Below are 72089 nucleotides of genomic sequence, written 5' to 3' on the forward strand. Positions count from 1 at the left end.
AATTTAACACTTCCTAAGTGTGCATGCAACCCTAATAAACCTTGGATCTATGTTTGTCTAAATACATGCAAAATAATAATTTTCCAAGGTTTATAACCTATCTAACATGGCATGGGGAACATTTCAACATAAAAGAGTTAGAAGAGATTACATACCTTTTGGTGAGTTTGGTTCTAAGGAGTTTGAGGGCCAAGCACCAATAGTGTGAATGCCTCAAATGGAATCACAAACACCACAAACTCTTGGAAAACTTTGAGAGAGTATACACCTTGTATAAAATCGGCCACACACATGCACACACACACTAGTTCACTAGTTTTCTCTTAGGCTCCATTTCATGCTCCATAAGCATGCTTATATAGTGTGCATGGTTAGAGTGAAACCCTAATAACCCATGTCTTTTCCTTTCCAAGGATCCATGGGTTAAAAGCTCCATGGATCATCCATGGACTTCCACATAAGCCTAGCCCATTAACAAATGAGTATTAGCCCACACTATATAAAACAAATAGCCCATAATCTAATTAGTCTTCCTTTTAATCTCCAAATTAATTCATAATTAATTTAAGACTAAAACTAATTAAATAACGTAACTTCATATTAATATATTATAACTCATAATATATTAATAAACATATGTGTATAACTCTCATAAAATTATCCATAATAGTTTGGATGAGATGCAACCCAAATGGACCATGTCGGTCGGGTCAAGTATATACCAAATAAGTTATGGACTTAGACACCTTATCCAACATGAAGTTGTAACTTTAGGTTTAGGGCCATTTTTAGCATATTTGTGAACCATTTCGGGTATTGGTCATGATCTGAAGTTGTAACTTCAGATTTGAACTCCTCTAAGTCCCTATAGCCATAAATTTATCAGATTTAGCAAGCTTGGGCCTTTCTCTTTGGGTTAAACCCAGTGGTGGACCTTAGTGGAGCCTGGTGGGTACCGGGCCACTACTCCGATTCTGGCATGTAGTGTAAAAAAAGTATATGTTTTTTATGTTTTTTCTATTAGGTGCACCATCTTAAAATACGAGTGCCACTACTAATTTATATTTTTTTAGAAAAAAAAAATTAGTGTCACCCCTTCTAAAATGTTCTACGTCCGCCACTAGTTAAACCTTTCCCTTAACTTGGTTTTGGCATCTAGGACCATGCAACTTTACGTGGAAACCATACCCTAGGAGGTTAGATCTACATTTTGGAGCATTGGGGTAGCTTAAAAACGTATGAATGAAAAATGGATTGAAGGGACTCGACTAGTTGTATGGTCAACTCGACGAGTCGGATGAATATTTATCGTTGTGGGTTTCTGCATCGACTTGGTGAGTCAATAAGACGAATCGACGAGTCAGTTAGGGTTTTCCCGACTTTTGGACACGCATGGACTCGACAAGTTGTTTGGAAACTAGGTGAGTCAACTAGGGGTTTCACGATTTCTCGAGTTCTGGAAGGACTCGACGAGTCAGTAAGCTGCACTCGACGAGTTGGGTCAACAAGGACTATTGACCTTGACCGTTGACTTTGAATTTGACCAAGGGTTGACTAGTTTGACTTCTATGTGTATTTTAGTAAATTGGGAATTTATGGAAGTGGTCCTATGGTGAATATAGATGGTGGAGTTCATGGCTGTGATTCGAGAGTTTGATCTTATCACTACAGTTCGACCTTTGTGAGGTGAGTCTTCCTCACTATACTCAAGGATCGAAGGCACCATAGTCAGCCCTTTGGATTGTTATCCTGATATGTTATATGCTCGAGTATTGTATTATATGTTAGATCGGTATCCTGGTAGGTAGGATGTTATTATGCTATTATAATTTGTTAGATCAGTATCCTGGTAGATAGGATGTTATTATGTTGTTATGATCTGTTAGATCGGTTTGTCTGTCTATAAACTGTTATGTGATTATCTGATTTGTGTGCACATGTTTGATTAGTGGTTGAGGCTTATCTGCTTCGTGCGAGAGCCAATAGACCAGGGAATTCCAACCCGATGGTTATCGGCCATGAGTATTCCATCTCAAGGATGATTTGACTCATAGTATGTGGGCATTCCAACTCAATGTTGTTGGCCGAGGATATTCCATCTATAGTATGACTGGACCCATAGTATGTTGGCATTCCAACACGATGGTTGAGGGCCTGGGGTATTCCAACCCGATAGTTGATTGGACCCATAGTATGTTGGCAACGCATTTCGATGGTTGAGGGCCTGGGGTATTCCAACCCGATGGTTGATTGAACCCATAGTATTTTGTTTGTGATTATATGTATATTGTTATTTGTGGGTATTTTAGGGGAACTCACTAAGCTTCGGGATTACAATTTTGGATTTTGTTTCAAGTACTTCAGATTACCGCGGGAAGGCGAAGGCATGATCGTGCACCTCCTCGCATTTTTATGATTTGGATTTCTAGGATACTCTGATGTTTAAACTATTTTGAAAACACTTTGTAATAATTTAATGCTTTTGAATGGTTGAAAATTTTTAAAATTGGGTTGATTTTTATGGGTGCTACAAGTTGGTATCAGAGCCATGAGGTAGTTATCTAACGTGGAGGTTTGTCTCTTCACGTGCTCATGTCCTACTAACCAAAAGGTCAGATGTACCTTGAACCTATTGAGGTCCGGGGCAAAAGGACTGGTGGAGGTTGATGATTAGGTCTTACACTGATGATCAGAGAGTTGCAATTACTTGGGAGCAGTTCAGGGATATGTTTCGCGTTCGCTACATTCCGCGGGTCGAGCAGGAGCGGTTAGCTCAAGAGTTCTTTGATTTGAGACAGAATGGTAAGATGGTGAGGGAGATTACCCGTACATTCTCGGAGAGGGCAATGTTCTGCCTGGAGTTTGCTTTTGAGCAGGCTCAAATGACACATTATCTGAGTATGCTCAAGACTGACGTCGATCAGTTTGTTGCTACCCAACGATGTGATACTTTGTTAGAGTTACAGGAGTCCGCTAGGCGGCTGGAGCTTGAGATTGAGTTACAGCTAAGAGAGCAGAGGCAGGCCCCGACGCATTCATAGTCGGTGCCAAAGCGGTCCAAGACCACTAATACTAGTTCTGGAGCGTAGTCGGGCAACACTTGTGGGAAGTGCGGGAAGGCTCATTCGAGGGTTTGCTTATTGGGGAGCGGGTGGCACAAGTGTGGCAAGCAGGGTCATCTTGCCAGGGATTACAGGAAACACACTCTAGCTTCTAGAGTCAGACTTTGTTACCATTGTGAGCAGGTGGGCCATATGAAGGCCTATTGTCCCCTACTAGCCGCCAAGCCGACGCGGGCTCCCATGCCGGCTACACTAAGGATTACTGACGGGAGTCAGGGTAGAGCAGCACCCTCGAGAGCTCATGGACGCACCTTCCAGGTTACAGCAAAGGAGGCCAGGACAACACTAGACGTGGTTGTTGGTATGTTTCTATCCCTTATCTTACTGATTATATTTGTTTTATACTTATATGTGTTGTGTCATGTTAAGTACATTCTTAGTGAACTCCTTACATGCTTTGGTACTATTCGACTCGGAGGCAAGTCGGTCATTTGTCTCTTATACATTTAGTAAGGAGTTTGGTTGGCCAGTAGGAGAGCTTGAGTTTCCGTTGCGAGTGTCTATCGCAAATGAACAAGGGGTATCCGCATCTTCAGTCTATCGGGGGTGCGTGTTGGAGATCTTCGGGGTATCTTTCCCGATAGACTTGATCCTGATTCCCATGGTGGATGTGTGTGTGATCGTGGGTATGGATTGGCTTAGTCGCTTTAGTGTCATGATCGACTTTGAGGGTTAATGAGTGGTAGTTCGAACCCCAAGTGGGGGAGAACTGATTGTCTATGGCGAGGGAACCATATTGGGATTCGGGTTTTGTTCGGCTACCAGGGCTCGGCAGTATATTCAGCACGGGTGTGTCGGTTATCTAGCGTATGTGGAAGATACGCGGGACAAGGATCAGATTTCAGTTTCAGAGGTTCCAGTAGTCAAAGAGTTTGTTGACATGTTTCCGAAGGAGTTACTCGGAGTGCCTTCGGAGAGGCAGGTCGAGTTCAGGATCGACCTAGTGCCAGGTGTGGCCCTTATCACCAAGGCGTCATACCGGTTGGTACCACCAGAGATGTAGGAGTTGTCATCACAGCTGCAGGAACTGCTGGGCAAGCATTTCATTCGTCTAAGCAGTTCTCCATGAGGAGCGTCGATCCTCTTCGTCAGGACGAAGGATGGTTCACATTGGATGTGCATTAACTATCGGGAGTTGAACAAGTTAATGATGAAGAACCGTTATCCACTCCCGAGGATAGACGATCTTTTCGATTAGTTGCAGGGAGCATCTTGGTTCTCCAAGATAGACCTGAGGTCTGGGTACCATTAGGTCAGGGTTAGAGAGGATGACATGGAGAAGACCGTGTTTGGGACTCGTTATAGACATTATGAGTTTGTGGTGATGATGTTTGGGCTCACCAATGTACCGACAATATTTATGGACCTGATGAATCGGGTCTACAGACCGATGCTCGATCGCTTGGTCATCGTATCTATAGACAATATCTTTGTGTACTCCAAGACCTGAGAGCAGCATGATGAGCATCTACGAGAGCTATTGGGAGTTTTGAGATGAGAATGACTTTATGCCAAGTTCTCGAGGTGTGAGTTTTGGTTATGAGAGGTTCGGTTCCTTGGACATCTTGTTAACCAGGATGGGGGATTTTGGTCGATCCGGCCAAAATTGAGGCGGATATGCAGTGGGAGGTTCCGAAATCTCCATCAGATATCAGGAGCTTTTTGGGATTGGCAGGGTAATATCGAAGATTCATACAAGATTTCTCCAAGATTGCAGTACCCTTCACTCGTCTGATGAGGAAGGGAGTGGATTTCCGGTGGGGCCCTGAGCGACAGAGGGTAGCTGAGACCCTTAGACAGCGACTATGTGAGGCTCCAATTTTGACTCTCTCGGAGTGATTTGAGGATTTTGTAGTGTTCTGTGATGCATCCATCATGTGACTGGGAGCAATCCTCATGCAGAGAGGACTAGTGATAGCCTACGCGTCTTGGCAGTTGAAGCCACATGCGACGAGATACCCTACCCATGATCCAGAGTTGAGAGTGGTGGTATTCGCTCTAAAGATTTAAAGATATTATCATTATGGGGTACGTTGTACCATATACACGAACCACAAGAGCCTGAGACACATCATGGATCAACCTTACCTGAACATGAGACAGCGCAGGTGGTTGGATGTAGTCAAGGACTACGACTGTGAGATCCTTTACCACCCAAGTAAAGCAAACGTGGTTGCGGACGCCCTGAGCCGCAAGTCAACTGGATCTTCTACTCTGGCGATATGTATGAGGATATTAGTGGATTCTTCACTAGTAAGTTTGATCAGGGAAGCTCAAGCTGAGGGTTTGCAACAGGAAAATTGGAAGCTTGAGAGGATTAGGGGTGAGAACACCCAGTTTGTGCAGGATAATCGGGGATTATTGACCCGTTGCGGTCTGTTTTGGGTTCCGATGTCTCGTGGGGTCAGACAGATTGTTCTGGAGGAGTCTCATGAGTCTCGTTTCTCTATTCACTCGGGGCCTCCAAGATGTACTGGGATTTGCAATTGAGTTACTGGTGTCCATGCATGAAGAGGGAGATTGCATGGTATGTTGAGAGGTGCTTGACCCGTCAGATGGTCAAGGTCGAGCATCAGAGGCCATATAGTCAGCTGCAGCCTCTGGATATTCCCATATGGAAATGGGAGCAGGTCACGATGGATTTTATCACCAAGCTGCCGAGGACGGCGAAGGGTTATGACACTATTTGGGTCATTGTGGATCAATTGACCAAGAGCGCCCACTTTTTAGCTATACGGGAGAGTTCATCGGCCGAGAAGTTGGCCGACTTGTATATTTGTGAGATCGTTGCTCTCCATGGGGTGCCGGTCTATATTGTCTCAGACCACGATATTTGGTTGTTTTTGGCAGAAGTTCCACAAGAAACTGGTCACTCGGTTGCACTTCAGTACATCCCATCATCCGCAGACAGATAGCCAGAGTGAGCGGACCATAGACTCTTGAGGATTTGTTGAGAGCCTGTGTTATTGTCTTCGATAGAAGATAGGACTCCTACCTACCCCTTGAAGATTTCTCCTACAACAACAACTTTCATTCCAACATTTTTGCTCCACCATATGAGTTGTTGTATGGACGGAGATGTCGCACCCCAACCTGTTAGGGTGAGATTGGACACAGGGTGATAAGATGGACAGAGGTAGTTCTGCAGACTACCGAGAGGATTCAGCAGATCAAACACCGGCTGCAGGCTGCTCAGAGTCGGCAAAAGAGTTACGCTGACAAGCATCGATCTGATCTGGAGTTCCAGGTGAGAGACATGGTTTTACTGAAGGTCTCACCCTGGAAGGGTGTGATTCGGTTCAGGAAGAGGGGGAAAATTAGGCCTATTATTAGCCTTACAAAATGGGTTTATCTCAAACCCTAATTCTTTAAGACCTAGATCTTGATCCCAACACCATCAATACTCTAAACCAAGGCATATAAACTGAGATCTGGACCCTAGATACTACAAGAACATGTAAAGCTTCCACCTTTTTCTCCATGCATGGCCTTTTGGAGCTTAAAAGGCCAAAATAACATCCTAAAGCTTGCATGGGGATTCAATGGCCATTAAGTTTTCACTTTTATACCATAAGAGCCCTTCTAGGTTCTAGATCTGAAGGTATACTCACTTGGCACGTCCATTTCCCAAAGATCAAGCTTCTTGGACTAAAAACCCAATAAAAAGACAATAAGGAGATCTAAGAAGTTACTAAGAAATTTTGAGGCTTGCTTACCAGAAAATGATGAGAATGAAATGGATTATCTGGATCTAATAGCTTCTTCTTGATTCCCACAAGCTTCTCATTCCATCACAAGCTTCAACACACACAAAACTTTACTCAAAATGGCTCACAAACTCACAAATGAATTAAGGTTTCTGGATTTAGGGTTTGGAACTTAGAGGTTGGGAATAAGACTAGCATGAGGGGATTAAGATGCTTAAATAGGGTGCAAAACTCCAAAATTAGGGTTTCACCCCTGCCGGCCTACTCGTCGAGTTGAGGCTCTCAACTCGTTGAGTAGGTTGTTTAAAACCCGCGTCCCTTCTAATCTCTGCTCGACGAGATTGGGGCTACCAACTCGTCGAGTTGTTTTATAAAAATGAATAAATTATTATTTTAATTACATACGAGGAACCATGCGTTACATTCTAATTTAATTTTATTATTAAATATTGTTCAAGATAATATGCAAATTTTAATTTGGTTTAAATAATATTTAAATATAATTAATTAAATATTCAAATTTAAAATTCCAATTAAATAATATGTCAAATTAATTATCAGATTTAAATATTTCGATTTATCTGGTTAAATGATATTTTAAAATAGAATCTTATCCCTAGAAATCCAAAATTTTAGCTAAATTTGAAATATGTCCAGCTTGTTGGCTCGTCGCGGCCAACAAATTGTCATGCAACGCCTGCGACTAGACAGATTTCTTTTGTTCTTTAGTTTTTACAATTTTTTGTGCTTATAATTAAAAAAAATTAGGCTATGATATAACTATTAGGGATTATTATCATCAAGTACACAACTCATATGTAACAAAAAAATCAAAATTTGATATACATAAATACACATGCAACCTAGAATAGATGTTTTACTATCATATCAACATACTCTGAAAAAGCAACAAAAGTAAGATTACTAACCTCATATTTACTTGTTTCTGATCTCGTGCGTGTCAACTTGTTGTAAGATGAAGGATCCAAAAGAGAAATCATCTAATGGAATTAGACCCACACACGAAATAGCTAAAGAAATAACCTACAAATTAGGGTTTATACGAAAACACAAGAACCCTATAGAGGGGATGAGATTTCAAATTTGTAAATGGAGAGACATAGTATGGACGATTTTGTGAAATGGAATTACAGGCTCTAGGCTCCACCCTAGTTGTCTATTTATTAGTAGTTGTTTGAATCCCGAATGGATACAAACTCTAGTGTTTATTACCAACTTTATTCATATTCTAGGGATCTAGAAACCGTCATTTTCCATGTCTCTAGAGACCGCTGGAATATTCCAATTAACCCTTATGATTGATTAATATTCAACATTTTTAATTAATTAGATCCTTTTAATTAATTACCAAAATAATTGTTAATTAATTTAATAATTACTTAATAAACTAACACATTATTAATCTCTATTTCCTCATGATATTTGGGTTATGACACCAATCCAAAATGATTATGCTATTATTAAAAATATTAGTAAAACAATTAATGACCTTAGACATCATTTTCAGTTTCAAGTCTCGTAATCAACAAATATATATATATATATATATATATATATATATATATATATATATATATATATATATATATATATATATATATATATATATAGGGCATATAAAACTAGAGGGTGTACGGAGTTTATCGTTCTAATAAAATTATGTAAAAGTATAAGGGTTTCTAAAAAAAAGTTTATGTTAAAAGGTTTTTTCGACTCTTTATATAAACCCATAATATTACCGGTAAACTACTTGATGCTAAAAGGTAGGGGTGAGCACGGTGCGGTTCGATGTGATTATTAGCCAAAACATCACCACTAACCGCAAATGCAGTTAATCCATTTTCAAAACTGCATGGTGCGGTTATTTTTGCGGTGCGGTTAGGCGGTTAGTTTTGCGGTGTGATTTTGGTTTTTCTGTGTTGCAGTTTTTAACCACATGGATTTGGTGCAGTTATTATATGTGGTTTTTAACCATAGTTTAGAGCTCAAACGGTTTTAAGAGTTCAAACATATTACTTGTAATAATAAAAAACCATAATGTATAAGTAAATCACAAACAATTAATATCTTAAAAGCATCAAATTAATAGTAATTAACAATGAATTTCTTAAAATTGTCTATTTTCACCATTTTTCAAAGTTAAACATAACAAAAAACCATACTTTTGTCTTCTAGTATTTTATTTGTCTTTCATTCATGAAACTTGTTTTATTTTTAATATTTAATATATTGATAATTAATAAAAAAATATATACAATATATGCGGTGCGGTGCGGTTTTTTTTTTTTTTTTGCGGTTTTTGAAAAACAGAAAACCGTACCGTTGGTTTTTATTGCGGTTGCAGTTTATGCGGTTTTTGCAGTTAATTTTAGTTGCGGTACGGTTTTTGTTCACCCCAACTAAAAGGGCCATAACCAAAAAATAAAAACTATAAGGTTTTTTTATATAAAAAATATCTAAATAGAAAACAAATGGTAAAATATATTTTTTCTATATACAATTGTTGTTGTTGGAATGTATGTGAGTGGAATATATGTGAGTATATTCCATTGTTGGGTTCGATGTAAGGTGGACGGAGTAGGAATCGTGTTGGGGAAAAAGGGTGGATGTATCGTTGGTACCTCCAAGGTTACGGTCTCGTCTTTGTTATAGTACCGCTAAAGAGTATCAAGCGAGTAAGCTAACTTGTTACTAGTTCTCTCTCTTTCTCTTCTCTCTCTTAGGCTTCAACACTTGTATAATAGTCTTCAACACTTGTATCATATATAGTTTTGTATGATTGTAATTAGTTTGTGAATAAGTTTTGTATGTTTTTAATATTTTATGAATTAGTTTTATATGATTTTAATTAGTGTTAATTTATTTTAAAAATAAAAATTGAGTGGACTAAAAGGAATAAAAATATAGGTTTATATGTGTTGTAGGATTAAGGAATGAAAATGATAGGGAAAAAAATTGATGTGATAGTGATATAATAGGTGAGAAGGGATGGAAAATATAGATACCTCCACCCTACAGTATATTTGCCTTATGATGATGACCTCACAAGTCGCAAAGGACATTGTCATCCTAGAATATTTTATGCTAGTGTTGTGTTACGGTACCTTTTTTACCTATATTACTCCTATAAGGTCGTCGGGTATGGGATTTCAAAGGTGTGGAGAAACCTACGTGGCACCTCAACAACGTCGTTAAAAAAGAACAAACATCACCCCAAAACTTGTTGTGTTATAAGCCATGGTAATGAAGACATAACTCAACCTAGAATTCAACCAATCATATTTCTTTACCATTGAACAATCAACTTATATATATATATATATATATATATATATATATATATATATATATATATATATATATATATATATATATATATATATATATATATAGGAAAAGTGAATATGTGGCTGTTATGTACCTAAGCTTAGGTATAGAACCTTTTAAAAGACGTAGTTTTAAACAAAACAAAACAAATCCAATTTCATTTTCTGTTAGTTTTGTTTTATTAGAATACCATTGAATTGGTTTCAATTATGTAATGAAAAAAATCAATTATATAAATTTTAATTGCAAATGAATATTGAAGTTTATATAGAAAATAAAAAAAAACTAATATTTTTTAACGAATATAACTGAAACATTTTGTCTTTCAATTGAAAAACTATACCCAATGATTTTGTGAAAAGCTTGATTGAGTTACGATATGTTCTTCTTTTATCTTTTATTCTATTAGTTTTTTATTTAGAATTTAGTAGGATTGATTAAATGGTCATGACTTTTAATGCTTTGAGTTCTTAAACATAGTAAAGAAGATGAACATAAATTTGATCGATTTAGTAAGTCACATGATTAAGGAAAAATAATGAAAGAGTTATCATGATTAGTTTGGATATAAATGGATCAAAACTACATTGTTTGGAAGGTTCTATATATAAGCTTAGGTACATGACAGCCACATATTCCCTAAGTCTTATATATATATATATATATATATATATATATATATATATATATATATATATATATATATATATATATATATATATATATATATAGGGAAAAGTGAATATACCCTTAAGGGTATATAAGCTTACGTACCCAAATCCACCATAATATGTCGTTTTATTTTATATATTCATTATAATGTTTTTAAACTCTAACCCAAACTTGATTTAATTTCAAGATTTTCAAAATTTCACTATTATATTTCTCTAACATCGCATATTTTTGCCGAACACCTACTAGGCTATATATATTGTAGTTGAAAATGAAAATTATGTAAAAGGAAAACAAATGTCTAATATATAAAAATCATGGAAGTAAATCAAGTTAGAAGTTAAATTATAAGAACATTGGACAATTAGAATGTATTATATGATACAAAACGACGTAGTATAGTGAGTTTGGATACCTAAGCTTATATACCCTTAAGGGTATATTCACTTTTCCCATATATATTACCATCCAACCCAATTTTACTCACATTATTATTATTATTATTATTGTTATTATTATTATTTTGTATTCTAATACACTTTCGTCAAAAATGAATTATGGTTTATCTTATACAATTCCAATTTTATGTTTTTTTTTGTAATATTTTTTTTTCAATTTAAATATTATGGTTTATTTAAATATTATGTTTTATAAAACTGTATTTGTTTTTATAATTATTAAAAAATAAACTTTAAAAAATAATAACATGTAATTATTTAGTGGTGATCATTTCCTTGAATAATGACACAATGGATGTTATAGCATGTGATGCGAGATGACACTTTTGATGTTAAAACATAATATCAGGATCGTTCCTAACATATTTTTGACCTAGGGTGTGAGAGAAAAATATGGACCCTTAAAATAAACAAATGGCATTAAGTTTTTTATAATAACTTAATAATTGAAAGAAAATTGTTTATATTATCTTCTAAATATAACACTTTCTATAAAAAAAATTAGGCTTCTTTAAAAGATAGACCTTGAATGGTTAATTATAGACAAAACTATAAATTTGGTCCTTGTGGTTTTCAAAAACCTTTGGATGGGGTCCAAAAAGTTTTTGGCTTGCACCGAAGGTCCAAAATCAAAGTTTTTCATTGTTTTTGGTCCAAAAAAACTTGAAAAGTCGGTTTTACCCTTTTTAATTTCTTTTTTCTATTTTCTTTATTGTTTTTGGTATTTAAATAATTAAAAAAAATAAAAAATAAAATCTTACCCAACACACATACTCTCTCTCTCTCTCTCTCACCTAACCTAACCCAGGTTTATTCTTATTCATTTTCCACAAATCCATCGACATACCCCTCCCTTTGATCATCATCTTGTTAATCGAACCCCACTACTGGTCCCATAAACACACAATGAAACTCCCTTCTCTCTTAACTGAAGAACATAAAAATTGACCAGATTAAAAAAAAACAATCAAGGAACTCTTCCTGTTTCTTTCCTTCTTCTGTCCCGATTTTCGGCAGAAGCACCTCTGTCGGAGGTGTTTTCTTGTGCGTTCCCGGTGAGCAAGGGAGCTACAAACCCCCTTCGTTCTCCCTTCACCTTTTCATTGTTCCTACCAAATCAAAAAGAAGATGAAGCAAGGAATTAACGGAGCAAAAAGGCCCTCGCATACCTCCTGTTGGACATCGAACAACCAAAGTCATTACCATTGCTGCTTGTCTCGCCCTATCGAAGACCTCCGTCCCTTCGCTGCTTCTTCACATCTTCGTTCTTCGGTCTCGTCGACCCAGGAGACAATCCTTCTCACGACCGATCAACGAATAATCGCGCCCTACGAGCCATCATGCTTCCCTTTTATTCGTTCGTCTGCTTCGTTCGCAGCTTCGTATCCGTCTCTCTTTTGCCCGATCAGTCAAAGTGACGAGGGAAAAAGCCCTAAATCCTTTTCAACTTGATGAATTGTCAAAATAACCCCCTACTACAACATTCCCTTTTAATATAATTCCCAATGGAGACGAGATGGGAAGTTCTTCAGTTGAGAGAGAGAGAGAGAGAGAGAGAGTGAGAGTGCTGGGTAAGATTTTATTTTTTATTTTTTTTTAATTATTTAAATACCAAACTAAATAAAGAAAATAGAAAAAAGAAATAGAAAAGGGTAAAATCGACTTTTCAAGTTTTTTTGGACCAAAAACAATGAAAAACCTTGATTTTGGACCTTCGGTGCAAGCCGGAAACTTTTTGGATCCTATCCAAAGGTTTTTGCAAACCACAAGGACCAAATTTGTAGTTTTGTCTTAATTATATTGTCTACCCTCTGAAACGGACCTGCATGGTATCCATATATCTGTTTCATTTCCTTTTGTTGGTTTGTGTGGCCACTATTCTTGTAATACCTTTGAATAAATCTTCTAGCGCTTTCAACTCCCATATATGTGATTTATGAATGTTTGCTCTTTAGGGCATCTATAATGCTGAACTCGATAGAGTTTAATGGATTCTCATATTATCTTTTTATAATTCATACAATTCTATCATTTTTTTTCTTACAATATACTAAAATCTATAAAGTTCAATAGAATATTACAAAATGTAATTTAGTGTAAACATTTAAGAATTAAAAAAAATCACATTGAAAAGTTCAATGATCACTGAACACCAAATCCATTGAATGTCAATGTAACATCTCATAATAGTAGAGTTCGATCCATTGAATAACAAATAAACTTATCAAGTAATTTAACTTTCATATTGAGCTTATCATTTTAGAAAGAAAAGGAAAAATAAAGGCGTATTTTGGAGGGATTCTATTAGCACACCTATACTTTTAATTATAGCCTATTCCATTAGTGATAATTTCATCATAATTTCAAACGGTCACATTATTTTACAATTTCGAAGTTATTTGTTTTATATTTATAAATTTTCTCCTTTTAGTTTACAAAAATTACAAAATTATTTACTTATAATTTGATTTTTGTATTTTTTCTGTTTTGTTATTCAAACGGTTATATAATATCAATATGCTATGAAATATATAGAAAAAAACTAATTAAAATTTTATATGTAATGCAATTAAAAATTTTACAAAAAAAAATAATAATAAATCGGTGTAAATAAAAGGAATATAAATATTTACAGTCGACACATAATTCAACGAAATATCTTTATTTTTTATCCAACACACAATTCATTATAATTTGCTATGCTTAACTTGAATCATATCATATGTATTGTTTTTCTTATAAATAGACTCCTCCAATATTATATTTTGATCGTATCCAATTTTAAAAAACGATATGCTTTAAGTAATGAAACGAGTTGGCCCAAGTATTTGTCATCGTTTAATGAAATAAATTACGAGTTATGTTCATTTATTTCTATTAAGATATTTATGTTTATGTAAATCATATATATTCATATTATATGTATTAATTAGTCTAACGGTATTCATACAAACAATACACCTCAAGATGACGATAATAAAATAAATTACTTTATTAGTGATACATAAAATTTTGAAAATGACTTGTTAAAAGTTTTAGGTTTATCAGTACATTTATTAATCGGTAAAACTAGTAGTTTTTAATAAAAAAAAAATTTAGGTATTTAGTTCTCATGAACAATTAATAGATTGAGTTAAGAAGACGGAGCACCGACTTAATTACGTTATTATATTAAAAAGATCCGCTATTAATATAAATGTTTATTTTTAGTATTATCATATAAGTGTTTACAAAATTAGAATAATATCCATAAAAAATATTGGTAGCAAGATAGCAAAATAATAAATATATACTTCATTCTAAAAAGTTAAGAGTGTAGAATATATATTTTTATTAAATACAATTATATTTTTATTAATGATAAAATAACCGACGTATGTTTGGTAATATCATGTTTGCAAAAAAAATAATTACAAAAAGAGGTTAAATAAACTTACGAACAAACATACAAATACATTAAAAAGCTACAATCAGTAAACTAAATAAATTATATTAGTCACGTTTAAGTTAAAAAAAAATAATAATAATTAAATAATAGAAAATAAAGGATCGTAAGTAAACTCATTCAAAATTAAAAAGGATTGAAATAGAAAACAATATATAAAATAAAGGACTAAAGATGTAATCATATCATAGATTTTTATTGTTATATTTCAATGGTTTTGAACCTATTAATAATGGTTCATTAAGAGTGGTTTTGACCTATAATGGGATTCCAGTATCAATACCCTGTATTTGGCTTTTAGAACGAAGGAAAACAGAAAATATTTAATTCCTGATTTATTCTCGCAAAGAATTTCCCTTATTAGATTTTCCTTAATTTGCTAGCAAAACGCCACGTGTTCACCAGAAGCTCCCGTAAAACCAATAACCAACCACCATCCACTAAAATGCCTTCTCCTTTTCTTCTTCTTCACGATAACCAATCAAACACACACCAGATCTAGGGTTTGTTCGTTCTTTTCGTTCGTTTCTCACACAGTATCAATCAACAATGGCGTTAGAATGGGTGGTGCTAGGGTACGCTACTGGCGCAGAAGCAATCATGGTCCTTCTTCTCACCATGCCAGGTCTTGGTCCGCTCCGAAAAGGGTTGGTCCACGTCATCCACAGCCTCCTGAAACCATTCTTCTCCGTCGTCCCATTTTCCGTGTTTCTGTTCATGGATATCTACTACAAATACGAAAACTACAGACAGCTTTGTGAATCGCCTGATTCCAGCTGCACCCCAACAGAGCAATTGCATCAACAGAAATCTTTCATGAAGAGCCAGCGTAACGTTTTGTTGATCATCTCCGCTTTGGTTTTTTACTGGTTGTTGTACTCCGTCACTCATATGATCGTCACGGTTGAACAATTGAATGCCAGGATTGAGAAATTGAAGAACAAGGATTGATCGATCTAACGGATTTCTTTCAAGCTCCCAAATTTGCTGTTTATTATTACAATGCAAGAAGAGAATATGGTTTGATTTTGGAGTTATTATAATGGATATGGATAGATCTTTAACTCTTAAGCTTCATTAATTTTCTGTAGATATTGTCATCTTCATTTTCATTTCGTATAAAAGGATAAGTAATGCAGATTAATTTAAAACCTATTGAATTTCTATTCCTTTTATTCCCTAACGTGGGTTCATGTTCATCTAACATATATAGTTTGGTGTGTTTTTCTTTTATTCCTTAATTTTTATATGAACCACCTAACTCTATTTGATTAAAGAAAGTCAACATGAGAGATTCTTTAATTTTCTTTAAAAAGACAGCCGTTTTTTGTCAAAAATTTGAAGTTGGTGTACAATAAGCATGGCTGATGTTAAAGAAAATAATCTGGAGTTCATTCAAGAAAACAACAAAACGTATAATTTGCATGATTTGTTGTCTTCTGATGCGATGTTGATTGGGAAGGGCAATCTAGGAAATACTTACAAGGTTTTCTTGAAGACTGGTGAAGTTGTGGTTGTCAAGAGATTGAGAGGACAATTTGTTTATGGAATAAGCAAAGAAAATCTTCAAGAACCAGGAGAAGTTTCTCATAAAAATTTGTTGCCTTTTAAAGCATACATGTTTTCAAAGCATGAACACCTTCTTGTTTATGATTACATGCCCTTTGGTAGTTTGTATTCGCTTTTACATGGTAAACCCCAACCTTTTCTCTTTTGTGACTCAACCAGTTTAGCTGCATTCAGTTCGACCACAATATGATTTTGGATCGTACTAAATGCAGCCAATACATCCAAAATCTTGCTTTGGTGTCCAGAATGCAACTAAACAAGCAGAGAATTTTAATAGAATATCACGACCTGAATTTTTGTTTTTCATCTTTTTGGTGTAGGAGGTAAAGGTACTATGGGTTTGGATTGGGAAACTCGAATGAAGGTTGCTTATGGTGTAGCTCGTGGTATCGAGCATATCCATGGACGAGGTCGCGGTGTTTGTCATGGAAACATAAGATCATCGAATGTATTCTTAAATGAATCCTATGTTGCCCAGATATCTGAATTTGGAATATCTCAGTTATTTAGTAAAGCCGGTTTATCATCTGAATACTCTGCACCAGAAGTCAAACGTGCAAACCAACAACGTGATGTTTATAGTTTCGGGGTTTTGGTTCTTGAACTTTGTACGGGTAAGGATTTGGTTAAAGAAGAAGAGGGATTTAGCCTTGCAAAATGGGTGAGATTGATGTTCCAAGAAAAGGAAATGATAGATGTTTTTGATGAGGGGCTTCGTGTGGACAAGAAGGAAAAGATCCGGGTGCAAATGGTGCAAATGTTAGAACTTGCGATATGTTGCACTTTTGAGAATCCTAAGAAGAGACCGTTAATTTCGGTAGTGGTTAAACGGATAGATGAGGTTTTGTGTCTCCATACATATTGCTCCCAAAAATCTCCAAATGTTTTAAATTTAAATTAACAGTTTTATATTAATACTTTGTGAGTTGTAGAAGTGTTATATCAACCTAGCTAATTTTTAATGTTCTCCATAAATTAGTAGTTTAATAATATAAATTTAAAGATCTTATCTTGGTAAAGTGGGCATATGTAAGCCCAAAACTGTTTATCAGCCCAAAATTAACCCAAAGTGGTAATTGGACTTGGGTACCCCTCTTTGACTTTTGGGTTTGTATTTTTACGTTTTAATCATGAGTGTTAGGTATAAACCATTACTCCATTAGTTTATTTTTGTATGGGTGCTGTCGATTATTTTATGGAGATTTTTAATTCATATGATGTTTGACTTAGATATAATTGGTCAAATGATTAGATATAATAACTACGAAATTTTACCAGATGTTTTATATTAGGATCGGATCAAAAGAACCATTTAAGACACACATGAAAGGCTTTTCTTTTTCTTGAAAATCTTTTTGGTGGTAACCATGAGTTCCTCCTTTAAGACTCACGACAAAAATAAAAATAAATAAATAAATAAATAAAAGTTTTATCGTAGTTTAATAAAAGTATTTGCAGATATACAAATTAAAATTTTAAAAGAATAGAAAATCTTTTTTAGTAATTACAGGAAAGCAACTGAATATTGTATTTATTTATTTATTTATTTGTCAATAAAAGTATTCATATCATACAAATTATAATAGACAAAATATTTCCCCCCGCAATAAGTTCAAGACCGAATTGGTCATGTTCATGTTAGGTCTGTAATATTTAATTATAAATAATGATAGTTAAACATTATTTAATTTTCATGTGGCTATTTAAAATTCACAAAAAAATAATGTTAAAAAAGTTTTATTATGATAAGAATGTTAATCGTTGGGGATATTGACAAGATGTATTTTCACTGTTATATATATATATATATATATATATATATATATATATATATATATATATATATATATATATATATATATAGAGAGAGAGAGAGAGAGAGAGAGAGAGAGAGAGAGGACTTTTATACTTTCATATCATATGATAATCTCATTTTGATTAAAATGAAACATATAAAAATTTAAATATTTTAAGTGAATGAATCAAAAGTTAAGTGATAATATCACCTCTTTTAGAAAATGATTAATGGGAATTAGTTTGGAACTATTTGTTTTTGCGTTGAACTCGTATAGAATCAGGACAATAGACGTGGCATATAATAATTCGCAATGTGACAACCTCACATCGCCCCCTTTTACATTCCGATGTATTCTAAAATGATATTTTAACATATGAATTAATAAATTTAATTTTTCATAAGATTTAAACAATTTCATGTTAACTATTTAAATTAATCTTTTTGCAAGATTTAAAAAACTTTGTTAAAATTTTATCAATAGAAATTAATTAAAATTGAACTTTTGTTATCTATAGTTAACGTTTAATTAAGAGAAAATGATAAAAATAGCCAATTATACTAATTACATTACAAAAATAGCCAAAAAAAATCGAAATTGCAAAAATAGCCCTCAATTTCGCAAATGGACATGCCCCATCTGCGAAATCACCATTCCATCTGCGAATGCACAAGCTGCTAAAGCACAAATGTGCTTTAGCAGCTTGTACATTCGCAAGTGATTTTTTTTTATTATTTTTTTTCTGTATATATTTGGAAAATATAGGGTAAAATCGCAGATGGAAAAGCCCCATCTGCGATTTAATCTCAAACCATCTGCGAAATTGTTAATTTTTTTTTTTAATTTGACTATGAAATCAATTGGTTTGACTACGAAATCATGTTGCTATATAAAAAGTTTTGTAGAAAATTATCAGTTTGGTTGTTATTTGTTTAGGAAGTTTCTCTAAAATTTGCTCTAAGAAATGATTGAATATTTGGTTTGTCTTGTAACCGGTTTTAGATGGCTAGTTAATGGAACTAATCTGGAATATGTATGTCCACAGGGAGGTATTTCTGAATTTGCTTTGATATTTTCTGAGTATATTAGTTATAGTGATTTTGTATCTTTGGTAAGAAGCAAAATTGGTTTGTTAGACAAATATAGAATTAGTCTTCGTTTCCACCATCCTGAATTAAATTATTATATAGCTATAGTTGAAGAAATGGATGTTAGAATGTTGATAAATGTAATCAAATGTAGTGGAGAAAGGGCTGTGAAAGTGTTTGTGGTGGTTGATAAAGTTGAGGAGGTTAATGTGGGTGGTGAAACTGGAAATCAGCTTGTTGGTAATTTATGCAGTTATAAAGGGAGCAACAATCCGATAGGTACTTTCAATACTCCTAGTGTACCTCAGTTTCATAGTGTTGCTGAAAATGTTAATGTTAGTTATTCACCTATTCACTATGTGGATCCTGAGAATTACAAGTCTGTTGGTGATGATGATGTTGATACATATCTTAATGATGTGGGTGGTCGTTGTAATGATGTTGTCGAACAAGAAGTTAAAGTTATGAATATGCGTGTGGTAGATAAAACTAAAAAGAAAAAAAAATTCAAGTCAAAAAAATGAAAAAAAATCATGTTTACGGGCATTATGTTGATGTTAGTGATGTACGTTTAGATATAACCGAGCTACAAAGCAATTCTGATAGAGATGAGTTTGGTGATGAAGTTAAAGCTAAGTTTCCCGATAACCTTTTTCACGGTATGCCCCCTTTATCAGCATGCCCAGTTGATATTAATGAAGATATCCCAACACAGATGGTAGACATGAATCTTCAAAAGATTCAATGTGAGAGTATATTTAAGAACAAAGAACTTTTAAAGCGGTGTATTGGTAAAAAAATGTCTTCGAGAAGGTTTCCAGACGAGGACAAGTAGATCCACCAAATCAAGGTATGAAGTTGTGTGTGTTTCGAAAAATTGTTCTTGGTTACTAAGAGCAAAAGCAATTAAAAATTCTTATGGACTTTTCCAATTGAATAAATTTGTTGATGTACACACATGTTCTTCAACATTTTTGCAACCTAATCACCGTCAAGCAAACAAATATGTTTTGGGTGAATATGCGGCTGATTTTTGGCTGAAGACTATAGTAGAGTTTATCGGGGAAAAGATATTGTTAATGATATGAATGCTCAATTGAATATCAATATCTCATACCATCAGGCTTGGCGTGCGAAGCAATATGCATTGTTGTTGTTAAGGGGTACGAAAGAAGATTCTTTTACCAAACTTCTGGCGTATTGTCACAACTTGGTCAAACATAATCCGGGTACTGTCACACATATTAAAACATATGCTGATGATCGCTTTGAGTTTTTGTACGTCGTACTGGGTTGCTCGGTTAGTATTATAATATTATATTAACTTTTTAATATTTATATTGGTGTATTTGAATAGATATACAATGTATTGTAGGTACGCGCTTTTGTTAATTTTTGTAAACCGACCCTAGTAGTAGATGGAGCTCACCTAAATGGCGAGTTCAAAGGTACCATGTTACGTGCAGTTACTAAGGACGGACAAAACCAAATATTACCGGTTGCATATGGTATATGCAAAAATGAGTGTACCGATTCTTGGACATGGTTTTTTCAAAAACTACATGATTGCATAGGAAATATGCAGGAGCTTACAATTATATCTGATAGGTCTCCATCTATAGCAACATCCGTTGCCAACATTTTTCCTCACGCTCATCATGGAATATGTGGTGTCCATTTGTATTTCAACATATTATCTAGATTCGGCAAGAGTAAGACGGTTAAAGGAATTTTTTGGGAGGCGTGTAGGGCGTACACAGTTGATGCTTTTGATGCTGCCATGGATGTTATCAAAAAGACAAAAGAACCAGTATGAGAGTACTTAAAAAGTATAAATCCAGAAACTTGGTCAATGGCACATTTTAAAGGGAACCGATACAATCTTATGTTGTCCAACAGTGGGGATTCTATAAATGCATTATCTAGACACGCACGTAAGGTGTCACTACTTATGTTGATCGATTTTTTTCGTGCTACAATGCAACAATGGTGGTTTCAAAGATGTAACTTTGCAGGTATTAAGTAAATTTTTAATATTAATGTTTTATTAATTTTGATGTTATTGATCTTAACTTCTTCATTTTGGCTGTTTTTTTAGTGGAAGCAACAACAATACTTACCCCTTGGGCGGATGAAATTGTAAAAGAAAACAAGAAAACTTTTAGTAAATGGGATGTTCGCATGATCTCAAATACGAAATGTGAGGTCAAAAAGGGGGCACAAAATGTGATTGTTGATTTCCAACATATGACATGTACATGTAGGCATTGGCAACTTGATGGGATACCTTGTGGTCATGTCATAAGATGTTTAACAGTGAACAATTACCACGACTGCTCGAGGTATGCATTAAATGCTTACTTTACCGAAACACTGAGGAAAACATATGAGGAATCAATAAAACCTCTGCCAAAGCCATCCGAATGGGAGATCCCCGATGATTTGATGATTGTTAAGCCACCAATAATGGATAAACGTCAATCAGGCAGGCCAAGAAACACAGACCGGATTCCATCCCAAGGCGAGGTTCCAATTATAAAATAGTGTTCTACATGTGGTCAAATAGGACACACGAGAAATAATTGTACTGGAAGGGCGTCCGGTAGTGGAGCACGTCACATAATTTCTACTGTAGAAATGGCATTTAATATCGGTGGTTCAGCAAGTTGCTCACAAACCTATAATGTTGATTTTGATATAAAACAACCTTGAAATGAAGAGTAATGACGAGTTGTTAACTTATTATGTATTGTAATATTTTTATTAAATCTTACAAGACGTTGCTATGCTTTCATATTTTAATTTAGTTTGTTGATTATAACAATTAATGAAGCCTTTATATTATAAAATATAGTTTGCAGATTTTTTTTAACAATTACAACTTGTTATTTAAAAAAAACAATAAACGATCCTTTTGGAACCTAATCTGTATCATGATAATATTACGACAATTTTGTAACTAATTTTGAAACTCAGGGAACTGCAATTGTAACACCGTAAATTTCAAAACAATTTTTCATTTAAAATAATCGTTTAATTCTTAGAAACACTTGTTTAAAATCTCATTCATAATCGAATTACAAAACATAACTCCATTTTCACTTGCATATTAAACCAAGATCCTCAAAACATGACTCTTTCTCCGGTGTGTACAATCAAGCCGGTGCCGTCCCGTGATCCTGAAAGAAACCTGAAACATAACACAAAACACTGTAAGCACGAAGCTTAGTGAGTTCCCCAAAATACCACACATAACACATATTAGCCACTCGAGGCTATAACTCTATGGGTCCGTGCACCCAAACTCTGTGAACCCTCAGGTTCTAACTCTGGGAACCTTCTGGTTCCAACTCTATAAACATGCACAGCATAAATCACATAGAAATAATGCAGCACAACACATCACGTACATATAGCATACAAATACTCTGATCACATAACTCTGGTTACCTACTCAAGGTAAAGTATAGTGAGAAGACTCACCTGGCAAATAGAAAGCAGATATCCCCACACTTGAATCTCGAACCCGCCACCGCCTAACACATAAGGCAAATACTCTCATGAATATAACTCTCGAGACTAGAATCAACCCTATCATGGCACCCTCTTAAGGGTAAAAGACTATTTTACCCCTCTCTTGGCCCAAAGGCCACATCGCTGACCAAGCCCTAAAAGTCAACGGTCAACTCTTGGTCCAAGTCAAAGTCCTCCGTCAAAGTCAACCCTCCTGGTTGACCCTGCTCGCCGAGTCAACCCGTCGACTCGTCGAGTCCCCATGCTCAGAACTTCCCCAATCTGTGACTCAACTCGCCGAGTCACCCCGAGACTCGCCGAGTCCCACAACTCTGAGTCCACTCGCACACAACTCACCGAGTCATCCCTTGACTCGCCGATTCTCGAATCAACCAGAAAATATTTGGGACTCTTCGAAAAGACTCGTCGAGTCCAAGAACAGACTCGCCGAGTCTACGGCTAGCTTCAACCTACTTGCCGAGTTGTTCATACAACTCGCCGAGTTCCAGGCCATCTTCATCCAACTCGTCGAGTCCACCCATGTGAGTCGCCGAGTACCACCGGTCTGAATACATTCAGAAGCATTCCAGGCCATGCAACTGCTTCAAAGCATAGATCTAGTCTCCTACCACTCATCCATCACGTAAATTGGAAAACTTTACGTGAATCCAAAGAGATCTAAGCCGTTTGCACATTGGGCTAGGGTTTGGGACATGTAAGCTTCACTAAACACTCCAACACAGGGACTTTCATGCTCTTTGATTCTTCTCCCTTCCAGATCTGAGGTAGAAACCTTAGATCTAGCCTCTAGACTTCCCATTACATCCCTAGACAAATTCCCACAACCCCAAAATGAAGAAACCACATAACAACAGTCCAATAGCGAGATATTACCTCTAAGAGATGCCCCAACTGTAATGTAATTCGAATCCAAGCAAAGCCCCTTGCTCCAAGCCTTCAATCTCCCAAAATTCCTTCAATAATTACTTCTCCAAGCTCCAATCCACTCAACAATGGTGCTTCTCCGCGATTTAGGGTTTTCTGGGGCTCAAGGGGTGATAAAGAGGCTGGGAGGAAAACATAATGATCTTTATATAAGGCTCAACCCCGAGAATTAGGGTTTTCTCCACTCAGCGCCTACTCGCCGAGTCCATTACACTAACTCGCCGAGTCGGCCACTTAACACGCGACCAAGTTGCGACTCTACTCGCCGAGTCCGCACATGGACTAGCCGAGTCACTCTTTCCCAATTTACTCTTTTAGCCCTTCAACTCTACTCTTGATATTTCGGGATGTTACAATTCTCCCCCACTTAAATTAGGCTTCATCCTCGAAGCCTACAGCAACTTAACTCCGGAAATACTCCCACAACGTGTCACCTGGCCTTAATCGGACCAGGTCTCACAAGGCATACCCATCGAAACTCGAACACACTTTCCCTTTCCTTACGGTGTCCTGACCACTGTCTCGAACCGGGCACCGGATGTACCCTCTAATAACTACACTCAACAATCCGAGAATTACCCATGAAGCATCACTGCCCAAATCTCAACAATCACTCGACCCATAAGGGTTAGAAGCCATGAACCATTGGATCCCCGATCCGAATCCCATTCTATCCAATCTGTGACGACGGAAAGACCCACTCTTCAATCCCAGAGTAACTCCCATGAGTCCTCTTCTTGCAATCACACACCCATTCTGCACCAACCTTCGCACTCTCGGGTTAGGAAAACCCGTCACACTGACGACATCTCTAACATTCCTAGGAGAAACCACCACTACGCACACAACCCTTGATCAGAATCAAGCTGAAGTCCCAGACTCCATCCCTGCATCCATCCTGAGACTCTTGGCTCTACACCCGCGAAATCCCTTCCGCGTCCTCAGCAGACATCCCATCATGATGTCATTCCATACCACTGTCACAGACACAGTGTCCGACCACCATACTCCAAATCATCCATTCTCACTACTACTTCCACTTTCGCGAATCAACACTTTCCCCAGCAAATGAGGGTCTGACACCTCCTCCCATACAACAGCTCAAAGGGCGGCATACCAATGCACTAATGATGGCTGTTGATATAAGATAACTCAACCAAGGATAATTACGTGCCGCAACTCCCTCCGAAATCTAATACACATGCCCGAAGCATGTCTTTGAGCGTCTGAATCGTTCGCTCCCTCTGAGGTGTCCTCAGACATCATCATGATAAGCTCTAGCTCATCTCATATCCCTCTTCGAGACTGAGCACCAGGTCAGCTTTTGACTCCACAGCTGAGCCTCCAAAGGTCACCCATATCATGATCCAAATATCCCACTAACTTCCTCCCCGTGACCACTATCCCGGCCCCGTGACACACAAGTCACGAAATTCTCTTTTCCTTATGCAAGAAAATACAATCCAACCGAGGATCGTCTCCACTCTGATCTGTGGTTTCTGCTACGCATATCCCTTGTGCATCTCACCACATTCCCCAACAGAGACGGGGACCCCAGTCTCGCCCCCGGTCCAACACCCAGGCTCCAAAAACTCAATACTAGGGCTACTCAAGCCCAAAACTCTTCCACATCATACACTGATCGGAGAACATTCCATCATCACACTCCCTTGCCATCTAGTGAGTACTACGGCTCCCCGCGGTATCGCAACACCCTCTGACTAGTGAGTACTACGGCTCCCCGCAGTATCACAACACCCTCTGACTAGTGAGTACTACGGCTCCCCGCAGTATCACAACACCCTCTGACTACTGAGTACTACGGCTCCCTGCAGTATCACAACACCCTCTGACCCCACTAGCTCGTGCTCCGCAGACTATCATAGGCGGCTACCCATACTCTTCTCGAATATTCATCACAGACTCTGGAGGTAATCGACATAACAGATGCCCACCCTTGCGAAGATCCACTCTCTCAAATAATCTCCCTGGATGCCCATACTCGAAGGGCTCTCACTAGATCCATAGATACGTGATATACCACAAGTCGTCTCAACTCAAGATTCACGAATAACTTCGAAATAAAGATATCAATACCCGGATACCTCGGAACACCCCCACCGAACATCACAAGATCCTGCCACAACTACGGATCTCCTGCCCCAAGCACCATATAGATGCAATAATACATTCCCTCTGAACCCCATAACTAGATCTCCATTTTTTTTTCCAAGTTGCAACTTCGGTGTATCCAATTTCTCAATTGCAATACGAAGAAACGCAAACGTTACGAAATACGCTGATAATTCTCCGAAACCCTTTTTCCCGCCGCTCAAAATCCAAACAAAGGTACGCATACCGACCCGGGAGTTGGCTGCCCAATCATTCTCTATCTACTTGCCCCAACACTGACCAATACCAGATTCCTGACCAATAAACACCTGTCGTGGAGACATTCATCCTTCTCAAACAAGTACTTCCCGCATTAACTCACTCTGACCCCTTTCCTCGATCACTGACATCTCTGGTCTCAGGATTTCTTACTGCATATCTCTATACTCCACTTATAACTGCTCTTGACAAATCTATTCTTTCTTACATACGGCACCCGGTTCTCCCCCACTTAGGGTTCGAACCATCACCAAATAGCACACAACCAACCCATAACTATTTTCTCCAGCAAAATCGCACCTGCCCTCGGAAAGTGCTACACAACACCCGATAATCCCCCTTAAGGAAATGAATCGACCTCATATACTCTGAACCTCTGATGAACTCCTCAAGAACTTCTCGTCACGTCTGCCTCTAGTCGTTCCAAATCTCGTACCAATCTAGTACCAAACAACTCAACTGCTCAATAACATCCCTGGCTCATAGACTGAACCATAAAATCATCGTACCCCTCACCTCAACTCATCAACCAACGCTCCAACACCGGGATCATCCCAAGAACAAGGACCCACTCCCATATTCAACACCCCATGGATAGAAAACTCCCTGCACCGCTAAACTCGACTGAACTCCCCACTGATACAACTACCATACACCCAACTATACTCAAATAGGTGTAGCGTGGCCCTCGACTATCTCAGTCCAAACTGACTATCTGCTCATGATACATCACTGCCTCGCGGCACACATGCTACCTGATACTCTGGTGGGAAATCATCATCAATGACGACCTGTAGGGTTTACCCCTAAACCCAAAACCAAAACATCATGCTTCTCATATTTTCACACGTACATAATCAGTACCTCCCAGATCATAGGAGGTGACATCTCCTTTATCGACTGATCGCTCAACTCAGATCGAAATTCTCCCTTCTCACTGACTCCTTACTAAAATACTCTGAGGGACTCTCGATCTCCCTCTCAAGGGACGCCTCTTCGAACTTACTCATGACCGAATAACCGGAGAACCACAAACATCCTTCACTACGAACCATGGTACTCATTCCATGACATCTCTTCTCAATATGCCCCGGTGTATGGTACCCTAACCATAACATCACTCCCCAATCCGCTCCGATGTATGGTACCCGGACCATAACATCACTCCTCAATCCACTCCGATGTATGGTACTCGAACCATAACATCACTCCTCCATCCGCTCCGATGTATGGTACCCGGACCATAACATCACTCCTCAATCTGCTCTGATGTATAGTACCCGAACCATAACATCACTCCTCAATCTGCTCTGATGTTGTTGGATTAATGTCTAAGTCCATAACTATAATTGGTAAGACTTGACCCGACCCGGCATGGTCCATTTGGGTTGCATACCGTCATGCACTTAGATAGACTATAATGAGAGAAATAAGACACTTATGGTTATTAATATATTATAAGTTCTAGTATATTAATAATAAGAATAATAAGATTATTTAATTAGTATTGATCAAGAGTTAATCTAGGATTAATTAAGTGATCAAAAGAAGACTAATTAAATATATGGGTTGATTGTGTAAATCATCCATACTTATATAGTGGGCTAATGCTCCATGGATAATCAAGTTGGGCTAAAACCCATAGGATGGTCCATGGATGCTCCATGGTGTATTTGAACCCATGGATCCAAGGAAATGGAAAGCCATGACAATTATGGATTTACCCTAATTGTAACACTATATAATGATATTATTCTTGACAAAAACCGGCCACTAGTATACACTAGAATCACATTAGAAAGTGAAGAAGAGGGCTAGCCGATTTCATGAAGTGTAGAACTCTCTCAAGTTATTCTAAGTGTTTTGATGATTGTGATTCCATTTGAGGCTTCCACACTATTGGGGCTAGGCACTCAAGCTTCATGAAGACCTTCTACATCAAAGAGGTATGTATTCTATCTTGTTACACTCATTGTTTTGTATGCTAGATTAGGATAATACCTTGGATATTCTTATTTGCATGTATAATAGAGAAAACATAGATCCAAGGTATTTAGGGTTGCATGTACACTTAGGAGTGTTAGAATGCTCAAAACCCAACAGTGGTATCAGAGCCTAGGCTTGTTTTCTTGTTATACTTGCAAATGGAGCTGAAAAATCGAGTTTTGATGATGTCAGCCCAGCAGACTCGCCGAGTCCATGAAGGGACTCGACGAGTCCAAGGCAAAATGCATCCAACTCGCCGAGTTTTGTTCATGCACTCGACGAGTTGGACCCCAAACAACATATTTTCGAGGTTTTTGGCTAGAAATGGACTAGGAACATTACCCTACGTTTTTTTGAACTTATAAACTTGTTTTTTAATGTGGTAATGTTCATGCTAATCCATTTTTAAAGATAATTGTCAATAGATTCATGTTTTGTATTAGTTTAAGGTTTAGACTAATTACATGAAGAAGTTTGATATGAATTATCTTGTTCTTATGAGTTGCTTAGATTAATAGAAAAGTTAATTGAAATAGTTGTTTTCAATCCATTTTAATCTAAGAGTTGAGTATAAAATGTGTTTGTGTAACTTGTCCTCAAGTTACATGAAGAGTCACATTAAAGACTCATAAAACTCATAAAAGTTGGTAATGGTTACAAAATGAAGAGTCTTGTGTCATTGAATTTTTTTTATGACTCCATAACTTGTCCTCAAGTTATGGAAATTCAAGAGTCACTTCATTAATAAATAAATAAATAAATAAAGTGTAACCTTAATTAATTCCATAAGTTATAAAAATAAAGAAAAGTTAATTCTTTTATTTGTTTAAAGTCTTCCATAAGTTATGGAACTTGAAGAGTTTTTGGATTAAAGCTACTTTAAACACATAAGTTATGGAATTAATTAGTTTTGAATAGTTTCAAAACTTGCCCTCAAGTTTTGGAATTTGAAAAGTTTTCTCTTATGAATACTTTAATTCCAAGTTAGCCCTTAGAATTTTAAAAGAGTTAAAATTCAACACTTATACTGTTTATAACATTAATGGTTAATTATTATATATATATGTATAAGAACAAGTCGTTTTACCATTAGTAGGCCTCATTCACGAAACCGGTCTATAAGGTGGGTATAAGGTTGTTGCCTATAAAATGGTGACTTAATGGGTGTCCACTCTCACCCACCGCTTGCTTGATCGATGGAGGGTCGTTAGCTAAACGGGTAGGACAATGACTTTAAATTCTCCCTTCATTAAAAGTATTAATGATAAATACTAAGTAACTAAACCTTTTATAAATACCCAATCTTAGTTACTTAGGAAAAATGTGAATTTGGTGCTAACCCATGGAATTCACACTTTGTACCTTACCAAGTCGTTGGTGGAGCGTGTGTGGTTAACCGGCACACTAACTTGGACTAGTAAGGACCACGAAGGGTGACTTAATGTTTTTCATAGATCAATGGAGCGTGTGTGGTTAACCGGCACATTGATTAGGTGATAATATTAAGGGTACCAAGTGAATTGGTATGGTTATTCACACCTTGTTTTGTGATCCTCGGCATCCCAGTCATAAAATTTGAGAGGGCACACTCGAGATTGAAACATGCCATTGAAAAGTTCAATGAATCTCAAAAGATCTAGGAATTTCAAATCCAATTAAAACCTAATAAATTATTTCGTTTTTCATGGTGGAAATTGGTGAATCGTCATTCACCTACCTTCAAATATTTTATAGCTTGGATTACAGCATCCCTCTTCCAAGTTATAAAATAGTTTGTTGGGTCCTAGCCTTAATATTTCATATTGGGTGTCATATTAAGGACTTTAAATCAACTATCTTGAATATCTCCCAAAACATGTCTGGTTTAGACATTTATGATTTTCCCAAATCTCTTGAAGATGATGTTCCTCAACATCATGCTTCACTTCCTCTATCTCCTCCAATTATTCTCCCTCACCCACAAGTTCTTGAAAAGTTTAAGGTCACTCGAGCCCTATTGGCAAGTAAAGGTCTTGGTGTGGTCACATCTTGGAGATGTAGTCACATATTGACAAGCCGGGAGAGTTGGGTGTCAAAGTCTTGAGAAAGTTGGTGGTTCAATCACTTTCTAAGTCACATAGTGAGTTCTTTTGGAACACCTATGAAACAGACTATGACAAAACCCTTAATGATCTTATCTATTTGTTAAGCTCAACTTCCTCAAAACTTGATGGACATTGACAATAGTGACACAGGAAATCCAGAAAAGCATTCTCTTCCCAATGGAAAGGGACCGGCCATAGTCAACTCGGTTGACCAAATGGTAAAGAGAAAAACTAAGTCTGTGATAGTCCCGTGTACCATTATCAAAGGGTCCATATGTTTATATTGCCAAAGAAAGGGTCATTGGTTGCAAAACTGCCATAATTTACCTAAGGATGTTAAAGTCGATAAGTTTGACTCTACTTCAGGTAAAGTCCACTATCTAACTCTGCTAAGTTTCTATTCTGAGATTCTTGATACATGATGTGACTGGGTCACATGGTGATGTTTTAAGAATCAAAGAAAGGTAAAGAAACTTAAAGAAAGAATATGTTGAATCCTATCGCGTAGTTTGAAGATCGGATTCTTGAGCTACTTCTTAGGAGTTATAATATATTGCTTGTGAATAGATAACAACAAGGTTTTCATGTGGATTGTAAGGATAAGTTTTTCCGAAAAGTTTTAAAATATAAGAAAAAAAAGGGTTTTGATTTTATTTATTTTAAAAAATATCCTTACAATGGCATCTGTGGAAAATTGTTGCTTATATGTTTCCAGAAATAGCAATATTGGAAAGTGGATTTGATTCTTTCATTTGTGGTAGTGTCTGAATTTACCAAATGAAGAAAGTTTTTCATCACCCAAGTTTCAATTGGACAGAAACTTGGAATCATACAAGTTGTATTGTATGATGAATGAGAATTTTCATCTTTAAAAAATTAAGACTAATTCTTTGATCACATGTATATGTGAGTCATTTGAAGGACTAAGGAATTAGGTACACTGGATGTGCTGGTCAAGGTCCACCACAAAGATTGATTTGTCATGATTTACTAAAGATTAGTAAATATGATTATACTTATAAGGTTAAGTATAATTTTGTAACATTGGAAAGGATACAATGTATGACAAAACAAATGAGAAGAATCAAATTAGGCAGAAAGATAAAAGTTTCTCAAATCTGAAAAGATGGGAGAGTACTTTAGTATCAGTTTTATGATCATCTTAATGATTTAGAAACCATATCACAAATTCATACTCTAAGGACGTCTTAGTGCATTGTTATGGCTAAGAAGAGAGGTCATGAATTGTTGGATTGGTTAAGATCAAGAAGATGAGTCATACTTCGTTCCAAAACAATTCTTAGTGTCATACTCCAAGATTGTAACATTGAGTGACATAAAGTAAGGTTTAAAACACTTATCAAATGTAGTGTGAAATGTTTCTACTCTTGTACATTTGAGATTGGTAAGTTGTGATGTCTTGGATGAGACAAAGACCAACTAAGACCAATTGTGTGAAGTGTTAGTCTTGATAAGAATCCGCACTATCCCTTGAATATTTGTTTTGTCAAGGAATGGTTCTTGACTAGGAAAACTTATATGTCAAGAGGACAGTGAGAGCCTTAAAGATCCTGAAAGAGTTTCAAGATTTAATCAAGAGTGAAACCTGTAATTTATCACTAGCACACGACTTAAGGTTTGCAACCTATCGTGTTGACATAATTCTTATTTCTGTACCTACTTCAAATAATTTGAATTTGCATGTGAGTTATCAGAGTTCAACTTGGAAGCATTGGTGGGCCTTGTGCTACCAAGGTGACAAGAAACTAAGATTGAACAAGTTTAATCCATGAAAGGCTGAATTTATCACTAACCTTATCTTGTGATTATGGTTTTGACAAATTCGCATGGATAGGAACTCATACACTATAAAATCTAAGTGTCATAAGGTTTCTCTCCGATTCATGAAAATGATGGTGAGGAAACGCTTTCATTAAGTAGATTTTACGTAGATATCAATTGTGTTATTTGCATTTTCAAAAGTCGTTAGTGGAGCGCGTGTGGTTAACCGGCACACTAACATGGACTTGTGAGAAATGGCAAATACCTAAGCAATTGAGACTATGATTACGGCATCCCTTTTCATAGTTCTGAAAATTGTTTAGACACACATGTGAGCTATCTAAGAAACGGTGTATGAATCTAAATTTCAGAAGTCCAGTAGATTTCTGGAAATATGTCAGAGCTAGTGGGAGCATAAGTGTTATGCTGATAATCATCATGTTAGTGGGAGCATGATTATTATGATTAGTATTGCAAGCTAGCAATGTTAATTATAGAAAACAAAGTTTCAATCCGTGAAGTTGCAGGGGTTGAAAAGTTGTTTTGCTATAATTAAGGGAGAGGAAATTATACTTCATTTCAATTCTAAAGCTTAGATTGAGATTTTAATCATCTTTAGTCAAGAATATATATGAATTTTGTGTTGGAATGGTTTAACGTGAAGAAATTCTATATATATTGCATTTTCAAAATTCAATTATGATTACGGCATCTCTCTTCATAGTTAAATTTTGAAAACATGGCAAATAAAAAAATATTGTAGCAAAAGACTGGTCTAGTATCATGTCTTTATGTCAAACATCATGAATCGTGTCCCATATGCTTCAGATATAGGATCGATTTCATGTGCTATAATATTCATCTTTTCTAAATTTTCCAAATGCTTAAGGCATTGAGAATGGAAAAGTCTAGAACTGGATATGACTAAAGTGATTAAGCAATTGTCGAGGACAATCTGAGGTTTGCCAAAGATTGGTTGCTCAAGGACATTTGGAAGTATAGTGTTAATTTTGGCAGGACCGTATTGACATATTCTGAAAAAAAAATAACTCTTGTTCAGAAGTGATAGTCAAAATGGGACTATGGAAATGTCTCCATAGGTGGAAGTTATTCAATCTACGTAAGATTAGGAAACTTAATGCAAGAAGGATGTTCCCAAGGAGCTGATCTCCTTTGGAATGCTCTGTAATGGTTGTTGTCAAGTCTTTCTGACTTCGTGCATAATCATTACAAGAGGATCAATGCATATAAGTTTAGAATCTAACAGATTTCAGTAAATGACATGACTTTGGAATTCTTGCATTTACAATAAGGATTTGGGATTGTGAAATGAGTATCATTAGAATCATGTTCAATTGATCTACATCACAATGTAAGGATTATAGACAAACATAGTGTCATACTTGGGGTATGGCATAACTATTGTTTAGAAAACAAAGTGTACATGCTAGGAGCATGGGACGACTGTTGTTTTATTCAAGTCTTAAGTTGATTATTTGAAACATTGAATAATGTGTAATCAATATGGTGATAAATAAAAAGTGGTTTTATTTATATTCAAAAGGGTTCTGAGACCATATTAGATTCGATTATTATAGTGTTTCACTTTGCATGTTTTGACTTCCAAAATAGCTAGGTTATTCTTTCTGAATGACTAAGTTATTTAAACACTCCACAGTCGTTCATATGTTGGAAGTAGGTATGAATCAAGACTGTCATGAATCGGGTTTGTAGATGGCTAAATGGGTTTAGTCATGGCAATGGTTGCTACAACATTCATGAGTGCTCATAAGTTATGAGTATTCGAATAAACCCACGCTCACTTGTATCACTTCATGGAATTTATCTCGAGTGATCGTGAGACGGTAATATCATATAAATCTTCAAACCTAGAGATATGAGTTGTTACCTATGAGTTGGTTGTGCATTGATTGCACGTAAACGCATCAGTAACTTGATGTTATAAAACGTGCCTTTGTGTACAATTCAACAAGTAGTAGAACAAGCATATGAGTCGAAGTTTATCTGTTCCTTCTAGAAATAGAAGCGATATCTGGGCCCCTCGATGATTTTGTTATGACCTATGTACCGGCCGGTCAGAACTGAATTGATGTGTTCGATTAAGTTCTTTGTCAAACAAATCCAAAAATCGGGAAACAAACTGCTGGATAATAAGTACGACGTTGTTCCATGTATTTTTCCGGCTGATATCATGAGAACAGAGGATTATATGATCCCTTATCTAATGGACAAGTCATTGACAAGGTCAAAGTTCATCTACAAGGTCAGAGTTCGACAGAAGCTTTTGAGAGCTACGATTGCCAGTTGGTTCCTGAAGTCATACGCAATAATAGTTTTAGACTTATCCAAGTGGGAGACTGTTGGATTAATGTCTAAGTCCATAACTATAATTGGTAAGACTTGACCCGACCCGGCATGGTCCATTTGGGTTGCATACCGTCATGCACTTAGATAGACTATAATGAGAGAAATAAGACACTTATGGTTATTATTATATTATAAGTTCTAGTATATTAATAATAAGAATAATAAGATTATTTAATTAGTATTGATCAAGAGTTAATCTAGGATTAATTAAGTGATCAAAAGAAGACTAATTAAATATATGGGTTGATTGTGTAAATCATCCATACTTATATAGTGGGCTAATGCTCCATGGATAATCAAGTTGGGCTAAAACCCATAGGATGGTCCATGGATGCTCCATGGTGTATTTGAACCCATGGATCCAAGGAAATGGAAAGCCATGACAATTATGGATTTACCCTAATTGTAACACTATATAATGATATTATTCTTGACAAAAACCGGCCACTAGTATACACTAGAATCACATTAGAAAGTGAAGAAGAGGGCTAGCCGATTTCATGAAGTGTAGAACTCTCTCAAGTTATTCTAAGTGTTTTGATGATTGTGATTCCATTTGAGGCTTCCACACTATTGGGGCTAGGCACTCAAGCTTCATGAAGACCTTCTACATCAAAGAGGTATGTATTCTATCTTGTTACACTCATTGTTTTGTATGCTAAATTAGGATAATACCTTGGATATTCTTATTTGCATGTATAATAGAGAAAACATAGATCCAAGGTATTTAGGGTTGCATGTACACTTAGGAGTGTTAGAATGCTCAAAACCCAACAGATGTATGGTACTCGAACCATAACATCACTCCTCAATCTGCTCTGATGTATGGTACCCGAACCATAACATCACTCCTCAATCTACTCTGATGTATGCTACCCGAACCATAACATCACTCCTCAATCTGCTCTGATGTATGGTACCCGAACCATAACATCACTCCTCAATCTGCTCTGATGTATGGTACTCGAACCATAACATCACTCCTCAATCTGCTCTGATGTATGGTACCCGAACCATAACATCACTCCTCAATCCGCTCCTTAGAACCTTCAGAATACTCCATGTATCAAGTATGGGTGCTCTGCTTTCAGTAGTACGGGGCCATACTACCTGCCACGTCTACCCATACTTTCCACACGGACCATCCCAGAGCTTTTAAGTAGCTGCTCGACCTGCCCTTTTACTAATCCCATCGCGCGTGCTCGCTCCCCAGCGAAATTCTCTACTCTGCAAGCGCACTCATCTGGCTAGGGTTACTCCCTAGGCTCTTCAGTTGTCCTCCCCCTTCTTTGCTATCATCTGCTGAAGAGCTCCTAATGATGTCAGCCATCTACCTCCTGAATATCGTCATATTCACTTGGTAGCTGACTCCCATCATCGAGAGTTCCACAAAGCACAAAGCAAGCAGCATTCGAGCATCGAAGAATACATAGGACTCCCTCTCTGTGATAACTCCACCTTCTCGGCTCATCCTCGAAAGTACCACCGAACTCTGTAACTCTACCCCTCATGGGTTCTAACTGGATACTCTCACTCATCACATACTCAAAAGCATAACACATATAACAACGAGTCCTAGGCTAAGGCATCACAAATCAGGCCACTCTAGTCATAACATATGAAATACCTAGCCTGTCTCTAGCATGCAATAATATCTCATAAAGTGCATCATACATATCTCATAACACAAAAATAAGGGTATTTTGGGAAATCACCATTCGGGCTCTGGCTGATTGTACACACTGCTCCTTCTTGCTTTCTCTTTAAACTCTTATTCATTTTTAGAAAATTATTTCCTTAAAACTCTGTAACTCTACCCCTCATGGGTTCTAACTGGATACTCTCACTCATCACATACTCAAAAGCATAACACATATAACAACGAGTCCTAGGCTAAGGCATCACAAATCAGGCCACTCTAGTCATAACATATGAAATACCTAGCCTGTCTCTAGCATGCAATAATATCTCATAAAGTGCATCATACATATCTCATAACACAAAAATAAGGGTATTTTGGGAAATCACCATTCGGGCTCTGGCTGATTGTACACACTGCTCCTTCTTGCTTTCTCTTTAAACTCTTATTCATTTTTAGAAAATTATTTCCTTAAAACTTTTCTTACTTCCTCAGTTTGAGTCCAGATTTACCCGAAGGCGCATCCGAATCCCTCAAACCAAGGCGCTGATACCAACTTGTAACACCGTAAATTTCAAAACAATTTTTGATTTAAAATAATCGTTTAATTCTTAGAAAAACTTGTTTAAAATCTCATTCATAATCGAATTACAAAACATAACTCCATTTTCACTTGCATATTAAACCAGGATCCTCAAAACATGACTCTTTCTCCGGTGTGTACAATCAAGCCGGTGTTGTCCCGTGATCCTGAAAGAAACCTGAAACATAACACAAAACACTGTAAGCACGAAGCTTAGTGAGTTCCCCAAAATACCACACATAACACATATTAGCCACTCGTGGCTTTAACTCTATGGGTCCATGCACCCAAACTCTGTGAACCCTCAGGTTCTAACTCTGGGAACCTTCCGGTTCCAACTCTATAAACATGCACAGCATAAATCACATAGAAATAATGCAGTACAACACATCACGTACATATAGCATACAAATAATCTGATCACATAACTCTGGTTACCTACTCAAGGTAAAGTATAGTGAGAAGACTCACCTGGCAAATAGAAAGCAGATATCCCCACACTTAAATCTCGAACCCGCCACCGCCTAACACGTAAGGCAAATACTCTCATGAATATAACTCTCGAGACTAGAATCAACCCTATCATGGCACCCTCTTAAGGGTAAAAGACTATTTTACCCCTCTCTTGGCCCAAAGGCCACATCGCTGACCAAGCCCTAAAAGTCAACGGTCAACTCTTGGTCCAAGTCAAAGTCCTCCGTCAAAGTCAACCCTCCTGGTTGACCCTGCTCGCCGAGTCAACCCATCGACTCGTCGAGTCTCTGTGCTCAGAACTTCCCCAATCCGCGACTCAACTCTCCGAGTCCCACAACTCTGAGTCCACTCGCACACAACTCACCGAGTCATCCCTTGACTCGCCGATTCTCAACTCAACCAGAAAATATTTGGGACTCTTCGACAAGACTCGTCGAGTCCAAGAACAGACTCGCCGAGTCTACGGCTATCTTCAACCTACGCGCCGAGTTGTTCATACAACTCGCCGAGTTCCAGGGCATCTTCATCCAACTCGTCGAGTCCACCCATGTGACTCGCCGAGTACCACTGGTCTGAATACATTCAGAAGCATTCCAGGCCATGCAACTGCTCCAAAGCATAGATCTAGTCTCCTACCACTCATCCATCACGTAAAGTGGCAAACTTTACGTGAATCCAAAGAGATCTAAGCCGTTTGCACATTGGGCTAGGGTTTGGGACATGTAAGCTTCACTAAACACTCCAACACAGGGACTTTCATGCTCTTTGATTCTTCTCCCTTCCTGATCTGAGGTAGCAACCTCAGATCTAGCCTCTAGACTTCCCATTACATCCCTAGAAAAATTCCCACAACCCCAAAATGAAGAAACTACATAACAACAGTCCAATAACGAGATATTACCTCTAAGAGATGCCCTAACTGCAATGTAATTCGAATCCAAGCAAAGCCCCTTGCTCCAAGCCTTCAATCTCCCAAAATTCCTTCAACAATTACTTCTCCAAGCTCCAATCCACTCAACAATGGTGCTTCTCCGTGATTTAGGGTTTTCTGGGGCTCAAGGGGTGATAAAGAGGCTGGGAGGAAAACATAATGATCTTTATATAAGGCTCAACCCCAAGAATTAGGGTTTTCTCCACTCAGCGCCTACTCGCCGAGTCGGCCACTTAACACGCGACCAAGTCGCGACTCTACTCGCCGAGTCCGCACATGGACTCGCCGAGTCACTCTTTCCCAATTTACTCTTTTAGCCCTTCAACTCTACTCTTGATATTTCGGGATGTTACAGCAATGGGTACTTCTCTTTCTCCATTGTTATATAGTCATCCCTAATTCTCTTTTTGTCTTCCAAACGATCCTTTTTTACCAAAATGTGTATCAACAACTCATCCTTCTCAGCAAGCCATTTTTCAGTCGTTTTGATTGCCTTCTTACTCTTTTTTATCCAATCTTTATGCTCTTTGATTTTGTTTTTATTTAGGTCTATCCATTCTTGAGCTTGTTTGCATTCCGATGCAATATCATTAGCAAGTTGAGTGACAAGTCGGGATGACTCTTTGTCCTCTTCTTGTTGTTCTTCAGCCTTCTTCAATTCTTCAAAATTTTCATGTGACATATATGGCCCAGCTGAAGAGGGTGTAAAAAAGGGGTCTACCGAATCACAGTAGTAACAATCTACTTCGTTGCATGAGAAAACTTCGAATTTGTGTGAGGAACTCATAATAAAGTCGACATTGTAATAAACTTGTGCTATAAGTGGTATTTATACATACTAGACAGTCATGACAAGTCCAACTTTGAAATGACTAAACAGTAATGACAAGTCGCTGCAGTAACCTGCAAATCGTAGTGGAACCCTTAAGTGACAAGACATAAATGACAGTTTACATGACAAATCACTGCATAAATCTGAAAATCATAGTCCAAATGTAACCATTTCATAGTCAAAGTTTTAATTCATAGTGTTGTATTTATTTATATAAATAGATGTTTAAGATCTAAAAACCAAACACCCAAATCACGTAAACGAAACGAACTCCCATTATTAGAAATGTCGCCGAATGCAGCAAGTTCTTCGAATGAAGTACCTGGTTCCAATTCTGAAAGGTCATGGACGACAAACGAGGTGTTAGTTCTTACACAATGTTGGCTAAGTGTTAAGGATGGTGTATCGTTACTTGCTCCCCCGCATTGGCTAATTGGTGATGAATGGACTCGCATAACATCTTTGTTTAACCATGAGATGGGAGAAGGACAATGAAGAGAAAAATCAGATGTTGTTACTAAGTGGATGGATATAAAGGAAGAAGTGACATGGTTCAATCAAGCATGTAATTATGCGAAAAGGAACAACGTTCGTTATCGGGACGAAGAAGAGTTCTTGGAAGTTGTTACAGATTTTTACATCTGTGAGCATGATGATAGAGACTTCGAATATGAGGAAGTTTGGAAGGTTGTTAAAAATAAACAGAATTTCATGTAGACCGCTCTAATTTCTGTTCAGAATAACCCATGGACTTGTGTTTTACTTTAATGCTTTGTTTGGATTATGTCGTTGTTTTTCATGTAATTGTTGTAATGTTTGTAATGGTTCATGGAATTCTTGTTAGTAATGTATTCTAATGTATTGTGAAAACTAATGCAATGGGCATTTATTAATTCAAATTAATCATACGAGTTCCTCACATAATAAACTAAAATATATTTCAAACAAACGAAATACATACGAAATACATGAAAATAACCTAGTACATGAAAATAACCTAGTACTCACATAATAAACTAAAATAGATTTTAAACAAACGGGATATATTTTAAAATATTCCAAGGGGCTTCAAACTGGAATTCCAACCCGTTACTTAATGACTTGTATTCCTCCTTAGCAGCTTCCAAGATGACCTCCTCAGTAGCATTTAAACGAGTGTCGTCAATTTTGGTATAAAGATCGTTGAATAATAGAACTTCGGTTTTCAGTTCATACCATCTTGCTATGATGTCTAGTTCGTCACGATCGTTTCTTGTAGCCATTCGGTTTTCAGTATTGAAAATATTGGTTAAATGGCTCCAAAACATTGGATCGTTCAATTTGCTTGTCTCGTACACATGAATATAAGCACATGTAAGAACCAAGAACTCTTCATTGCTCCATGATATAGAACTCATTTTGATTGAAACAAAGAGAGTAGTATCTAAAAAACAATATTTGAACAACTGAATTGGTTGTTTAGTAAACTATTTATTTAACTTAATGTCAATTTATAGTAGTTTCTACACAAAATCACAGTCCAATCTTCTAATATGTCTACAATTCATAGTCAAAATTAACTGACGGATGCAGTGTACTATACTTATAACACAACAGATCACTGTTCGAGTTGACAAGTCATCCCCCGTCGAATGATAACACACTACATTGCTACTTGACTTGACAAACCATTGCACCGAGAAAATAAGGAGTCGTTATAAATAGATTTTAATATCCGTTGTAATTGTATCGTATTACTTCCCCCCCCCCCCCCCCCTTGCAATTATGGACTCACCACAAATATGGAGGAACGAAGAGGAGGTTGCTTTGGTTCAAGCTTGGATTATAACTGTAGAGGAGGATTTTCCACCGGGTCCCCCATAAGTTCGTGCTGGATCATATTGGTCTCGTGTCTGTCATTTGTTTCACCATTTAATGGGGCGTACTCAATATCAAAGAAGAAGATATGTCAAAGCGAAGTTTCTGGATTTGAAAATAAAGGTGAAACAATTTCAACGTATTTATAATGAGTTGGATAATGAACATGCAAATACGGATGAAGACATTCTACGGCAGGTGGCTTTGGAACTATACCGTTTTGAATATGATGGTAGCGAGTTTACCCACTTAGATGCATGGAATCTTTTAAAGAATGTCCCTTATTTTTAATATGCATGTTGCTTAAGTTAATTGTTTTTCGTTATTTAAGTTGCTTGTTGTTGTATGTGTGTTTTGTTACTATTTAATAAATGTCCATTTCTTTTAATGTATGTTGTTTTCTCAATCGCCAATACATAACACGACATAAAATAAATAACTAATACATAATACGCCATAAAATATAAATGGGGTACATAAATAACTAATACATAATACGACATAAAATATAAACAGGGTACATGAATAACTAATACGTAACACGACACTAAAATAAAAACGGGGTACATAAAAAACTAATACATAATACTACATAAAATATAAAGGTGCTACATGAATAACTACTGCATTGAGGGAGGTAACAGGACCATCGTTTCATTTGGTATTTCTCAATGCACATGTGATGGTATATTATTCACCAACTCAGATCCGTATGCAAGTCGATACACAAAATTAGTGAACTTGTAATCAGCCATTATGTGAATGGATTCTGATGTACGGGTTCTTAGACATGCTATAGCGTGGCCACATGGTATACCGCTTTTTGCCATTTACCACAAGTACATACCCTTCGTTCAAGTTGTACGTTGGTGGTGGCAAAATTGTCATCGATTTCAAATGTATCCCCATACAAACGTCTTGCCTTCCAATTATAAGACTTGTTGAGACTTTTTTGAACCTTACTCTCAACGTAAGGGGTCAACCCACCAGACAACCTCCCTGTAAAATTTGATATTTTAATAAAAATAATAGCACAATAAAAAAAACTAAATATAACAATCTCCCTTACCCGCCACTTCAGCCCGTTCACCATACTTTGATTGTATCGACGTAGTGATTAACTCAATTATCGTTGTTATACGAAACTCACGTGTGGATATAATTTGCAAAATTTCAGGGACGTCAATCGATTTAACATTGTAACGTACTTTTGGGAAAAATGCTCGTGTCCATTTTGAAATCGGTATATCGTCAAGCCAGTAAATTGGACTCCTAAGCAAGGTGCAGAAAGGTGGTTTCCTACATGTACTTTGCAACCTTTCCAAACACAAGTAAAAATCATCAACGCTATATGCATTGCATGACTTCCAAAACAACGATTCGACTTCCGTATTGTTATGTCCAACAGACTCACGTATTTTTCGAGTTATATCTTTAGGATAATATCCATGATAGGAATCCGGGTAGGCACTCTGAACACGAAAGTCTAATTTATCACATAGGTTGCTTATGAAACCAACCTCTATGTCCTCACCTAAACAATCTTTTAACCTCATCACGAACCATCTCCATGATTCTTCACACTCTAAGGTTCCCAAACCAACTGCTAAGAGTAGTGATTCATGATTTCCATCTAAAGCCACTGCGAAATACATTGTTGTCAGATAGCTCCCAAGAAGGGGTAAATAACCCACATATATCAACGGTATCATGCACCTAATGAAGGTACGAATCTACATAAAAACGAACACATATTAGTGATAAGTAAAACGTAATCGAGATACATTACCATGAAATATTATATAACTCAATCAAAGAAGTATGTTATACCACGCAACCTAAAGCCACAAAACAGAATTGAAAGCGGTTGGTATCGGTTTTCTTAATGGCTATGAAGGTATTAGGATTTACTCTTTGAAGGTTATGCAAGAATATTGGTAGCTGAGAAAAGCTTCTTTCGGTGTAAGTACTCATTTTCAAAACCAATGAAAGGTGTTTTACAATCAACACACAAATGCAATATCACACAAATGTAATTATAAATAGAAAATATTGTATCTCTACTGTTCAAAATTCATAGTTTAATTTTTTAAATTCAAACCCGTTCATTTCATAGTCAAATTTCACTGACCGGCGTGACAATACTACAGAATGTACTTGTCTGCAGTTCATAGTTCAACTTTTTAAATTCATAGTCAAACCAATTCATTTCATAGTCAAAAATCACTGGCGGACATGACAATACTACAGAATGTACTGGACTGCAGTTCATAGTTCAACTTTTTAAATTCATAGTCAAACCAATTCATTTCATAGTCAAACATCATATATCGACAAGAAAAGACAAGACAGCACAATGTACTTGTCTGGATTTCGTAGTTCAACTTTTTGAATTCATAGTCAAAAAGAATTGTTTGTAATATGATTTCTTCTATAAATGGGTGTCACTCATTATGAAAAATTTTAACTGAGAAAGTAACTCCGATTTAAAAGAAAAATAAGGCTAATGGCATACTGCAATTGCGGAGTAGAACGTATCGTTAGGATTTTGGGTACAGCTAAAAACCCATGAAGATTGTTTTACGCTTGCCCATATTTGGTATCATGTTGTTAACGTCATTCAAAATTTAAACCCTCGTGTTTACATGACAAAAATTTATTTTCTTACTGTCAATGTTAAATTTAACAGGGACCAAAATGCGGGTTTATCAGTTGGGTTGATGAAGAGAAGGACCAATCATCTATGGTAATAGCTAAAGTAGCTAACTCTAATAAGCTCTTTCAATCAGAAAATAAGAAGTTAAAGATAGCGTTGGTTTGTAGTTGGGTGTTGTTCTTGGCAGTTCTTGTTTAGAAGTTGTAAGCTTTTTAATATTGTTTTTAGGGTTTTGAAGTTGTTAGGTCAATAAATTGTTGTATTTGTACTTATGTTTAGAACAGTGTACTTGTAACGCTAAAAAAAATGTTGTATTCGTTCTTATGTTTTAAGTATTGATAAGTTATTAGTAGGTCATTAATTTGTTGTAATTATCGTAACGTTAAATTTTTTGCCATCCGTTGACGAAACTGTAAAAATAAACTAATAATCAAATACAACATTAATTTAGATATACAATTATATAATCCAACTACATAGGACCAAGACTAGACCCCCAATAAATTTTTATCATCCGTTGACGGAACTCTAATGTTGCGTTCTTTAAGTCAATAAGAACATGTATTGGTTGACCTGAAAAGAATTGCTCCATAAACATACAAACAAAAACACCACAATCTCCCAAATGACTACTTTCTTGGGGAACATTTTCTTCATAAATGAATTGCATATTCAATGGAATCCTTGGGATGTTCCTCCGGGCCCAATACTTAATCTTGTCCAAATAATTTGTCACCCGACGTTCAAATTTGGAAAAGATTCCTTCAGATTGGAATTTTTCATAAGCCCCTCTACCAAGACTGTCATAAATATGCACTTCCATTGATGCTAATCGTAGTTCCCCAAATAGCCAATGATTAGGGGATGAATGAATCGGCAATACGACCTGTATAAGGATAAGAAAATAAAATTATGTTTCTTTACATCACAATACAAAAACATAACAAAAATAACGATAATATTTTCAATATAAACAATTAAGTTTACCGTATCAACATCCCACTAAGCAACCATGAAGTTGGGGTACGTAGCAATACCAGCCATAAACGCCCTCCAATCCTGCCCTTCTTCCAAAGCATGAGAAACAAAAAAATTTGGAGGCATTGTTGTATGTTGGTCACCCTCAAACCGTCTCTCCATCAATAGTCGGTACCAAATGGTTATATGCTACACAAAATCATGATACTTTTGTTATTGACTAAAAAACAATTTACTTTTAAAATAATAAATTAATAATTAATTTACCGATGACTCCAACCATCCGTCGTGTGTATGCCCAAATAATGAGCTCCAAAAATCTTTATCTAACACGAAATTAAACAAACGATGTTGGACATCATATGAATGAAATAAATAATTTTGGATGACAACCTCACCGCCTGCTACGTAAGGTTGCAGGCGCAACATGGAGAAGTCGTGAGCAACACCAAAAGCTGGAGGAGGAACGGGGCTTGTTGATTTGATATCAACCTTCTTTTTTGCTTCGGTGTCGTGTGCAACTAAAAACAATATTCAAATGATTAAATCTCTATCATTCAGATAATTCACATAAACATAAAATTTTGAGTTTTTAAATAAAACGAATATCTCGGTGTAAGGAGGACACAAATATTGTGATGGTTTTCGAGTCCTCGATTTATCGGGTGTGACTTCTTTGCCATCAACACCATACTCATCAAAATAATCTACAATTCCTGTAATTATCATTTCATCTTCGTTCGGAACCTAATTTAATATTCTTTAATTAAAAAAGCTTTCAATCTACTAAAAACAAAATATAAATTAATGTAAGTATAAGAACCTCTTTAGCTTCATTATAATCATTTACATCAAACACATCATCATCATATTTGTTCCCCGCATTGTTATTCCTCTCCTCCAACTCCTACATTAAAAATTAAACTTTATACTTAATAACGAAAGACACATTATTTAATAAGCAAAAATCTCTAATTAAAAAAATGTTTCAATCTACTAAAAACAAAATATAAATTAATGTAAGTATAAGAACCTCTTTAACTTCACTATAATCATTACATCAAACACATCGTCATCAAATTTGTTCTCCGCATAGTCATTCCTCTCCTCCAACACCTACATTAAAAATAAACTTTATACTTAATAACGAAAGACACATTAAAAAGTAATTATTAAAATCGTAAAGGTAATATCTATAACAACCTTGTTGTCTTCAATATCACCAAAAATATTTTCAGTTGTATTGTTTTTATTCATCACTTCATCTTGTACAACCTATATTTTAAAATATAAAATATGAACACAGGATTCATATATGTTAATAAAATTTAAAAAATAATGTACCGTGTAACTAACCTGTTCATCATATTTTCTTTGTGACACTATAGGATCATCAAAAGTAATGTCATTCTAATATTGTTCAGTATTCACTTCTTCAACAAAAACATCTGTAGGTTGTCGGTTCATAAACACATGCTGCTCCAGTCCATGTAGTCGTTTCAACACCGCGTCTAGGTTGTGTTTCCCACTACCCCTACCTCTACGATGAGAGCGACCATTAGACGACATACTAGACGAAGATTCGTCTTGTCTCCTAAAATGGTCTCGTACTGGGGATGGAACTGGTTTCCCTTCACCATATATATACTCTTGAAATGACATATAATAACAAGATGTCATCTCACCATCACTCGGTAACATGTTTTGTCTTGGTAGTTGCCCTTCCTAAATAATTAAACATATTAAAAATGCATATAAAAGTATAATAATCAAGTTTATTAATAATAAACGAAACATTTATAAACCTGTATCTTTGAAAAAATATTGTTCACGTCAACCCATTTCAATTTTTTTGTTCCACTCCTTCGTTTCATCCGAAGCATGTCTTTATTTTTTCTCAACACAAATTCACATGCATGAATAGCCGGAATCATCTCATATATCCATATCTATAATTTTTTACAATTACAGTAATAAAAGTTAAAATTAAAATAAAAAACATAACAATAAAACAATTTAAATATAAGAAAATTTTTATACCCTTATTGGAGCCGTAAATCCTGAGACGGTGTACTTTAAAGTTTGACGATGCTCAGGAAGTGATAAATAATTATTTATTTTGTTCCATGTATCCTCAAGGTCAACATAAGTAAAATCCCAAAGATAGCTACCCCAAGCGAAACTAACAAAAAAAAACAAAATTAGTTTTTATATAAATTATAACTTTAATAGAATAAAACTTTTAACGTAAACAAAATATACCTGTTCCATAGATCCAAATTCTCAGCCAAAAAAAAAACCAATCTTGTGGCACCCGATCATTAATTTCTTTTCCCAAAAAACATTCCCACAAAATGTATATCAAACATACTCTAACTGCATCAACGTCGTCAACTTCTAAGAATGTTCAATTTAAAATTAAACGTTTCAGTTCGCCGATTTTCACCGAACTATTGGTATGGTCCGGAAATAGTCACTCACGCAATAAACATCTTTTTTTACTAGTTAATAATTTTTCCGACGCTTTTTTCCCAATGTTTTTTGGATACTCCCCAAAATTGAAGTCGGTTATCAAACAAAACTCTTCCGGCCCATAAACAATTTTCGTATTGCCTACTCTAAAATTTAATCGTTTTATTCCATCTGGAGATAAAACAGGGTCCGGCCAGATCTGATGAAGGAACATTTTATGGAACAACAAGGCGTCCCCTTGTAAACGAGGGATATCCATAAAATAACCAAATACAGTATCTCTGAAAATGGCACGCCTGACATCATTTAAAACTTCAAATACTTCTCATATATTATCGTCCGACCCTTTTAAGTTCACAATTACTTTCATATTGATAAAACTAAAATCATGCTGCAAAAAAAACACAAAAATAAATTAGAGAACTAAAAAATATTTTGTTTTTAAAATATATGATTATGAACTGTAATAAGTAGATAAACAGTTAGTAATGCAAATACAAATTCTTAATTAATAATTTATATATTTACGATAAAAAAAAAAAAAAAAAAAAACAATAACATACACATATATAAACAATTTTCCAAGTTATACAACAAATATATTTATGATAAAAAACAATATCATACATAATTATATAAACATTTTATTAAACAAATTTTCAACTTAAACGATAAATATATAAACAATTTTTATCTTTCTATTTATATAAACTAACATTTTATAACCATATAAACAAACAATTTTTCAAATAAAACGACAACCAAATTAACAATTTTGCAAGTTATACGACAAATATATATACAAATTTTCAACTTATACGACAAATACAAACAATTTCTAACAATATATATACGACAAATTTTCAATTTATACAAATGTTATACTTATACGCCAAATATATATACAAACGACTATTTTGCACATACTGTAATTTAATTATTTTTCACTTTATATAAACAATTATACGATAAGAATATACAAGCTTTCAAGTTATACAACAACTAAACAAACAACAAAAATAACAAATTGTAAACATTATCTAACAATTTATTTAAATTTAAACCACCAGAAACACACTCTACGCAATCTCTACTTGTACATTCAAACAACCACTAACAAAATAGCATTTAAAGTTCAACTATACTAAAGAAATATTAAAACTATCAAGCACAACAAAATTACACTTTCAAAAACTTTATAATTACTATTTTTTTACACTAAATAATACAATAAATGATAAAATAAAAAAAAGTTTAAACATTAAAAGAGTTAAAATCTAACCATATTTGCGGGATTGTTGACATAATCCTCCATTTTCTTCAAAAACTAGCCAAAATCGCGAAAAAACCCAAAGATAGAGAGAGTTTTTGTGTAGAGAATGGTGAAAATGGAGAAAAAAAAAACGTTTATATAGTGAAAGCTAGGGGATTTCGCAGATAGGATGCTGATTTCGAAGATGGAATGGTGATTTCGCAGATGGGTCATTTCCATCTGCGAAATTGTGGGCTATTTTTGTAATTTCGATTTTTTGGCTATTTTTGTAATGTAATTAGTGTAAATGGTTATTTTTATCATTTTCTCTTTTTAATTAATAGTATTAATCCAAAAAGTTACTTTGTGGAAAATTTTCAAAAAAATATATAGTTATCGTTCTCCGATGTTTAAAATAACTTATTATGTTATTTTTACATATATCAAAAATATATATTTGCTTTTTTTTTTTTTTAATTTGTCATTCTATAACCGAATAGTTTAAAAACCAATCACATAACCCATAATGAAGAAAAAAAATGATATAAGTTACAAAGTTTTTTAGATTTATAAGTTATAAAAAAAATTTGTATAAATCAAGTATGCATAAATAAATCATTAATATTTGTCAAAAGTTTGAAAACTTAAATTAAAGAACGTTATTAAGAAATTAATTTGGTGAAAAATAATAATTTAAAAATATTAAATTCATGTATATAAATTAATTTATATTTCTTAAAGTTGATATCGATATTAATTAATTTACATCAACAGTATAAACAGATAATATTAATATAATGTGTAAAGATAAATGCTTTATTTAGAAGTGATAATTTTTTATTACATAATAAATAATAATAAAATCTAATAATTATTCTCCCACAAGAAAACTATTCGCCAAAAGAGTTATTTATCATCATCGTTTTAAGGGCACACGTCTAGTTATATTATAAATTTCAAGAACTTTTAATTGATATCACAATATATTGTTATTAATTTGTCAAAACCGAATATGTTAATGTTATTCTACATTAGCTTTACTATTTAAATTAATAACTTTTTTAGTTTAATATAGGCTATACAATCTATTTATTAAGGGTCTTGATTTTTTTTATTTTTTTAGAGGGTTTTTTTATCGATCTATATAATTGAACAATTATATTCTTATTTAATTTACAGGAATTAACCTTCGCAACTGTTTTTTAGAATACCACAGACGTAAAAAAAATGTGTACGTCATCATCTTTGTGCAGATGTAGACCAGATTCATCTAACATGTTTAAATATTTTTTAACTTAAAAAAAAAAAAAAAAAAAAAAAACATTTTTTTGTTGTGCATTTAAATAAAAATTACGAATCATCAAACATCGAAAACAACTAAAATGATTAATATGTGTTGTAATATATTCTCATTTTAACTATAACAAAAGACAATAATATTAAATATATTCGTTATTCATATCATTTTTTATATTACTGAACAGGTAATTAAATATCTATAGAAAAATTATTATATAAACTTTTCTTTCAAGACGCAATGAACAGGTAATTAATACAAAACGCCACTAGTCAATTTACTCATTTGTTGATAAATAATACAAAAGCAATTATAATTCAATGTTGTTTACAAAGATCAAAGGAGTTACCACTAAAATCAATTTACCAATATCCATACGAAATAAATGAAGACGTGTGTTTCCTAAAATTGAGCAATCTACAAGTCAATTTATAAGCATGTAAAATATTAATTCTTGAATCAAACTATTTAAAATCATTTTTCATAAATCAAACTATTTACAATTCAAACAATTAGATACACTCAAAGTCTCAAACACAGAAAATGCTCGAAGAATTCTAAAAAGAAAAATCATAAAAGAAGAGAACCGTAGCTAGTAATGATAAAACTTCAACGATTATAGAAGATGTGTATAATAATATAATGCATATAAGATTCAAACACGATGAAAACAAAAATACCATATAATTGACCAAGATGTCAAAAAGAACCTCAGTTTTCACAAGATTAAACCATCATCACCAAGTTTCTCTCGATGTTTGGATCTAAATTTATCACGAACCAAACGGTAGAAAATCAGTTTTTTTTATTCATATATAATTGTTTTGATCTAAATTTTACTTGATATGGTAAAATTGTTATATATATATATATATATATATATATATATATATATATATATATATATATATATATATATATATATATATATATATATATATATATATATATATATATATATATATATATATATCGATTATTAATAGGGTAAATAGCAAAAAAAAACAATCAGTTTACATCAAAATTCTAATTTGACACTGTGTTTTTTTTCAAATTTAACACTGTGTTTTTCAATTTGTTATAATTGTAACCACTTTACCGGTCAACCATGTTACATGTTGACGTGACATGATAACGTGTCAGTTTTGATGACATGATATGTTGACGTATCAAAATTGATTTTTTTTCCACAAAAAACACTAAGTTTTCATTTTTTTCAATTTTGACACTAAGTTTAATTATTCTTTCAATTTTGACACTATGTTTTTTTGTTCCAAATCGAACATCATTTTTTCCAATTTTGTTCAATGTTGACAATTTCTATTTGAAACCGTAGAAATATTTTTTTAATATATTTAAACTGTATAAATGTTTTTTTCAATTAAAAACAATAGTTTTATATAAACACAAGTTTTTTTTTTACATTCAAACCATAATTTTATGTATAAATATGGGGATAATGTCATAAAAAACCTTAAGTTTGGCAGAAAATGTCGGTTTTACCCTTCGGCAGATCTTTGGTTCATTTATACCGCAAACTTGTCATTTTTTTATCGGTTTTGCCCTTGTTACCTGCAATAGCAGGTTTCCAGGTTATTATGAATTATTTTTTGCGAAAAAACCCTTAAGTTTACAAATATTTTGCAAAAAAACCCTTAAAATTATAAACATATAAAATATAAATATATATTCAAAATTTTATAAAACTAAATAGTTTTCTACTGAAACATATTCATAGGTAAGTTTTTGTTAAAACTAGGTAAGTTTTTTTTAAATTTAAATATAAAAAGTTTACATCAAACAAATCATATTATTCAAAAAATATGATAATATTATTATGTATTTAAACATATAAAAATACGATATGTTAGTATTTCTGAAATACAGACCTTTTAAACATATAAAATATTTTTATTTACCTTTTAAAAAAATTAATTGAATGTACATGATACCATATTATTCATAATAACTATTTTAGCATAATTACTTATTAACTAACAAATGTTTTTTAATTTTGTTTTGAAAAGTTGAAGTATTAATTAAGAAATATATTCAAATTTTGTTAAAACTAGGTAAGTTTTTTAAAATTTAAATATAAAAAGTTTATATCAAACAAATATAAAAGTTACCGTATGTAAAGCTAAAAATATATTTCAGTAGAAAACTATTTAGTTTTATAAAATTTTGAATATATATTTATATTTTATATGTTTATAATCTTAAGGGTTTTTTTGCAAAATATTTGTAAACTTAAGGGTTTTTTTGCATAAAAAATTTCATAATAACCTGGAAACCTGGTATTACATGTAACAAGGGCAAAACCAATAAAAAATAACAAATTTGCGGTATAAACGAACCAAAAATCTGTCGAAGGATAAAACCGACTTATTCTGCCAAACTTAAGGCTTTTCATGACATTATCCCTATAAATATGTATTATTTATATAAAAACCGTATTTTATATTAAATATGCAACTTTAAAATGAGTTTGGAGGTTTGGAGACATGTAACCGATCAAAACCCGGATGTCAAGTTTGCAACCCATGAAATTTTTATGGTTAGTTTGATTCTCATGATACAACTAATACATATTTATACATTATGCTTTGAATGAAAAAAAAAATACCTTGTATTTAAATAAAAATGTGGTTTTTAAACGAAAAAAATATATATATTTATACAGTTTAAAACGTAATAAAAAATATATATTTATACGGTTTCAAATGGAAATTTGTCAAAATTAAACAAAATTTGATAAATGATGTTCGATTTGGAACAAAAAAAAAAAAAAAACATAGTGTCAAAATTAAAAAAAAAATTAAACTTAGTGTCAAAATCGAAAAAAATTGAAAACTTAGTGTTTTTTATGGATAAAAAAATCAATTTTGACACATCAACATATCATGTCTGCATGTTACGTCATCAAAACTGACACATCGTCATGTCACGTCAGCATGTAACCTAGTTGACCGGTTAAGTTGTCAGAATTATAACAAATTTGAAAACATAATATCAAATTTGAGATAAAAAAAAAATACAATGTCAAATTAGAATTTTTATGTAAACAAAGTGTTTTTTTTTTTTTTTTTTGCTATTTACCCTTATTAATATTTGCACTTACACCCTGTATACGAATTATAAAGGAAGCTGATTCGTACACAATAAAATTTTTCAATACATAATAATTAATGATTTAAAATATTGTACTTAACAACTCTACTATACTTTTCATTACAAAAAGATACGAATTTTACCGATGCAATCCGATTAATTCTACTAAGGTTTTCATTTAGCATGTATCTTGTTTTGTCATAAACGTTTAAAACTCATCAAACCAGAAAAGGACACGTGTTTTTGGGCAGATAGCACGCCACGAATAGTTTATTTTGACATGTGTTGCATTTCTTTGATTTTAATACTTCATGCACAAAGGTTCCTTTTTAATGCATTGCACAACTGTCCAAACTTTTTTTAATTACTGGTCCCAATCACATTTCACGTTTTTGTTTTCAAACATGGAAATCCTCATCGAATGCAAGTGGATTCAGGTTTTGGAAATCAAATCATTAATCTATTTTATTAAATTATAAAGAAATTTTCATTAAAGATATTATATTTTTAACTTGTTATCTGAAAAATTATTGTACTAATTTCGTTTTCGCTACAACTATTATATTTTATAAGAAAAGTTCCAACAATAAACAATGATACTTATAACCCATTAGTAGTCACTATTAAATATCAAACACACAAATTTATCAGTAAACAGTAAAAAATTTATATTTACTTTTATAAAATAATGTACTGTTTAAACTTTATGATAATTATTAGTAGTTAAAAAATCAAATCATAATAATTCTATCAATCACTTTCCAAGAAGATTTCGTTTTGATATTTTAATGATATCCAAGTTTATGGGGGGAGTTTTTCAAAAAACAAGAAATCATCTATTTGAAGTTTTTTGTGTTTGAAATATTCAAACATTGCAAAAGAAATCTTAAGATTGTATTCTTGACCTATAAAATTAACAAAAATTGGGATTTCTCATCATTTTTCAACGATTTCTCGGATTGATGTCAAGATTTTGCAAAGGTGATATACCACTCTTTTTGTTGCATGTCAATTAAGCTTTCTTTCACTTATTCGCAGATACTGGTAATTTACATAGAAAGTAATCTACGAAAATCATGGTTATTTTAGTGGTTAGACTATTTTTTTATTAAATCCTAAAAAATTGTGGATAGATTTATCTATTGTCAAAAATAAAATAAATAACAATATCACGAGATGCAGTTATTTTGTAATAAATTTAGGGTAGATGGTTATTGTGATTATTGTATGCTACGAGGTTTTTTTTAATCAATTTAATTGATACCTAATAACCTTTTATAAAATATACAATTTTGTAGCTTTTGTTGCATGTTGGATTTAAATACATGTGATGTGACTGTAAAAAGAAATTAACCGGCCCGCAATTCCATCGACGGGTCTCGTGGGCAACCGACAGATGATTGGTTGTTTTTTTTAGTGGGCGTGAGTTTTACGTTTAAAAATGGCGCGCACGTGAATTGTTACCGGCGTAGCCAGTCATCACTCATCCGACCTGCTCATTGCTCCTTCGGTATTCTCTTATGTCGTTGACTTAAGTATTTTCTTTTGTACAAGTTTTAGTAATTTTCTTGTTTGTAAAATTTATCTAAATATGCATGTTTGTTAATAATCAGAAGAATACTGGTTTTCAATGGTTTTATTTTATCATTAAATCTTCAGTAAATTGCACAAATGGTCCATGTGGTTTGGGATAACTTGCACGTTTGATCCTTAACTTTTTTTTTTATTATTTTTTTTTGTGCGTTCGGTCCTTGTCTGACCAAAAAAAAAAAACTATTCTGGTTTTGATTTTAGATTTGATTTCTGGTTTTGATTTTAGATTTTATTTCTGGTTTAAATGGATTCGATGTGTTTTTATTTTTTGATGTCAAAGATGGTGACTATTTGTTCCGATGGTATAGATGACAGTAGTATAGATGGTGGCGGTTTCTTCCAATGCCATTTTACTCCAACAAGAGAGGAAGTTAGATGAAAGACTTGAATGGATTAAAGGAGCGGTGTGTAATTTTCTAGATTATTCATAAATTTAAAAAGAAATATATACATAATGAAATTATTTAAAAATAACTTAATAAGGATACAATAGTTTTTTTACACCATAGATCAAGTGTGCAACATAACAAACAGTATGGACTTTCCCATTAAAAAAATAAATAAATAAAAATAAAAACAAAAACGCTAGACTGAACGCGTAAGTTACCCAAACCACAGGAACTATTCGTGTAATTTACTCTATATTTTATATTAGATATTCCACTACCCTTAATGAAGTTACTTATGTGATTTTATTGTTAAATAATGTAAAATAAATAAAAATCATAATATAATAGATATTGGAATTTTTCCGTAACAATAAGATATTCCCCAGGTGCAAAAAGGTAAAAGGACCTTGCCACTACAGTTATAAATAAAAAAAATTATGATTAGTTTTAAAAGGATAAGAAAGAAAATGTTATAGTATTTATTTAGGGAAGTGATATAAACATGCTATTTTCTATTTAATGTAATCAACGGCTGCGATATTTTTCCATAGAGCAACCAGGACTAAAAAAAATCCTCTCCCTCACTCTAAATTTCGCTGCACTTTCAAATCTCTCTCTCTCTCTCTCTCTCTCTCTCTCTCTCTCTCTCTCTCTCTCTCTCATCTTTTTTCTTTTCTTTTTTTAACTTGTGAAGATATTTTTGGGTTTTAAATCTTGGAATTTGAGGTGAAAATGGAGAGGGATTTCATGGGTTTGAATTCTAAGGAAGAAGCCATTGAAGCAGGTACATCTTTCCAGTAATATTCATTTTTACTTTTATTATTTGTGGTTTATCAAAGTATTAAAGCTTCAGTTTTCATGGTGTTTTTATTTTCTTCAAATATCATGTTTTGGTGGTTTAATTGACGATGGGTATTTTATAAAAAATCAAGTTTTCACCCATTGTTTAATAATTTTTAATTTTTATTGCTTGTAACTCTTGACATATTAATTAGTCGGGGTAACTGGGTTTATGGTGCTTATGAGTGGTTTTATAAAGCTATTGTATGTGTTGACTTAATTCTGAACCTTTTAATAGTTAGTATTTTGGATATAACAAGAAGTATGTTTGCTAATGGAGTTTGAAGGTTTATTTTTTAATTTACGTGATTCAGAACTTCAGAAATGCGTTCATCAAAACAAGTTTGAATTTTTTATTTTTTATTTTTTGAAAGTTATATTTTTCTAAATCCTTTTCTTCTCTCAAAGCTCTGTTTTTTTTTTTAAAAATAATGTAAAATTGTTATTGCGATTTTCTGTGCGTATTTGTTTAAGTTACTACTTTTAGATTAATTTTAACAATTAAAAATTATATTCAATCAGTATCATTTACTTAAAAACTTATAGGTGATAGTAGGCGAACCGGAAATCATTCTAGTGTACAAGTACAACAACGTAGTCCGGTTCAGTTAACCATCTTTTACAAGGGCACTGTGAACGTGTACGATGATATGTCCCCTGAAAAGGTTCAATCACTCAAAATCAATTTATTTCTTGTTACTAATTTTAAATATTTCAACCAAAACAAAACCCTAAAAATCTTGTTTGTTTTTTTCATTTTTCTAGGCACAAGCCATAATGTTATTAGCTGGAAACGGGGTCCACGTGAGTCAACCAATGACCACCGCCCCCTCGAGCCCAGTGTCGATCAGTCCATCAACCGGCACAGGCTCAAGGGCGGCAATGGATGCTACAAAAGCCATGAGCTCGCTTCGACGAGTCATGCAATCAGGTATTAAATCAAAACTATTGGTAGCCAGTCTTACAATCTTACACTGACATTAACATTGACACTGATAGTAACTTTGTCCATGCAGCGGTTCCCCAGATGAGGGGAGCATCTTTGGCTCGGTTTCTTGAGAAGCGAAAGGAAAGGTATGGTACGATTTGTGTATTTTGTTTGCTTAATTGATTGATTGTTTGACCTCAAAAGTCAAATATTGGAAAAACTAATGACAATATTCTTTTTTTTGTATATTTTTTATATATAGAGTGATGGCTTCAGCACCTTATAACCTTGGTAAAAGTATGTTACCCGGATCAAGTAGCAGAATGAATAAAGATGATAACAAGTAAACATTTTACATATTTTTTGGAGTTATTCAGGGCATGTTTTTAAGCTCGATCCTTCAACAATCTCTCTCATTGTAACTGTATGTTGTAAAGCTTCAGGTGTTTACAAGGACAGATTTTATGTTTTTAATTCTATTTTGTAGTTTATATGTGTAATAAAAGGAAAGTTTCAACATTTAATAAACTATGTGAATTTTTTTTGGCAGTTTAAATGTTTATACCAACTTATTCCCTTTTACATTATTTCCGTTAATATAAAACCTTCAGTTATCTCAAAAACACATTACTCAGTACATCTATACAGACTCTATAAGCTACATTTATATATTCAGAAAGCATGTAATGTAAGTAAAAAAGAAGTAAAACCTGAAACTGAATTTACAAAATATCAGTTTTTAAGTGAGAAAGAAGATGCTGCAAATCTGAACGCATGTTCTCAATGGCTCTTCCACATAAACTCAATACATCTGCTTTTGGTTTAGAATTCGTCTGTACAGGTCCCCCCTCCCCTTCATAATGCACCACATGCTGACTGTAATCAAAATTATAATAAAGAAATAAAATCAGAGTTTTATAAATTTGTTACACAGATAGTAAAGATAGTATAAGATCAGTGTATTCTTACAGGAAGTCTATAAGATCAGTTACATCTGATGCTTCAACAGGATTTGATGGCTGCTGACTATTCTTCCCAAACACATCCACCATCATGCTCAAAAGCAGTTCCAAAGTCTGGAAATTTAATTAAAAAACATAATGAATCAAAATAGCAACCTACTTTCATTTATTTGTTTGAAACATAATGAGTCCTAAATCAAAGTAGAATGTCTTAATAAGAAAAAGTTTGAAAGTGGAATACCTTAACAAACAGAGTGTGAGCATTTGCTAATCTTGGCAACAAAGGACCAATTATACGAAAAGCTATTTTTAGCACTCCAACAGAAGAAACAGGTCTTAATTGGTTCACAAGAAGATGTGTTTTCTCCAGCCATTCGTGTGGAAGATTACTGAAGAACGCATGAAGCAATGCCACCATATTCCCTATCATTATTATTACACAGCAAAAAGACTAAATCACCCCATGAAGGATTCAAACAAAACCAAAATTTTGTGAAACCTACCAAGGGTAGTTGAGGTATTTTCCTGACATGCCCATGTTGGATCCAACAAAACATAGCAATGCCACGAACTCTCGTTAATCACATGTGCCACCTCAGCAAAAAGCGGTGTATGAAACTCAACAGGAAGCTGAGCTAAGAGAAGCCCACACGCTTGAATCATCAAACAAGATGATTGATTAAATTTTGGTTGAAAGTGGGAGGAAATAATAATCTGCAGAAATGATGAGATAATTTGTGTTGGGGTTATGGGGAGAGATAGGATTTCTATAACTGTGGTTTCGAGAACAAGTTGCGTATGTGTCCCGGGATCTTGAATTTGATAAAATGGTTTTTGGTTTTGGGGTTTGAAAGTTGATTCTGATTGGTTAGTTTTATTAGATAAAGGTGGGATGACATTATTTACAAGATTTGTTAAAAGAGAAGTGAAGTACTCCAATGGTGGAGATATGTTATTTGATGAATTCACATGTTGAGGAAATGACTCAGAGAATGGTGTCTGTAAAACATAAAAATAGTTATTATATGGTCAGTGAAGATGTAAGGAAAACAAACAAACAAACAAACAAACAAAAAGTGAACATATTTTCTTTTCTTTTACCTTTTTTACGTCTAATATGCTTAGTATACGGAAAATGAGGTTTTGGGGGAGATGAGGGTAGAAATATGAAAGAATGTCACGAACAAATGTGAAATTTAAAGGGTAGAAATGAAGGAAAGATGAATGGAATTGGAGGACACGATCTGCTAAATCTGTAAGATTGTTTTCAATAAGTCTATAAATAATTAACGGGAATACAGGAAGCAAACGTGCTGCCATGTCATCAAAATATGTTGGTGACCTGTAAAAAATGTAACATAATGTCAATAATTTAGGCTAACTAACAATTAACTCATGGTTTTTTACTAACAGAAAAGGACAAAAAAAAAAATGTGTCTTTACTCTTTACACTGATTTTGGGTTTTAGTAAACACATCACCTTTCCTTCCATGACAAATGATTGCCAAGAGCTTTCTGTAATTCATTACGAGTAAATATTCCAGTTTGAAGCCAATGCTCAGGGCTGCTTCCACAATTAGCAACATAAAAGTTTATTCTTTGTTGAAGCTCTTGTCTTTCAAGTAAATTAACCTTTAAAAAAAAAATACAATTAGTTATCTGAAATTAAAAATCATTAACAAATGTAAAATGATTTGAAAAGATTATACATCTTGAAGACCATACCACAATCGGCAATGCATGGGGATCATCATCACGATCAATCAGTGCAAGAAGCAAAACATCTGGAGGCAGCAACCCGTGTTTCCAAATAAAATGTGCAAGATTTCCACACACATTTGATATTACATCCTGAAAATTTAAAACCAAACTGAGGCATTATGACATAAATAAACTTTATATAGAAAAAAAAAAAAAAAAAATCAAAAAGAATTTTCAAACAAACCTCCAAGGAATGTCCATGTTTTATTTCCAAGTGAATATTACACAAAAGAACATCCACCAGAGTGTACACATTTGCAGTCACTTCCTCAGGGGAAAATTCTCCAAGAACACGTCCCTGTAGTCAAAGGAGAGAGGTTTGACTTATAAATTATAATAATAAAAAAAATGTTCAAGTATAAAGTAAAAGTGGACAGCTGTTTTGTTTTGTTTTATTTTACCAGGTTTGCACTGTTGATACTCTCAGGGTGTCCACGCATTAGTACCCACGCACCAGCGCATAGATATTGTTTGTGTTGAGGAAAACTATGACTTATGTAAGTCATGACATAAGTTGGATCATCTGGTGGTGATAGGAGCTGTGTACATTGATGGATAACTGTTGCTTCTGCCTGTAAAAATTACAAAAATACCCTTACTACTATCTAAAGTTCCAAACACATCAATGATTCATGTAGCCAAATAGAAAGTAACCTGTTTCCATGCTTGGATTGCAAGGCCTCTGTTGTCCACCCTCCCAATCAAGGCCTCACGTAGGACAGCTGGAAAGTAAGATAAGGTCTTGTCTGACCATGTGTGTTGACTATTGGTCAAAATCTGTTCCAACATTGTTGGAAGATATAGAAGGTGGTCCATGTCAGCAATCCCACGTGTTTTAATAATAATAGCAAGATTCGTTACAGCTACACGGTTCAATGTTTCGGTCAACTCAGAAGCTCCCTGCAAAAGATTTTTAAATCAAGATGGTTGATATTACTGAAAAATGAAAAAACTATAATTGAAAAAAGACAAATATGCCCCTAGTACCTTCCCTTCCTTCCTCAGGAAGAAAAATTCTCTCAATGACATAATGAGATTCATGCATAAGTTCTCAGCCAATCGAAACACTCGATGATCTCCACGTTTTCCTTTTAGTGTAGAAAGAATTTTGGTGATGTCATACATCAATGTCTTGCTCTTTCCTTGGTATCTATAATTGTACTAATAATATTAAATAGAGAAAATTGGTAATAATAATAATAATAATAATAATAATAATAAAGTATGTTGTTGATATTGATAAAAGAAAGCATAAGTCTGAATCACCTGTAAAATGAAAATAACCGGTAGTTGAGTATTTCAAGCACTAAAAGTGTGGCTGGAGGCTTATTAAAAGTTTCAGGATTCCTCTGAAGCAAATGCTGCAAAATTTAAGACAAATTTAAATAAAAACTAATATTTTAAAAAGCAATAAAAGAGAAGAACTTACACTTAAATGTGAACGAAACAACGAATGAGGGTAAATAAGAAGCAACCTACAGTATGTTTCCACCATGGCAATATTAGGTGCATGCTGCAATAAAATGTCATAAATTAAATATCAGAAAACATATGTTCAATTCAATCATAATCATAGTATGTTTGCAAAAAGTCATACAGATTTAGATTACCTGTCCAAAAAACATAACATCTTCCATCTGTAAAGCCAGTTTCAGACACAAATTAATTGAAAATCCTGACATTAGTGATACTGGGACAGGATTAACCTCCCTCATGACTGTAATTTTCTCATTATTTTGACCTGGTAATTCTGCATGTCCAGCAGAAGTCAACCAAGTCAACACCATTTCGCAAGCAGGCTGTGCCATGGTGTTAGATACAGCCCAAAACATCCCAATGGATCTGTCATCCAAATTCATATAATCCATCATATGATCCCCTGGAAGGAAAGGGTAAAATCGTCAGAAAAAAAAAAAAAATCAGCCATGTGGCGAAATGAACCTAGTGATGTGTAACTTGTATATACGATATGGTGTACCTTTACTTACTTGCCTCCACCATTCATCTATTTGCTTTCCTTTAAGAAGTTGGTTACTATTTAAATATTCTCTTGTTGATGAATTGAGTGACCATACTCGAAGGGTTTGACAACTGGTTATAAAGTCAAGAAGGGTATTTTGGGGAGTATTAGGATCCGAGGGTATGGATTCTTTATGAAATGACAAAAACTTTTTGGTTGTTTCCACCTACAAATATATATATACTATACATGTTTAAGTATATGTTATATATTAATTGACCATAATATAAGATTAAGTTATATAAAGAAAACAATTACTCTTCTTGAGTCTGTGCTTAAAGTGGTCATTACACGCTCGATACGTATAATTTGTGCAAGCAACCATGTGACATGATTTGACTTGAGAATTTCTTGATTATCTTCCTTGGTTATGCATAATATTAACTTGTCCAAGAAATCAACAAAATCAATGCAACCACTTATCATGAGAAGGAAAAAGATATCTGAATAGATAAGCCACTCCTGCCAACAATTTACATCTGCAACATGGAAAAGAGAAGTCAATTGCTTTGAAGATAAATTATCGAAGAATACAAGATATAATTGTTAGGTATCATCTCGTATCAAGGTATAATCTTCTATTTACCTTATTGAAGGTTAGAAATGCAATTAGGGTTTAGGAATTGGGGTGTTAGGAACCCGTATGCATGTCAAATCATGTCATGAGTTTATAAGCTTACCTGAATTTGTAAGCTTCAAGAGTTCAACAATCCTATCAATGGTTGCCTCACAAATCATGTCAGAGCTAAAGACAGCACCTGCTATTGATCCTTGTGGCTGTGGTCGGTGACAAGGTGCCACCAGAAGCACACGCCGCCACCAATCAGGTGATGGAGCACTACGAAGGGCGTGCCTAATACATCGCATAGCTCTCTCCCAATCAACACTTCCTCTCTGAATTGAAAAAGCAATATCCTACATACATACACATGATCATTCAAGATGTTCATTCTAGGATAATACATCATTTTCAATCTTGCTATGTCATTAAGACAAATGATTGAAAAAACTCTAAAACTCTTAATCTGTTGTATCTCAAGGAACAGTTTCATACTCTACGTATGGAGGTGCCAGAATATTAGATCATTGAAGTGTTTTTGATAATATCTTTTCAGAGGAAGATGTTTCACAATGAAAGATTTGGGAGAAGTTGCATATGCTTACCTCCCCATGCAATGGCTCTCCAAGAACACTTGGATATGTAATAGGTGAGTATCTTGGATGTGGGACTGATTCACCAATCATGTTAATTGCAGCTTGAGACAAAAGGCGTTGACTTCCAAATGTAGGGCAATGAAGATGTTGATCTAACATTAACATGTACATGGCCATCATATCTCGTCTTCTATGAACCTCCAAAATGAGTGTAAATAGTGATTTGTTATCAGGTAAGTTTTCTATAAACTGTAGTCCACTTCGCAATAGTTCATAGAAGGGGACATGGCATTTCTTTTCATCAACCAACATCCAAACCACATCTAAACACTTTTGTAGCCATTCAAATAAGGCCTTATGATCCAAGTTTACCAGCCATTTCATCATGTGGCAGAAAATATCAGCATGTGTGCTTGGCTTTAAGTTGGCTTCCATGGCAAAAATAATTATCTCACAAGATAACTTACGCAGACTGCTTATATGGGAATCTTTTATTGATGATTTGACAGGAGACAAAGCTGTACAAGATGTTTCATTTGCTGATTGAGATGGAGATCCAATTCCACGAACTGAAATCAAAGAAGACTCCGGATTTGGAGACTGAATATGAGACATTTCTGCAGATGTGACTGAAGAAAGAAGAGATGGTAGAAAAGAATCCCAATATATATACCCAATACTGTACAAACTACGCAAAGCAAAAAGAAGAAACTCTGATCTTGGTGCATGACCACTACACTGGATGACCATAGATACAAACACAGACTCCAACACAGCACGCAGTTGTTCTTGACCCTGGAAAGATAAACCATAAACAGCTACAGTATAAGATAAATTAGATGCTAATGAAAATGCTTTCTGTAGTTAGAAACTTACAGGAAACTGAGTCTGAAGTTGCTCAAAGTCTAAAAGAAACTGCCCATCGCATGGAGGAATGTGGATGTCTCTATTGAGGGCAATAACTCGCTTTTGTGTCTTGTTCCTGTAGTTGATTTTCATAAAGATTGAAAATTTATCAGAAATCATCAATGTGCTACAATAAATTACTTCTACTTTATCGCAATCCTCTGTGTCTTCAAAATGCATACAAAAAACAGAAAGATGAGCGGGGTATTGACTTACGGAGGTTCTCGGATCGAATCGTCTGACTTATGGCGGCCATTTCTCTGCAAAGATTAGAATTGATTGACAGACGAAAATCAAAATGCGTAGATGAAAGCATGGACAAGAACGTGAGAAAAAGACTATTCTAAAGCGAATGAACATTTTCCTTCGTGAATTGCGAAGTCGAACGGTCGTTTGATACTTTGATTTATAAAAAATAAAACGTACACCGAGATACAGGTTGAATAGGTCGATGATGGCGGGTTTGGCCGGGTGAAACTGGATAGCTCTCGAAGCAGCAGACCGATGGTGACTTTGATCACCAGTGCCCGACGGGTTTGGTGATTGAGAGGAGGAGGTGGTAGTTAACGGGATACCACCGCCGTTGCCGCCAACACTAGTTGTCGGAGTTCTGAACATTCTACTACCAATTAAAAACTATTGGACTACTTCGTGGTCGCCGTCGCCGTCGCCGTCGACATTCATTCCCACATTCGATTGCATCGAATTGGCAAAGGGTTTTGGATTTTCATTGGCGACTGTTGTAGACTTCATCACGTCTCTATGGATTTTGTTATACTCAGCTTATTATTTTTTCATTTTTAGAAAATGAAAATTTTCATAGAAGCAATATATCTTTAATATTTTATCTAAAATTATTCTATTATTTTTCCTAAAACTCATTTCTATTTATAATGTTTTTTTCATTAAATTTAAAAAAAAAAAAAAAAGTGATAATAAAAATAAAAATAAAAATAAAAATAAAAAAAAAACTATTCTTTATCAAGTTGAAATCTAAAAAATCTCAAAATAAGATAGTTTTATATTTTGTGTTTTATTAGACTGTTATGCTCTGCAAAACGAAAAATAATCTATAGTTTTTAAAATAATTAAGTTGAGTTAAATGACCATCAAAGTCTCAAAAAAAAATTGATTTCATTAAGCTAAATTAAATCTTAAAGCAGGAATTTTTTTTGGTTTTGGTCATTTCAACCTACCTACCTAAGGGAGGCAATGGAGGTAATAAAATGATTTGATTTAACCATTAAATTTCTAATCATTTTAAATTAGACTTTAAACTCTAAAAAAATTTAGTTTTTTAAAACTTTGTTTTTTATTAAAATTAAACTCGATTTGAAGCTTTTTTATTTTTTTATTTTGAGAATATAGATGTTTGGTTCCTTCGGGAATAGAGATATGTGATTCCTTCGGGAATAGAAATTTGTAACTCCTTCTGAAAAGAGAAAATGTGTTTAATGAGAAGAGATGGAGATAGAGATAATGAGAAAAGTTAAAATATAAAAAGACAGTGAGATGAGATAGAGATAATGAGAAGAGTTATAGATAGAGATATAATGATAAGAGATAGATAGAATGAAAATGAGAAGAGTTAGAGATAGGGAGATAAAGATAATGTAACGTCCAGTTTCCTGGTACGCGTTTAATTAAGTATTTATATATTTATTTTGAAAGAATGACTTGACAAGTTGATAGCCTGACTCGTCGAGTAGAAGACACTTTGTACGCAGGGGTTTTAGTGAGCTACTTGACGAGTCGCAGCCCTGACTCGACGAGTAGGACATGTTGGATAAAACCCTGATATTTAGGGTTTGTACCCTAGTTAAGCATCATATATGGCTTCCATTCCAGCCCCCATCACCTCCAAAACCCTAACTTCGAACCCCTAATTCTCCATAAGTGATCTTGAGCTATTTCTTGCCATTTTGAGTGTTATTTGTGCCTTTTGAAGCTTGTGGAAGAAGTAGAAGATAGAAGACTTAATAAAGAAGGAATAGATCCAGGAACTACACTCCATTAGCTACACTTTATGGTAATCAAGTTTCCAACTTGATCATTCTTCTCTTAGATCTATTTATTTCCATTTTATGAAAGTTTTGGTTCAAGAACCTTGGTCCTTGGAGTTAGGACGTCCCAAGTGGCTCATATCTCAGATCTAGGATCTAGGGAGGGTTCTAAGGCATAAAGGTGCAAACTTTATGACCATGGAAGCATATGAGCAAGTTTATGGTCTTTTTAGCCCTAAAATACTATACATGGAAGGAAAGCTCGGAACTTTATGGGTCCAACAGATGTTAAGACCCTAGATCTAGGTTTGTATGAGTGGATTTGAGACTTTATGGCCTTTTGGACAAGATCCATGTCTTATAGGAATTAGGGTTTTGTCTAAACCCTTTTAGAAGAGTTATGGAGGGGTAAAGTTGGAAACGTTACCCTTAGAAAGGCCTTTCTAGTGGGAAAACGAACTAAGAACCTTATATCTAGAAGATAAGAACTTAATCTGTTAAGATGGCTAAACAGATAGAAGGACTCGCTGAGTCCATAGAGGGACTCGACGAGTCGTGTCGTGTTATCCCGATTTCAGTTAGTAGAACTCAACGAGTCTGTAGAGGGACTCGACGAGTGGATGAGCCAAATCGCGACTAAACAGCTCTATAGAACTCGGCGAGTCGAAAGGTTAACTCGGTGAGTTGGTCAACCTAGAATGTTGACTTTGACCAGGGTGTTATCCTTGACCAAGGGTGAAGAGTTATTAGTTTTTGATTAAGTGTTATTATTGAATTTATAGCCAAAGAGTCGCCGGAGCAGCAGACAGGGATTCCTCACTCAGGTTTTCAGCAGTTAATCATATGAGGTGAGTTTCCTTTCAGTAGGAACAGGTCGAAGGCACCAAGGCCAGCCCGTTTATGTGATATGTTAGTAGTTAAGTGTGGGCGGGGCCCGAATCTCGTAGCAGTCTAGTGTGGGCGGGGCCCGAATCTCATAGTGTTAATTTAGTATAGTTATGTGATTGTTTGATAAATATACTTATTGACTATGTGATACTTGTATGCATGTTAGTAGCGGAATGTAGGCGGGCCCCGAATCTCCTAGACAACAGAGTGTGGGTGGGCCCTGAATCTCCTAGACAGCAGAGCCTGGGCGGGGCCCAAATCTCTTAGACAACAGAGTGTGGGTGGGGCCCGAATCTCCATGAGAGTGGATGGGGCCCGTATCTCCTAGTTGCATGATATTTGTATGGTATGTGGTAGTTTGGGGAACTCACTAAGCTTCGTGCTTACAATTTTCATTTTTGGTTTCAGGTACTTCCACTGGAAAGGGGAAGGGCTCAGGATGATCGCATGACACTTACTGCATTTTTGGCTTGGGATGTCTTAGACTCTGATATTTATCTTACATGATTTTGACATAGTATTTGATATGATGTTTTGAGATACATGATACATGATTCTCTTTATGACTATGGTTGATTTGTGGTTTTATTTATGATTTTAAAATGAAATTTTTGGACCGTATTTTTGGGATGTTTCAGATAAAAAAGAGAGTTAGAGATAGAGATAGCGAGATAATGAGAATAAACAAAGATATAGAGAATTAAAATAATTAGAGATAAATAGATAATGATAAGATATAGATAAAGAATAAAAGGAATTAAAGATAGGGATATAATAATAAGAGATATAGATAGAGAGAATGAGAAGAGTTAGAGAACGAGAGATAATGATAAAATATAGAGATAGAAAGAATGAGAAGGGTTTGAGATAAAAAGAAGAAATGGAGATCTATAGAGAATGAGAAAAGATAGAGATACGAAGATAGATAATGACATGTAGAGAGAAGGGAAGAAAACGAGTTGGGAATAGTAGTCGAGATGTAAGAAATCATTTTAATCCACATGGAATTATACGTAGTGGCTCCATGAGCGATCATTGGAATCCTCGGGGATTATAGAAAATAAATGTTGACAAAGGATTCACGAGGGATCAAAGTAAGAGGGTCTAAGTTTGGATGATTATATACCAATAAGGTTAGAACTATGATGTCACTTTATATGACAAACATAGTTATTTTATGTGACAATACCATTTTGATCTTAATGAGAAGAAAAAAATGGAAGAGATTGAAAAGACGAGAATAAAGTGTTTTATAGCTCAGTAGAAAATGTTGTCTGATGTTTGTAGTTTGACATGTGTTTCGGGTCCATGTAGCAGTCATAGTACGAGAGGGGACAGTAGCACCAAGTATATGGACTAGATGTAGAATTTATTTGGTATATCCTTGTTGCTTTAAATCATGGTTAAGATATATTGTAAACCCGAATATATTATAGGATGTAAAAAGTTTTTAAAACTCTAGTTTTTTTTGAAACTTTATAGTAAAAGTCTGATAAATCCCCAACATGTTTTATTGAGAAAAGTTGGATCGTTACAGTAGTATCCAAAAGAAGAAGCACTGTATCTTAATTAGTTGTTGTGGTAACACGAATGTTATGCACGTTAGATGAAGACACATTGTTTCAACTTGGAAAGAAAGATAAAACACAATTGCTACGCATATATTTGCTAGCATTATTTGAATTTGTTGAATTGATTGTTTCATGGTAGAAAAATAAAAGAAACTTTATATTTTTTTGGTGAATTTCATCTATATTTTTATAAATTTTCATAATTATGTCTATATCGTTGTAAAACCTTAAATTACATCTTAATCTTATAAAACCAATAAACTCACATATATACCCAAATACTTAATTTAATTGTCATTAATCTATTTAAAATTTTAAAAATCATCTTTAAATTAGGTTATAACTAAATTACTAAAATACTCATTTGCAATCTTTCTCGGAATAGATCTCCTTACTCTGATATGGTTATTCACAACCTAATTAGTTTCTGTTCTACATTATGCATAATCGGTTAACAAAACTTGATGATTACATACTTGTAATCGTTTGCTAAATAATAGATTTCATCTCCTACAACCGATTTAAGAGAGTTACGATTATTCTCATATAAATGAGTTTGTTATGAAATGGATATGTAATGGTGGTTTTGCAATTCCAAATAGGTGAACTCAATCAACCAAAATTCTATTATTGGCTGACATGTTGGAAGTAGATATCAATGTTGACAATATATTTTGTTTGATGAATTTTTTGGATTTATGGAAGCTCTATGTCGGATTTTCAATGTGGGAATCAAACTCACTTCAATCAGTTAATATTATTGGGCAAGTTCATGAATGAGATATCAACCCTAATTGATTGGCTACATCCAAATTTCAGTCATTATGTTTAGGATGACTGGAGAAGTGTATTATTGTTACAAATTAATTAAATTTTTAAATAATAAAATTGGTTTAAAGACAATGTTTTCTATTTTTAAAATAGATTAATTAGGATTAACATAACACCCATCTTTCAGGTATTTTCATTTTGAACCTTATCATATTTCATTTTAGCAAAACTGGTCTTACGTAGGGCATAGAGTTACCCTCTACGCAGGGCATGGAAGGAAAGTGGAGGCGGGGTTTTAATGCCCTACGTATGTCATACTTAACCTATACATAAGGCGTAAGGTCGCATTGCTCAAACCCTAACGTTTAGGGTTTAGACCATATCTAAAGGACCTTAAGTCCTTGAGGGTCTTCCCATGCTCAACCTCCACCCTCATTTCCAGAAGCAACGAAACCCTAGCCACCTTGTGAGGATCTTGAGACTTTTGAGTGTTCTTTTGTGTGTTTTTTGAAGAAGGAGACCATTAGAAGAGCTAGTGGGAGTCTATTGCTTGTGGATCTAGACCTTGATTTTCATCTAACTTCTTCTAGAGGTAAAAAAAACTCTCACCTTGGTGGTTCATTTGTTTTTTTTTTAAGATAAGTGGTTTTTATGTCTTTTTACCCCTTAATTTTGGTTCTTATGAGTAAGATCTAATGCATAACTATTGAGCACCATTTTTAGCCATTTAGGAGCTTGTGAAGTCATAAAAATGAGAAGTTGGACACTCACATACTTCCATGCATGAGATTTTAGACATTGAAGAGTATTTTGGATATAAGGTTTAATTTTATGATCTATTAAGCCATGAAAAAAGCTTAAATTTTATGACTTTGTCAGTTAAGACATCCCTTAGATAAAGATTTATAAGTTGGACATTTAGTCTTTAGGCATTAAGGACTTAATGAGAAAGTTAACGAAACAACGAGGTTACGCAGGGTGTAAACGTGGCTACGTGGAGCGTAGCCTATTATTTGCCTGATTTATGGATAAAGCTCTATGCAGGGCGTAGAGTTAGGAGTACGCCATGCATAGGTCAACAGGAGTTGACCATTGACTTTTTTGAAATGTTGCCTTTTGAGTCACATAAAGGATGTAGGACTTAGAAGGGCAAAATGGCCTTTTGTGCAAATAAGGCGTGGTATTAGTGTTGGACTTTTTGAGTTGAGGTAATGACCTTAATTATTAATTAGGGTTGGTTTTGATATGTATAGTGTGAGGAGATTCTCGGACCAACAGCTCGGGTGTGAGATTTATTTGTTATCAATTAAGGTGAGTCTTCTCACTGTAATTGTGGGCCGAAGGCACCACTATCTCCCCATTGGATTATGTTTGTAGGATGTTAGCTGTCTTTGTGACTCTTACATGTGTTTGTATGTATGTTGGATGGGCCCCACCATATGTGTTGGGCAGGGCCCACTGTATGTTATAGACAGGCCTGTTAACCGGGAGGGGCCCGATAAATGTCGGATGAGACCCGATATATGTATGGTGTGTGGTGCTTACGGTTTATGTTTATATTTCAGCTACTTTCGGTTCCAAGAGAAAAAGCTCGAGGTGATTGCATTGCATCCACTAGTGTATCACATTTTATGACATTTTTTGTACTCTGTAAATTATTTGATACTTTCTATACTTTGATGGGCTTAATGAATGAATTAATGGTTTTTTATTGACTTAAAATAAAAAAATACTTAGCATTTCTATGATGTTTAAAGTTGGTATTAGTGCCTTGATTTGAGGGATTCAGGCACACTATCGGGTGTGTCTGAACTCAAACTGAGAAATCTGTAATCTTTTTGAAAAAAAGTGAATCATAAAAGAATTTTATAAGGAAAAGGGGTGTGATACGTGCAACTAGTCGAGCTCAAGCAAATATTTCCCAAATATCCATACATGTTTATTTATTTTAGTTTGTGTATATGTGTATAACTTGCTAGATTAGGGATAATAATTTGCTCAGAATCGCATGGTAAGATACTAGGAGAGATGTATTTGTGTGTCGGTTGCATAGCCTTTAGAACTGCATGCTAGTATGGATTTTAGATGATTGGATAGAGTGACCTAAATAGGTAGTGCACTTATTTAGAGCTCGATGCTCGAATGTTGCTTGTTTTGTGCTTTAAGGAACCTCCATTAATATTATTTAACTATAAAGTGAATACTCTAGGTTACATGTTACAGAAATTAGAAAATTTTAGAAGGTTAGGTTAAACTCTATTGTGCAACTCTTATTTGAGTCCAACCGTTGTAGTGTGAGACCTTTCAGTCGAAGGATTATTTAGTTCCTATTACATATACTTGTATTTGTAAGGTAGTTAGTGGGTATTAGTGGGAGTTTCTTTTGTAGCTGATGGTGGAGAAAGGTGTAATGGAAATCCTAAGAGAACCCAAGAAGTATGTTAGCAAGCCAAACATGTGGTTTAGCGTAATTGGTAGGTATTTGATAGTAATGGAGTGACTTAGAGGATTTGGGGTGGTCCTTGAGGAAAGTACGGATAGGTGTGGAAGGTAGTATTTTGCCTATACCACTGAAAACACAGGATCCATACTCAATTATAGGGAAGTCATGAGGTCTCTAAGGAACTTGCAGAGTGTGAAAACTCTTCGAGTGTGTTCTAATAGTTTACATTGTTTATTTTTAGTATGGTGGTCACTCGAGGTGGTTTAGGTTCTTGTGATGGATTAGGTTCGGGCTCTGGGGTCAGACCCTTGGATGATCAGATGCAAGAATTTCATCAGAGATAACTCGCGGCATTTTAGAGCAGACCCATGTGATCTTTGGGACGATCAAGGATATCATTATGGAGATGTCGTATGAGTGTATGGTTGCATTCCATACTGAGATTATGGTTACTGTAGGTGCACGCTCTCTGACCTTTAGAGAGTTTCGTGCATATGGGGCTCCTAAGTTCTTTGGGAGGAAGAACCTCATCATTAGCAGGCGATGGTTGGTGGACATCGCGAATACCTTCCAGACTAGCTTCTGCCCAAAGGGGTCGAAGGTCAGATTTACATCCTGTCATCAAAAGGACAGAGCTAGTGATTGGTGGGAGGAGGTAGACCATGCCTTAGGAGGCAAGGTTGTTGAGACGATGACTTGGGAGGACTTTTATGATAAGGTTCAGGGTTGATTTTACACCAGTGATCGAGGTTCAAAAACTTGCGAGGGAGTTTCAAGACCTTCACCGGACTGCTAAGACTGTGGTAGAGATTGTCGTCATGTTCTGTGAGAGGGATTTACTAGTTCCGCAGTATGTGACGGATGAGGAGATAAACAGGGAGAGGTACTACGACATGTTGGAGGATAAGATACGGGAAATTGTGAGCATGTCTAGATACAAGACCTTAAAGGACGTGATAGTGAGGGCCTGCAAATGAGAGATTAATTTGGAGACTACGAGGAAGAGGAATTCAGTTAAGGCTCAAGTATCAGAGCGCTTGGAAAAGAAGCCCAAAGTGTTTGATTCTTGATCGAGGGGTCTAGCAGGACGGGAGCTCCTGTGGCAAGTGCAACAAGAAGTATGAGGGGGTTTGCAGAATGGATGGTTATGGCTGCTTTAAATGCGGCAAGAATTGTCAATTGGTCACTACAGCAGGGATTGCACCACCACCACCACTACCTTAGGATCGAGTCTGATTTGCTTCCATTACAATCAGAAGGGCCATGTAACACCTTGTTTCGAGTTGTTTCATAACTCAGGGCCATGACCCGAAGATCAAATATCATAAGGCTTCGATCTTTGGGAAAGAGAGTTTTAGACCCATTTGTAAGTGGGTAATGTAGATTATGTGATCAAACATTTCGGATTGTGCTTTGGAGCCCAATAGCATAATGGTAAAAGTGATGCTTTAAGCCTTTTATTTAAATTAAGGATTTTAGTTCA

General features: G+C 34.8%; 5 protein-coding genes across 6 annotated transcripts; 3 read left to right on the forward strand and 2 right to left on the reverse strand.

Annotated features, from left to right (window-relative positions):
- The first annotated feature begins 15054 nt into the window (after positions 1-15054).
- On the forward strand, positions 15055-15904 carry LOC145038311 (uncharacterized). Its single transcript, XM_078986713.1, has one exon. It carries the CDS (start codon positions 15302-15304, stop codon positions 15701-15703), a length of 402 nt encoding a protein of 133 aa, XP_078842839.1. The 5' UTR covers positions 15055-15301; the 3' UTR covers positions 15704-15904.
- Positions 15905-16014: 110 nt separating this feature from the next.
- LOC145038310 (putative inactive receptor kinase RLK902) lies at positions 16015-17229 on the forward strand. Its single transcript, XM_078986712.1, has 2 exons — positions 16015-16443; positions 16642-17229. Exons 1-2 carry the CDS (start codon positions 16113-16115, stop codon positions 17220-17222), a joined length of 912 nt encoding a protein of 303 aa, XP_078842838.1. The 5' UTR covers positions 16015-16112; the 3' UTR covers positions 17223-17229.
- Positions 17230-41403: 24174 nt separating this feature from the next.
- LOC145039301 (uncharacterized) lies at positions 41404-42166 on the reverse strand. Its single transcript, XM_078987369.1, has 2 exons — positions 41680-42166; positions 41404-41609 (listed from the first exon to the last, which is right to left on the reverse strand). The coding sequence occupies exons 1-2, from the start codon at positions 42164-42166 to the stop codon at positions 41404-41406; spliced, it is 693 nt and encodes a 230-aa protein (XP_078843495.1).
- A 12715-nt stretch (positions 42167-54881) lies between these two features.
- Positions 54882-56675, forward strand: LOC145041267 (protein TIFY 6A-like). 2 transcript variants are annotated; one of them, XM_078989281.1, is made up of 5 exons: positions 54882-55142; positions 55745-55863; positions 55964-56129; positions 56215-56277; positions 56389-56675. In XM_078989281.1, exons 1-5 carry the CDS (start codon positions 55091-55093, stop codon positions 56391-56393), a joined length of 405 nt encoding a protein of 134 aa, XP_078845407.1. In that variant the 5' UTR covers positions 54882-55090; the 3' UTR covers positions 56394-56675. The 2 variants fall into 2 exon arrangements, with proteins under 2 accessions (XP_078845407.1, XP_078845406.1); XM_078989280.1 differs by having other exon boundaries at positions 54884-55142; positions 56215-56272.
- Positions 56646-63697, reverse strand: LOC145041266 (mediator of RNA polymerase II transcription subunit 23-like). The gene is made up of 21 exons (XM_078989279.1): positions 63357-63697; positions 63147-63190; positions 62901-63006; positions 62034-62819; positions 61550-61784; positions 61128-61348; positions 60828-61035; positions 60460-60728; positions 60279-60362; positions 60116-60210; positions 59837-59999; positions 59504-59749; positions 59251-59421; positions 59034-59147; positions 58814-58939; positions 58569-58720; positions 58190-58430; positions 57592-58087; positions 57330-57511; positions 57096-57202; positions 56646-57002 (listed from the first exon to the last, which is right to left on the reverse strand). The coding sequence occupies exons 1-21, from the start codon at positions 63546-63548 to the stop codon at positions 56849-56851; spliced, it is 4392 nt and encodes a 1463-aa protein (XP_078845405.1). The 5' UTR covers positions 63549-63697; the 3' UTR covers positions 56646-56848.
- Between the last annotated feature and the right edge of the window lie 8392 nt (positions 63698-72089).

Source organism: Lactuca saligna, chromosome 4 (assembly GCF_052625555.1).
Source record: "Lactuca saligna cultivar CGN05327 chromosome 4, ASM5262555v1, whole genome shotgun sequence".
NCBI classification, from domain to species: Eukaryota; Viridiplantae; Streptophyta; class Magnoliopsida; order Asterales; family Asteraceae; genus Lactuca; species Lactuca saligna.

What these genes read in the sequence shown, in the direction of transcription:
- LOC145038310 (XM_078986712.1), top strand. Translation starts at nt 16,113, where the DNA reads ATGGCTGATGTTAAAGAAAATAATCTGGAGTTCATTCAAGAAAACAAC. An exon ending in TTTGTATTCGCTTTTACATG is followed by an intron (nt 16,444 to 16,641) that starts GTAAACCCCAAC and finishes TTTTTGGTGTAG; the next exon opens with GAGGTAAAGGTACTATGGGT.
- LOC145041266 (XM_078989279.1), bottom strand. Translation starts at nt 63,548, where the DNA reads ATGTTCAGAACTCCGACAACTAGTGTTGGCGGCAACGGCGGTGGTATC. An exon ending in TAAGCACAGACTCAAGAAGA is followed by an intron (nt 61,036 to 61,127) that starts GTAATTGTTTTC and finishes ATATATTTGTAG; the next exon opens with GTGGAAACAACCAAAAAGTT. An exon ending in CTCACACTCTGTTTGTTAAG is followed by an intron (nt 57,203 to 57,329) that starts GTATTCCACTTT and finishes TTAAATTTCCAG; the next exon opens with ACTTTGGAACTGCTTTTGAG.
- LOC145041267 (XM_078989280.1), top strand. Translation starts at nt 55,091, where the DNA reads ATGGAGAGGGATTTCATGGGTTTGAATTCTAAGGAAGAAGCCATTGAA. An exon ending in GGAAGAAGCCATTGAAGCAG is followed by an intron (nt 55,143 to 55,744) that starts GTACATCTTTCC and finishes AAAAACTTATAG; the next exon opens with GTGATAGTAGGCGAACCGGA. An exon ending in ATGATATGTCCCCTGAAAAG is followed by an intron (nt 55,864 to 55,963) that starts GTTCAATCACTC and finishes TCATTTTTCTAG; the next exon opens with GCACAAGCCATAATGTTATT.
- LOC145038311 (XM_078986713.1), top strand. Translation starts at nt 15,302, where the DNA reads ATGGCGTTAGAATGGGTGGTGCTAGGGTACGCTACTGGCGCAGAAGCA.
- LOC145039301 (XM_078987369.1), bottom strand. Translation starts at nt 42,166, where the DNA reads ATGAGGTTAAAAGATTGTTTAGGTGAGGACATAGAGGTTGGTTTCATA. An exon ending in TGAACGGGCTGAAGTGGCGG is followed by an intron (nt 41,610 to 41,679) that starts GTAAGGGAGATT and finishes CAAATTTTACAG; the next exon opens with GGAGGTTGTCTGGTGGGTTG.